This window comes from Gavia stellata, chromosome 4 (genome assembly GCF_030936135.1).
Source record: "Gavia stellata isolate bGavSte3 chromosome 4, bGavSte3.hap2, whole genome shotgun sequence".
Taxonomy (NCBI): domain Eukaryota; kingdom Metazoa; phylum Chordata; class Aves; order Gaviiformes; family Gaviidae; genus Gavia; species Gavia stellata.
In genome coordinates, this window is record NC_082597.1 from 84,049,817 (window position 1) to 84,120,566 (window position 70,750).

Consider the following 70,750-nt stretch of genomic DNA (forward strand, 5'->3'; position numbering starts at 1 on the left):
TCCACATCTACCTGTTTTAGAGAAAGAAACCGGACAACAAAACAGGTATTGTAGTGTGGAGTGGATTGTTTGTACTTCATCTCAGGTGAAGTCACGACTTACTTACTTAGAAAGTACTCTCAGTCCCTAAGTGTTATGCAAATGTAAAGTGGAGCCATAGAAAAGAAACAAGTAATTACGTATTACTCATTCTTCTGGAAAATCCAAGGCTTCACTGCTGAAAGCTGGTCATATTTCCACTGAACTTCCTGCTATTTCTCTGACACAAAGGAAAATAGGCATGATTTAGATCTGTATTGACCGAGAATTTGAGTGTCTCAACACCACTTTCAGACTATGCAGTGTTCTGCATGGCAAATGGACATTCTTCGATGTTTTTATTTTTTAATTTGTGACTACATCTAGTGTCTCGATTCTGCACATACAGCTATACTGGGCATTTTGAGACAGTGTAGGGACATCTGAGATGCTCTATGCAAGCTAGCTGGGGTATCGGAGGTGGGCTAGTCACAACGTCATAGAATTCTCTGTTGCGAGTGCAGTGTACATGCAGAGCACTGAACTTAACCACCTGCAGAAAGTGAGCGGGATCAGTGTTAGTTGGAAAATGTTACATTGCCTGGCCGTGTGTGTGTGCCCAGTGTAAAAGAGAAGAGGACGGGTGCATCTGATGTGATAAAGTGGATTGGCAAATTCAGCTTTATTTGAAAGAAAACTAACTTGTGAAAAACATATGTTTCCAATGCAACTGCAACAATCATCCCTCTGACTCTTCTAGAGAAAGAATGGAGGAAGAAAGATATATGTGTATATAAAATTTCTTCATAAGAGAGAGCAAATGCAGTAACTTTCTGAAGTCGGGACTGAATGGGTTGAAGACATCTTGATTCTCTGCTGTCCAAAGAGCATGCAACATGACCCTACTTTGAAAACCAAGGATGCATGTGATACTTAAGTCTTTATTTACATTGTTTTAGTCTTGAAGTGCATTTGGCACTGTTCCTCATTTCATCTGTTTTTTAGTCAAACTATGATCTCCAATTACATCTTTCCTTATGCCAATAAAAAGCAATGCCAGTCTAAGGTCAACAGATTGGTTTATAGGATATCCGGTATCGAGGTACCTTCTCTGTGTCTGCCTTGCAACAGCTGCTTAGCGTGAGGTTCATTATCTCCCCATGTTAAATCTTGATCTTCTTGCTTCCAGATGATTAATCTCCCCATGTTCCTAGCTGCTTAATCATACAACCCAAAACTTCTTCTTTTTCCCTCCTACCAGAGACAACTGGATTAATTTCTCCACTGCACTGTGATCATCTTAAGAATTCTCCCTGACAAAATACTGATGTGCATAAAGATCTAAGCTTACTTTTTTTATCACAAGATTGCTACAATACAAAGAGGTCCTCTGGGATCAGTAGTTTCACTAAAGTAATGAATTCAATAGCTTGTTTCCAGAGAAACATGTGCTCTTTAATTGATCTGAACCTAATGTCTTCTAAGATTTTCAAATGCTTTATCTTTTTCTTTTCTATGTCTGTGTACCAATAAGAAAACCATCTTACATTCGTGCTAAAGGCATGCTGCACTTAAATAAAGGTGAGCTTCTGGAGCAATTTGCTGGAATTGACTGGTATTTCCTTCTCCCTCCTTAATTCTTTTTTGCCTCTTACTTAGTACCTATTTGAAGTAGGATGTGGGGTCTGAGGCATTTCAAAGCTGCAAATACAAACATGTCTGCGACATATTCTTAGCTGTCTTCTGCCCTCATTACAACTAATGCAGCAGCTTTCTTCACAACGTGACTGCCCTGTTTGCACACCACCCACCTACCACGCAGCTTTGTCACTTTAATGTCAGGTCATTCTCGGAAGCTTTGTGCAATATTTCTCACTAGTAACTCGGTGGGAACAGATAGTAGCTCCGGCAGCACACAGGGCAGTTTTCTTTGTGTGCTAACTTGGTCATCAGATAGCTTCTGGGAAAGATGGATAGGTAAGCTGGTTAGGCATAGGTAGTTTAGGGTATCGCCTATGCTGCTGGGAAGAATAATCCTTGTATGGCTGAATCATTAGCAAGAAGGTATTATATCATGAGAATTGAAAATTATAGAATCTGGCTTTCAGCAGTCCCACAACCATTTGTACCACATCACTATGATAGTCTTCATTTCCTTCTCCTACCCCTTACCACTGGAATAACTTCAGGCCTACTTTACATCGCCCCTTCTCAGGGGTGCCTTTTTCTGTGCCTCTAGCTCTCTTTCATGTCCCTAATTACTCTTACAGTATACTCAGCTTCCTCTTCCCATTCATCACCTGCTTGGCTGAGGAAGAGGAAGAGGAAGGGAAATTGGTTTGGTTGTTTTTTTTCTTTTCCTATGTAAGAGTGTGAATGCAGTCCCCCACTACTACAGATTACTCAGCTTAGTGTTCAGGTTATATTACCCAGAGTGTAGCTAACACATCAAGGAACTTGATTCTTCCCATCTATTCAGCAGCTGTGAGACCACAGATGAAGTCCTGTGTCCGGATTTGGCTCCCCAGTGCAAGAAGGGCATAGACAGACTGGAAGGAGTCCCATGGAAGGTCACTGGGGTGGTCAGTGGCTGGAACAAACCTACAGAAAGAAACTGACACAGTCTCATTTATTCAGCCTGGAGAAACAAAGGCTAAGAGGAGACATAACTGCAGCCTTCCACTATGTGACATGGGATTATAGAGAATTCAGAGATTCTTCTCAGGGGTGCACAGTGAAAGGGCAAGAAGCAATGGACAGAAGTTATAGTATGGGGAATTCTGATTTAAGGAAAAAAATTTTCACAACATGGTTGCTTAAGCATGGGAGCAGATGTCCAGAGATTATGTGGACTCTCCATCCCTGGAGATACTCAGAACATGACTGGACAAGCTTTGAAGCTAGCCCTGCTTAAAAGGATAGATTGGACCACCTAATGTCAGGAGTTCCCTTTCTATCTAAATTATTTTATGATTCTCTACCTTGATTATTCTGAAACTTCTTCTCAGTCAGATTTACTTAAAAATCACCAGCAGGCTTACAAGTTATTTGATGGGGGGAGCAGGGATGGGGGGGAAAAGCAGACTGACAGACAGATGAGTGAACAAATGAAGTGACACTGTGAGATTCCTTTCCCTAGAGATATGCTTGTCCTGACCACTGGCAAAAATGGTAGACAACTAGTCAACACCATTCCTTGCTGAATGTTACTGTGTGCAGTAAGAAATCCAGATTACAATTAGGAGTTCCATTCCGTGCCATACTGAACGCAGATATAGTCTGTTGCTCTATTATTACTGCCCAGGCCCCTGTGCAGGCATACAATAGCATTGTGTTAGGATTACTTCTGTTTTGCGAGATGTATCTATGGGAGATCTTCACAGAACAAGGAAATACTTAAGCAGTGGCAAATACTAACAGGTTGAAACATTAAGGAACCTTCAGCCAATGACACGATAATCAGAGAGGTAAGCTTCAATAAAACATTCAGATGGGCAGGAACCGGTTTGGCTTGCAATACCTCACAAAGCTATGTGAAATATGAGAGCTTTCCTAAGCTATTGTTTGAGAGTTCAAGGAGTGTGAGAACAGACAGGAGAGAGGAAGATGAACCTATGCAAATTTTATGTAGATATCTTTTGTTAGAATATGATTGAAGCCGTGGAGGAGGAGCAGCATGTCAGGCTAGTTTAAAAGCCAGAAGACAGGATATCCACTTGAGATCAGTCTCTCTTCTTTCTTCTTCACAGATGGAGATGTGGTCAAGGATTCTTCTGAGTATTCTGTCCTTGAACTGGATTGCCACAGTGTCTTCTGAACCGTAAGAGATCATATATTCTGAGTTTTTATGACAAAATATTTTATTATATTTCCCAACAGTTAATTTTTTCTGAGACATTGCTATGTAATAAACTAGATGTTTAAGATCTAGGTTCTGAAATGTGTCTGAAATGCAAATAGATGACATTGAAGGATGATTTGAAATGATGCTCTCCATCACAAAACCACTATGAAATCTGATTTGAATGACAGAAACCTTGAAGTGGAGCAGACGAATTCTGAAGTGCATGGGTAAAGTGGGGAGGAGATTCAAGACTAGACTAGCAAGTAATACTAATGATCAGGATTGATATGCATCAGCAGCACAGAAAGAGCATGGTGTATGAGGAGGTGCTACAGGCCAGATAATGACTAGTACTAAGGACTCTGCTGAATGGCAATCCTAGTATTAGTGTTAGTGTTAGTGTTAGTATTAGTATCAGTATTAGTATTAGTATTATTAGTATTTCACCTGCTGTGCTGTCATGGCTTATACAGCACTGTCAATGTTCATGGCTTTATCCAAACAGAATATTTCAGCCACAGTTTTCAAAAATACACCAGCGTTAGAGCTTAAATCCCCTTCTCAAAAGTTCTAAAGGAAAACACTGTGAAAGCCAGCGGGTTTAGCTTTCTCAGATACAAAAAATGGGAAAGGATCAGATTACCAGGACCGTTCCCTGGAATATTCTGCAAAATGAAAAAGCAGGATCATTTCTTGTGCATTATGTTGATTGGCTTATGATATGTTGGTTCTTATCTGGAGGGAGAGATAGCCAGAAAAAAAGAAATGAAAAATTTGTTGCGACCACTAACTAGTATTTTTGTCATTGATCTCAAAAAGAAACTAAATATCACTTCTCCTTATGGGAGGGTCCAGAGGCTTAGGTATACATATAGGTCATGGGAGGATAAATGCAGCTATGCTTGTCAGGTGTTGAGACACTTTAGTAATTGGAGCTCTGTAAATACCTGGAATGGAAAGATGCAGTATCATGCTGTTGCAAATGAGTGATTTAGATCCTTAAAGAATCACCATCAATGCTATTAGCAAAAGTGGTTTTCATATGATGTTATAAAAGTGCAACTTAACAAAGTTTGATGGCAAGGTTCATTCTATTACTGCACGGAAGAAACATACAAAGGAGAATTGAGTTACACTTGAGTTAGAATGATTCACAGAGAGACCAGAGTTATGAAGGGTAAAGAAGACCCTCCCATTGAGTCACAAGGTTCAGACTGGACCCCCTTGCTTTCTAAACTCCTGATGGAGCTTAGGTGTGGCTAGGTCCAATCCTAGTCTCAGACTTGGACAACGGTTTATGTCTAATGGAAGAAAAACAAAGAGTAAGGAAGACACTCCCGTTGAGTCACGAGGTTCAGAGTGGACCCCCTTGCTTTCTAAACTGTGTGTAAGAGACTGAGTAGAATGATGCCAGCTCAGAAAGAACTGTGGGGGACAAAAAATCGTCATCTGTACTTTCTTAGCATATTATTAAAAATTCATTGAAAGAAATGGAAATCCTTCCACTGATTTGAGAAAGCTTTGGACTGTGTCTTCCTTCAAACATATGGCATTTCTGTGATATTTTCCTCTGTTGTTTGCTCCAACTTTCCTTCATGACTGAACTCTCTGATCTGGTCTTGCCTTCTTACAGTCAGTATGTGCTCCTGGTCCCCACAGTAGTGCGGAGCGACTCTCCACAGACTGCTTGCGTGCAGTTCCACAGACTCAGTGAGCCTCTGTCCCTGAGCATCATCCTGGAATACGGCAGTATCCAGAAGACTCTCTTTGAGGAATCTGTGACAAAGAATGATTTCTTCAAGTGTGTTGAGTTCAAGGTATTTTCTCTTTTGAGACTACTGAAGAGGGTGTAGAGCTGGAAATACTTCTTAGTGCAATGCTCCTTGTCAGTGAGGGCAAGAAGATGAAGACTGTGGGCAGGGAATAGGACAAAAAAAGCTAAACTGCTGAAAAGGCTGATAATATAGACAGGAAAAAGACAGATATATGGGTTGTAGAGGGAAGCTGGAGAAAGAATTTTCATCTCCATTCACAGAGTGAACAGAAAAAAGCTTTTGATTGCCATCACAGGTGCATGCGCCCTATGGGACTATCATAACTGTCAAGCTGGAGAACCCAGCTGGGACATGCTCATTCCTTTTCCTGTGACCCTGCAAGATCTGGACAGATATGACAAACAAGTCCCAAGGTTAGGTATTCCAGAATGCAGCAGGAGAAAACACCTCAGGATTCACCTATATGACTGGAGCAACCTGCATATAGGCAGGTAGCTACATGAGATGAGGAAATGCATAGGACAGGGCATAGCTTAAAACCTTAGTAGCCGGTGACAGATTATGGGACTTCCACAGCAGAAATTCCCAGACACTATCTTGCTGGCAAAGATGGGGCTTCTCATGACTTTGCACAAGCTATTTATGACTCATTTGACAGTCAGTATCTTACTCAAGAACCCTGGGCACCAGGGGACCTCAACAGATCTCATTTACCACTTTTCCTCTGGGGTTTTGTTTCTCTCCAGGTTCCTCCTGCTACTTCTGACCCCCTGGCATTCATTTCCTTCTCTGCCAAAGGCACCACAGTTAACTTAGCTGAGAGAAGATCAGTGGCGATTCAGAACGTGGATAATACTATCTTCATCCAGACGGACAAACCCATCTACAAACCAGGGCAAAAAGGTGCTGAGGAGTTTGAGTCAGCTGTTGAACCGGGAAACTGAGTGCAAGGGTGGGTCTGGAATGACAAGGACTTCCTCTTGTGGAGGAAAAGACCATGGACTGCGACAGCCATGAGCAATCCTTCAGATAGTGTATAATTGTCATCTGAGTTTGGGCTCATCAAAAGTCAGTGAAAAATAGAACCGATTCACAAAATTGCAACAAATGAGTAGAGTTCATGTGTTTTTACTGAGTTAATTGCATTTACAGGATCTTGAGTTCTGCCCGGTTTACTGAGGTCAGTCACATAAAGTGTCCTTAAAATAATAGGTTAAGCTTGGAATTAATAAAATCCATACAAAAATAAAGTAAGCATGTCATTTCCTGTCAACAGCTCTTTCTACTTAACTGCTAATCTAATTCACAGTGCTGATTCCATCACGATATTTAAATGACAGTACTAGCTGTGCTATAGTTAGTTATCTCTTTAGTATAATTATACTTCAGTGCTGCACAGGGTTTACACTTAGAATAAAGACAAATACTTCCTTCTCTATGATTTTTTCATTGAATTGGTTTGTATAAACATATTTTTAGGAAACTCTCTGAAGAACTGAGTCCTTCAAGAAGAAATTACAGCAGTACAGAGTATTTGTATTTACTTTAGGGGTTACTTTAGTCCCAGCAGATCAGAACTGAAGATATTTCAGCTGACAAGTTTATTTTCATTTTTTTTCACTGGCTAAGGTAATCAAATCCTTTCTAGTTCTCCGGGGACTCTTTAGTTCTCCCTAAAAGCCTGGGAAAACTTTGTTTCAGTTGTGTGTTGAGAGTCACTTGCCAATGCCAAAGTGATTGATCATTTTTTGTCCTACATCTTTTTCAGTGATGTTCCGTGTGGTCACTTTGGACAGCCAGTTCAGACCTGTTCAGGAGAGAGTAAGTATGAGTGATAATCAAGATTTTTCAAGCACCCTCTTGGGGTACCTGTTTGCTGAGACTCTTTCACTTAGAAATTGAATAAAAAGGGCCTGGGATAGGCCTCCTGATGTTTTTGAAGAACTGCTGCAACTCCTTAACTTCACACTCCATCCCTTCCCTGCCTTTACAAAGGGCAAAGCACTCCTGGAAATCTCTCACAGCGCTCAGATTTTGTAGTCACTTCACTTCACCTGCCCCAGATATGTAGAAAGAGACTGGATGTTTTGTAGAAAAGCTGAATTCACAAACAGGTTATCCCCTTAAAATTATCTTTTTAATTACAGACATGAGTTTCAAGTTGTTTCCTTGACCCAGTCTTCTGTATCCAGAGCAAGCTGTTCACAGCTTGCTTTGTGTTCTAGTATTTTTTAAGCTTCACAGTAAATTTCTTGGTGTTTTGATAATTTTTTCTTTTTTTTTTTTCTCTTTTTTTCCTCTTCCAGTATCCCCGAATCATCATTGAGGTAAGCGATGCAACACATCATTAAAGCACAAATTGCTTTGGAAAGTCTACGTATGCTTCATCATTCCCCATAGCGTCAATAGCTGTGGGAGACTCACCCAAAGCACACCGTCTAAAGCCAAGGGAGTTGATGCTGAACAGTGGCAGTACCCATTATCAAACACTAGAGGAGAAGAAATCAGCAGAACTGGTTGTTGGTGTGTTTTTTGTTAGGATTCAAACAAGAGTGTTCAGTGTAATCTTGCTTTGGTAGGACTACAGTAAATGGGCTGGTGAAATAGCCTCATTCTCACACAGGCATTAAGAAAAGTAACTTTCTGAAATGTCATGTTCTGCTGGGGGACAGGCTAACAATGAGTCAGTCTTCTACAACATTTCACATCACTAGATCTCAAAGGAGGCCAGTATAATATTCCCATTTTACAGAATGGGTTGAGTCATAAAGACTAACACTAGAAGAGCTACAGATAAGCAAACTGAGTCCAAATCATATACTGTTCCTGGAGGATCTGAGATCATTTGGCAGTGTAGCTAATTTCCAGTTAAACATAAACTTAGGCTTGTTTAATGCACAAAGAGATCTGGAAAGTTAATGGGAAGTCAGACTACATCTCATCAGCCCAAACTCACATTCACACTGCGATTCACTTAGCTGGTATGCCACGATACAAAACTTAAAAGAAGGAAAGAAGACAAGAAAGGTGTGATAAAGGTTTTGGTACATCTCTTTCTCCCACTCTTCAGGATCCGGAGCAAAACAAGATCTTCCAGTGGTTGGAGGTAGCATCTAAGCATGGAATTGTCCAGCTCTCCTTTCCACTAACCCCAGAGCCTATTCTGGGGTCCTACCACATCACTGTGGAGAAGTCGTCAGGTGAAAAAGAGTACCAGTCCTTCACAGTGGAGGAATATGGTAAGCAAAGTCTGTGAGCTGCCCTGCACCAGCAATGAGCCTGGCTGTGCCTAAGTCAGGTAGAAGCTGCTAGTGCAGAATTTAAGTGCTTTGAATTCTCCACTTCATACCTGAGAAAGAAAGACATGGAGAGAGCCGGGTGGAAAAAGAGAAGGCAAGAAGGCAAAAAAGAAATGCTGAGAAAGGCAGCATTTTTCAGGAATTAAATTTGGAGTCTAATTCTTTTCTGGGCTTGGCACAAAGTCCCTGTGTGACTTTGGGATCCACATCCTATCACTCAGGCCTTACACTCGCCATCTGTTCAGAGGCAAAATGAATGAGTCGGGCCTATCCTGTTTTGTGGAGGCCATCGCTGTATGAAAACCACCAGGCTAAAATATGCAGTAGAAGTCTGAAGATATTCTCTATCAGACAGATTAAATAACAGGTACCAGGTTGTAACAGAGGGAGGCTGGATAACCAGTGGAAGCACAGGATGATAAACGATGGGTAGTGGAGATGCCAAAGCCCTCATAGTGATCTGCGTACTCTCTGGAACAGACCATATCAAGGGAGTTGCTACATTCATTTTGATTTTACAAGTTTTCTCATCTTTTAGTAGCAGGTTTTCCTTAGTGGTCCCCAGAGAAGGCTTGGACAACTCCCAGTTGCCTGGGTTTTTTTGTAAGGGCAATAAAGCACCTTTCCTTCTTACCCTCCAGACGTCTTTTGTACCTTCCAGTCTCCTGTGCCCAGGTGCATGAGAAAAAGACCTTTTCCAGCTATGTTGTCATTATTGCTGGTGACCTGGGCCAAAAGATAAGCTGAAAAGAGGGAGTGACAGTGACCTGTTTGATTTTACTATTTTGCTTAATCTGTTGCTTTTCTCCTTCAATGGGGCTGGATTGCATAATAACTTCTGTTCTCCAGGGCTTAACTAGTTTGAGACATCAGCACTACTCCCACCTTTCTCTTGAAAATGTACAGCCAGTTAAAGTGATTTATCACAGTTCTTACTGTGGCTGTTATAATTATTAGTATGATTATAATTGTATTTTAAAGAAGTTATTAATCTTACCACTAAAGGTTGTTTTTTCTCCAATAATATCCTACAGCCAGCTCCTAGGTAGACTTTTCTTTGAACCATTTCCTCTCCCTCATTGGTGAAAATATCTTTGTCAACTGCTTTTTTACTGTCTTACACTCACACACCCCTGCCTATGGCACGCAACTGCTCATCAGTCATATTCACATTGCATTCCCAGTGCTGCCAAAATTTGAAGTGACAACCAATGTGCCAGAGAGGATCTCTTTCTTTGACGAAGAAGTCAGGGTGAACGTTTGTGCTTCGTAAGTATCAGAGCTGAGAACAACACATTTGTGCACAATAAACACGGGATAGAGGACGGTGTGCCGTACTGGGAAGCAGGGACCCTGCTGCTGATTCGAAGTATGGGTTAGAGCAATTCCTTTAGCTATGATTTCCAAGAGATGGAATATGATAAGTCTCTTCCCATTACATAGCAGAAGTAGAACTGGGAGAGTCTAGAACTACTCGCTAGCTGTAATTTTTTATTATTACAGAAAAGGAGAGAAATAGTACAGAAGGAGAGTCCATCATTAAGACTGCTGGCTGTGACACCGCCAAAGGGCAGGGTGGCATGAGCCAATGGGGTGAATAGGGATCTTTCTGCAGTACGTCGTGCTTTGCGTAAGGCACTGACAAGAAAAAGCAAGCAGCAGGGAATGATACCCCAACCCTGAGCCCAGCACCACTTTCCAGCTTCAGACCTTGAAGAATAACTACACCAAGACAATGGTAAAGCAGGCTTTTTTAAGAAGATGCCAGAAACAGCCTAAAAACAGTCGAAGGGGATTCTGCTAGGGCTAACTGGTCCAAATTCCCAGCTGTTCTTCTGTCTGTGCTCTGGGCATCCAGAGAGGACTAGATCTGCATTGCTCTGCAATCTTTGCAGGTTTCATGCTAAGGCCACGTGATTGGGTTCTTGTGTCTCTTCCTCTCCTAGGTACACTTATGGCCAACCAGTGCAAGGGAATGCCCAAATCAATGTGTGTCAGCAGCGCTTTTATAGTCCACAATGTGAGGAAAAGCAGAAAAAAACCTGCAAAGCTGTCACTGGACAGGTATGATACATGGCAAGACCTTTCTTCCCCATCAGCTTTACTACCCAACATGTAGCACAGTGTTTGGTGGCCTCATTCATTTCCTGGGGAACACCAGAGGTATGTTTTTTCTCACTGTCTCACAGGGAACGTTGAAAGACCGTGAAAGCAGTTTTTCCCAATGACCTTATTAGGAGACTTTGTTTTTTCCCTCAGGAAGAGTCAGTAGGAGGGAGGGAAGCTTATGAAACTATAAATTTGTGATCATTCCTAAAACACTGGGGCTATGTTCTTACCAAGTGTAATCAGCAGATCTGTACTGGGAGTCTTTGAGGAGACAATGTTAAACTAATGATCATTTCTCCACTAGATCAGACTCAAAGTGCTCTGGTCATAGAGTTCAGGCATCATGCAAGATGGGTTTGAGAAGGGACGTGAGCACAGAGAGGACTAGGGGGAATGAGGAGAGAGGTTTCCAGGTGCAAGGGTAGAAGATATAGAAACAACAAATGGGGAAGGGAGCCAGGGAGTGAGAATTGTAAGGTAGGAGGGGAGCAAGCAGAAAGTAGGAGCTGAAAATGTGAGCAGAGGCATGAAGCTATTTGGAGATCCACTAATACAGCTTCAGGATCAATTTTCCAAACCTTGAGAAAAATGGGCTTTCCCTTTGTGCTCCTTTTTCAGCTGGGGAAGGATGGCTGCCTCAACACTGCCATCCCCATCAAAACATTCCAGCTCTACCGCAGCTATGCCAGGATGTATACCAGCCTCTACGTAGAAAGCATCGTCACTGAAAATGGGACAGGTAACACCAAGTGGAGGTTGGGAGTAGCTGATTAAAGCTAATAGGTGGCGCTTTCTGAGAGGAATCTCCTGAATCCCGATCTGTGCAGCAAACAACCAACAATCACCATTTTCTTTGTGTAGCTCTCCCTCCAGAGCATCACTGCTCCATATAGCTTTTCAAAAGAAACAGTTTTCTGCCCATGTCTGATTCCTGTTTCCTCCCCTTTATACTGGGTGTGTCTCACAGGAATCCAGATGAAAGGCTATGGCTATGTTGCAGTCAATGAAGAAAATGATAGAGTGATGTTCAAGAATACGGATCTCTATTACAAGAGGGGAATTCCTTACTATGGTGAGGTGGGTACCTGAGAAGATACATTTAGATCAAAACTCCCCAAGGTCCAGCATGGTTATCTCTGTGTTACCCCATTTATGGATGTCCCCTAACTCTGCTGACAACTTCTCATGGTAATGTTGCATAACTGCGCATGCTGCATAGTTCTCTCATTATGGTAGATGTTCCTAGAGAAAATAAGAAAATTATGCTACACCTGGAGTGTTAGGGTCTCTCTTCTGCCGTAGTTAGAGAATGCCTAAAAGGTGGCTAAGTGAAAGGTCATATGGGCGGGGAAGAAGAGTCTGCACAAAACTACTTTAGTAAGAGCTGTGCCTAAAATGAAGGTAGAATTTACTCTGCGTTGCATCACACAGTCCCAGGGATTTTTACTTAAAGCAGTATAGATGTCGGAGCACATTCCAAATTCTTACCAACCTGCACATGCAGGATAAACCCAAGGACAGAAAGGAGGATGAGCCATACAGCATCGTCCTGATATGCAATAGGGACAGAGGGTATGCACAGATGCCCAGGAGCTGGGAGGTGCTCCTGAGCTCCACAGGTTACCTGTGGCCATGAAGTCATCTGATTGCTTTAGGTTTGTTAATCAGTGCCCTCCAAAGAGTATGTGCTCTGGAGTCCCTCTGCTTCTATTTGCTCTGGAAGGGATAGCATGAGGTAAGAATTTGAACCATCATCTCTCACTCAGTAGTTTTTAACTTATGTGACAGCACACTGAACTTATGGTCACTGAAGAGAAACAGGACTTTTCATTAAAAGAACCTTTCCTGCGAGATCGTGTATATAAACAATTCCTTCTCCCTCTGTGATACATAGTTTGTCCTTGCACTGATGGGAATTGCCCACCTTTGCCTGTCACAGAACTCCTGCTCCTTCAAAATCTTGAGGAGCATTTGCATCTTAAATACATTTCACTCTTGATTTCTACTCCCTGCAATTGTCCTCAGTGCCGAAGAGAGCGTCCTCTGGTGAGCAGAGCATTTCCCATTCTTTTGGTGTTTTTTTTCTGAATCCCTTGGGTATTCTTTGTGTTCAGATCGCTGTGATGAATGTGGATGGCAAGCCCGTTGCCGGTAGGACTGTCTTGCTGGACCTCAACGAAAAATACCTGGCCAACTATACCACTGACAAGGACGGCACTGCTGCTTTTTCCATCGACACGTCCAACTTCTTTGATCCCAGTTTTAAACTTAGAGTAAGTGAATACAGGCTTCAGTCTCATTCCTGAAAAAATCCTTCATTGGAGAGAGGGATTAGAAGCAATCAGTGAGTGCTGGCAGGATTGTTTTAGATGAAGAAAGTAGGCAGTCAGTCCACCAACACCTGCAACCTTTGCGAAACTAGTATGAGAAAGCACCAGTGCCTGAGGAGTGCCAGACTGCACCCCAGGAGCATTCAGGCTGCAGTGATCTTCAGCACCTCCCTACTTTTCCCTCCGCTCAGAAGACCTTTCTGCAGCCATCTGCCCTCTTTTACTCCGTGTGCTAGAGGACCTACCTCACAGACTGCCCTGCCTTCCCCAGCCAGCCTGGATGCACCCCAGCCTCTCTCCCTGCTGCTGCCTGCTTCCCTGCATTTCTGCTGCCAGACACTCATGCCTATTTTACCATCGAATTGTCTTCTCATGTTCTCATGCCTTTTCTCTGGTGTGACGGGAAGAGCTGAGAAAAAGAAGGCTGTTTGAGAACAAGGTCATTCTAACTCACAATAACTCCTAGCAGTTTATACAACCTGTCCCAGTCCTGCAAGAATCTGAAGTAACCTCCCTACCGTAATGTGCCGTAGGTGTCTGGATACATTAAAGTGTCCAGAACTCCCCCTGCTCTGGACCGGTGAAGCACAAATTTTTCACAACAGCTCTTGCTCTTGACTTAAACAGCCCCACAAAATCAACTTCCCAACAGAATTCTTTAGAGGGAGGATGACTTAGCGTCTCACCTGTCTGCCATTTTTTTATATTCCACTTGGCTGATTCCCCGTGTATGACTCTTCTGCTTCATAGGTCAGGCAGGCACCAGATGACTGTGCAGACTTCTTCATCTGGAGGAATGATAATGAGCCCCAAGCCTTATTCTTTGTCCGGCGTTTCTACTCACGGACCAACAGCTTTGTGAAAATCGAGTCAGTGAAGGAGAAGCTCAGCTGTGGCCAGCAGAGAACAATCAACGTTCACTACGTCCTGAACACAGAGGGTTACAGGAATGCCAGGCACACAAACTTCTACTATGTGGTAAGTGCTACCTTGACTCCCAACGCAATTCTTTTCTTTCACTTTCTCTTGAACACCATATAAGGCAGAAATCTCCAGGCCAGACAGTGGTTACAGATCACAGCTCGCCTTGATGGCCTTTGAAACCTCTCAGAACACTACTCAAAATCAATGATTTCATGGGGGAAGGGAGGAGGTGCTTTTGATCCTGTCTCATGAGGTTTTTTTCTATGCCCAGGTGATGTCAAAAGGAAAAATTATTCTCAGTGGGCAGAAGCAAGTCAGCATCTCTGGTGGTAAGTTCCAGGCCACATTATTTACTTGTACTTCAGAGCATCGTTCTGAGCACCAGGGCATTAGTAAGTTTTGTAAGAAGGGATGAAAGCGGAGAACTGCAGCTAAATCAGGTACTAGTTCTTAAACCCCATGACCTGTCACCACTCAATATCATTTGCTTTTGCTGCAGCATCTAGCCAGTCCCCCATATCATCATCAAATTGATCTGTTAGTTGAAAGATGAAAACTTTGTTGTGATCAAACACCAAGGAATGTAACCTTCTTCTGTTTTATTACTTGCCGAGGAGTATTTGAAGTTTCACAGTTATTCGATGACATCCAAGTCTTCGCTGAATAGAAGAATAAAACTTTTTGAAGTTTGAAATAATAGGTGCCCCATCTGACAGGGATGTTTAGCAGTTAACTGCTTGGAATCCATTGCACTTTCAGAAGTCTCCAAATACCCACAAATGACAATGATCCTACCAATCACCACAAACTGAACTTTGTTCTTTCACTGCTAAAAATATCTTTTCTTGCAGAACCTGGTCTATTTCCAGTCCTCAACAGGTGGCTTAAGTAAGCCTCACTCCACATATAGGACTTGTTGTTTAGTACTTGCCATCTTTGGTATTTCTCTGGGTATTCATGGACTATGGCTGCCCAGTATAAGTTCCCCTATGGTTTAGGGAGGGGCATCCCATTCATCAAAAGGCAGCTATGTCACTTGATTTTCTCTTCATTAAATCAGCTTGAAGCCATGTGGTTTTTCCATATTATTGGGGGCTAATACTAAGGTGTGTAATAGTGTGTGACTCACCAAAACGTATGGGAAAGCTTAATTTCCTGTCCCTGCTCTAGTAGTTGTCATCCATGTAGATAAGAACTTCATATTTCCTAGTGTTAAGAGAGCTCTCCCTTAGCTCAGGAGATTGACCTATCTCCTCTGGTGTAGGAGGTTCTAGGTTTGAGACCCAAAGGCAATGTTGTGCTCTTCTCATAGCAATCATGCACAGGTTTCCCTGGCCAGCTTTTACTCATCTCAGACCCCTCTCTGCAAAGCACCGTGCTCTCAGCATATTCCAGTTTGTATCTGCTGTCTTGCTGATTGGAGCTGTTCCTGAGTCGCTGAGACATGAGTCTTCCAATATCCAACTTCTCTGTTTTTAAAGGTGCTAGTAGGTTATGGATAAATATGTGGTCCTGCCACCAAAGCTGAGGTTTGTCTAATCTCTTTTGTTGGCTTCTCCTCCCCTGTTTCATGTTACTTCCACAGCTCCCAGAGGTATGTTCTCCATCACACTAACCGTCACTGAGAAGATTGCCCCCAGCGCCAGGCTGTTGCTCTACACGGTGCATCCTCATGGGGAGATAGTGGCTGACAGCTCTTGGATACGCAGTGATGTATGCTTCAAAAACAAGGTAAAAACTTTTGCTTTCTTATCAAGGTCTATATCAGCTGGCTCTTTGCTGAGACAACAGTTAGGGAATGACTTCATCAAGAGCCCTGCACTAGGGATGGCCTTTAGGAATGGAAAAGGTACAGGTGAGCCTGGGAACAGGAGGAGCTGTCCCTGGAATTAATATGTATGCTCAGACTCAAACTAAATTCTCAGTGGAGTGGGGAGAGGGAGTTGACAAGAGGTTTAGAGAGGTTGTGGATTTTTACAGATGAGGGATTTGGAAGGGCCATCTAGCTGTAGGAGCTTTGCCCCACAGAGAATAAAGTGAGTGCTGGTGAAAGGTGAGATTTAGATCTATGTGCCAAGCTGATTCTCCTAATTTCTGTGTGGTTGTCTTGGATTTATTCATTTCCAGCTCCATCTCGAGTTCTCTGAGAAGCAGGGTCTCCCTGGCTCTAAAGTCAGTCTCCACCTTGAAGCTGCTGCCAACTCCTACTGTGCCCTGAGAGCTGTAGATCAGAGCGTCCTTCTTCTTCAGCCTGAGCGAGAGTTATCTGCTGAGAGCGTAAGCCACATCCCCAGTCCTGTCTTCTTTTGACCTAGGGACATCCAGAACGACATTCCAATTCCCACCCATGATCTCTCTGTTTCTGTCTATGTTTTCATTTTTCCCTTGGAAACAGACATCTCAGTGATTGAAGAAAGGTCTATGGCAGTTGTACACTTCAAAGACAGAAATTGGTAGTGGAACATTTACTTTTGGGAAGTATGGCAGTGCAAGACATGTCCTAAGAATATGACTAATGTAAATCCTTGAAATCATAGTTCCTCCCTGGGGAGTGGTTATGTCAAAATTGCATTTTGTGACTCAGGTAGACCTTGGGCCCAGAACAGAAGCTGTAGGTGTCAGCTAGTATCTTCTTGGATTCCAATCTCCTCGGTGCATAACTCAGTAGTATATCTCTATTCTTTTTGCTCAAGTTCACCCCACAAAGCCATTGCAGCTCAGAAGGAGGGGGGTAGAGTCCAGTCCTTGTATATCACCAGCCAAATTACTTATTCATCTCTAGGTAGGCATCACTAGGCAAACCCACCACAGTCTACGGGATTGCTTAGGGGCCACCATAAGCTTTGAATATATGTGGTTTTGCACCTGGCTGGGACCTTCCTTTACACTAGTCATTTTGACCTCCCAGGTGTACTACCAACTTCGTCTGAGTGATTTATATGGCTATTACTACAATGGGCTCAACCTGGAAGATGACAAGCCAGAGAGGTGTACCCCAGTCAAAACAACCTTTTTTGATGGCTTGTACTATGAACCTGTGAACGTCAGTCGTGATGGCGATGTCTACAGGATTTTCAGGGTATGTGCTCTGTGTGGTTCTTTAAGTGGGAGGTATTCCAGAAGAATTCGGGCACATAAGCATTAAACTTTCTTAGGTGGTGGTTCTTACTGCTGAGAGAAGGCAGCTGATGCCTGGAACTGCCTAAAGTCTCTGATCACCCAGTTTCTGCCTTCTCATCCCCACCTCTTACTCAGGAAGACTGAGAATCACTATTACATATATTTGGTGGGATCCTGCCCATGCTTCAGTAGACGTTTCCTAAGCAGGACCATGGTCTTGGCTCATGACCTCAGGCATTCCTAGTAAAGATCTGAGTCCGTGATGCAGGCCACTTGTTTCCTGATGTACTTGCCTCAACTCCCTGCTGGCCCCATGGCTTAAGACCTAACATAAGCCCCATCATTACTGCTCTTCACAGAACACAGGTGTCACTGCTCCATAAGAAAGAGATAGAGGTTGGAAAGGAAGAGTTGTGACATTCAGGGTTGAAAGGGTGGGATGTGAGGAGGGAGGAGAGAGATGAGGTATGATAACCCAGATAGGAGAAGTGGCATGCGCTGGTAGCTAGTGCATGCCCTGAGTGACATGACTGATTCTTTCACACTCAGAATATGGGCCTGAAAGTTTTCACCAACTCTGTGCTACGGAAGCCAGTTCTGTGCAATGAAGACAAATCAGATATGGAAGATTACCCTATCTATTTTGGCCATGATGTCACCCATGCCAATCACTATGGCACAGGTAAAAGAAGGTTCATACTGTGTCTCCAGTTGCAGCCCGCCTGGTCTTCAAAACTGTTGCCTGTATAAAATAACAGCCAGCATGTTGAGGTTTTTTTGGGGAATAGGTCTATGTGTCTCAGTTTGCCTCTAGTAATCTCTTTCTGACAGTCACAGAATCACAGAATCACTAAGGTTGGGAAAGACCTATAAGATCATCAAGTCCAACCATCAACTAATACCAGCGTGCCCACTAAACCATGTCCCACAATGCGACGTCCACACCTTGAACACCTCCAGGGATGGTGACTCCACCACTTCCCTGGGCAGCTTATTCCAGTGTCTCACCACAGTCCTTGCAGTAGAGTCAATTCTTTCTCACTTAGGTACAGGTGCATACAGAAAAGACAGGGAATACTGGGATGCTACTTCTTTCATAAACTGATACTAGTTTTTCAGGGTTTTTCAGGTCAGAACCTTTCATCAAATCACAATTCAATTAAATATTTAAAAGGAAATGCCAATGCAGAAAAATAACGGCAATTCCCAATGTTAAGAACTCACACAGCTCTTAGCATACTTAGCACATGGTCTCCAAAGCACTTAAAAGATCAGCAAGGGTTATGATTCTCTTTCTCCAAGTCAGATTGCTCAGCAAAATAGCAAAAGTAGCAGTCAGAGGTTGCCATAAGGGAAATTGCTATTCAACACTAGGAAGAGTTCTTCCCCATGAGAGTTGTGCTACACTCAAAGAGGTTCTCCAGGAGGTTTTGGAATCTCCACTGCTGCAGGTTTTCAAAACTGAGATGGACAAGACCCTTGAGCAACATGATCTGACTTTGAAGTTAGTCCTACTTTAAGGAGATTGGACTAGAGAATTCCAGAAGTTCCTCTCAACCTAGATTTTTTCCAATGATTCTGTGATTCTAAGTCCAACAAAAGAAGGAAGTATTGTTATTTCCATGATATGGCTAGGAAATCTGAGGTACCTCCATGCTAAACGAGTTGTTGGACATCACAATTGAGTCCCTGGCAAAACTGGAAAGGGAGCTTGGTTCCTCATATCAGACCTGTAGTTTGACTATATGAACAAAAGTATTTTTCCAATGGACTGGATGTTCAGCTCCAGTTTTGGTTACTGAACAGGGTAAAAATGATTGTGTTCTCAGGGAGATTTGTAATGCATTATAAGCTTTGGTGACAATACTGGCTACCATTGCCCATTTGCAAATGGAAGGGAGCTAGTGGTAGAGGACAGGGAACATGCCTTTCTAACTGGATTATGAGACCTTTCAGTATGACATAAAGTGAAATTTCTTGTGAAATAGTTACATTTTCTAGTATTTTCCCATGGGAAACAAGAATAGTTAAGAAATTGTTTCTTCTTGTACCTTATATCTGTTAGAATTTTCCTTTTTTATGTGAAAAAGAATGGAAAAATGCTCAAATGGAATACTTAGTGTTTGTTTATGGTGTTGAACATGTCTGAGAGCAGTTCAGATTCTTCTGGCCTGACTTCTCTAGTATTATACTCTAACCATACACAATCTTCTAGTAGAGTCAAGTATTCTTCGGAGTGGTGTTAACACTGTTCGGAAATTCTTCCCTGAGACCTGGATTTGGCATCTGGTTCATACCAAGTGAGTATTTTTATCTTCACTTCTTACCTCTCATGCGGATTTTTGAGTTGATACATGTTGCTGAAATGAATTCTGGGAAGAAACTGTGGAACATATGGCTGCTTTGTAGGTGCGGGTCTCCTTTTCCCATCTTGCTCAATGACTGTTGAGCTCCCAACCTTGTACACAGTGTCAAACCTACCTGAACTGTGAATTTGCTCTGTGCTCTGCTCCCTGTCCTTCTGATGGGGAGAAAGAATAAGGGCTAAGAGTAAAATAAGAGCATTTGTTTAGGAAAGCGCAAACCTTGTTAATTTCCATCATATTTTTTAATTAAGCAGCAGAAAAATCAGTTTATTTTGTTTTTCTTTCCAGGCTGCCATAGCAACTGCAACGAGAGTATCTCCATCTTAACTATGCATCCAGGGACTGTTCTAGAACATTAATCCAAATTTATTGGTTCTAATCTGTATGGGCATTGGGCATTATGGTATTTAAGCAAATGGTATTCCTAAACTAAAAAAGCTGAGTATTCTTCCAAGTACTTTTTAACATGTAGTTCACCAGCACCTTCATCTTTACTTCCATCTTTTTAAGTATGGAGAGATATCTTGCAGAAAGTGAGATGAAAACAGAAATACTAATTCCAGCAGAGAGCCTATCCTATAATTTGGCTTGAAAATGGCAAAGATCATTTCTCATTCTGTTTTTCGTATTTTCCTCAGTTCCAACGGAGAGGCCAATATCTTTTACACCATTCCTGACACCATCACAGAATGGAAAGCCAGTGCTTTCTGTGTGCAGGATGATGTTGGGTTTGGCATCTCCTCACCTGTTTCACTGACAGCATTCCAACCATTCTTTGTGGATCTCACCTTGCCATACTCTGTCATTCGAGGGGAAAAATTTAATTTAATAGCCAATGTCTTCAACTACCTCAACAAATGCATCCAGGTATATCAAGTTCCCTTTTACTTCCTACATGGTTTGTCTATTTCCCAGAGATCCCAGCATTCTCCTGCATAATGCATCAGAAATGCAGAAATAAGTGTTTAACTTACGCTTTAGCCTGATGCATTACTCTCTCACCCTCTCTTCCTGGACCTGTCCCTGTGTTATAACATTATGAAAATGTGGCCAATGATCACTGTGGCTGGTCCACAGAAGATAAGAACTTGCTCCTTATACCTACATAATTTAGTTCTTTTTTTTGCTCCTGAAGGAGGAGCTTGAGTAGAGGGTATGGGTACTGTGCTGTGTAAAACACAATACATACTGAGTGTGTTGTACATAGCAGTAACTCATAAGAAGATTTGACTAATGAGCCCAGACACCTTGGTCAACAAACAGACACTAACAGTGGGCAGAAAAGAGACAGGTTTGCCACTTCCTCAGCGAAATGCCCCATCCTTCTGTCCTGGTACCATCCCACAGATTCAGATGACAAATAGCTTCTCCAGCAAGTCTCCCTTGCCCTGCAGCCGGACTTTAGGTGCAACTTACTTCATTTATAATCTTTCTCCTTCTCTCTTCATCTCAGATCAGTGCCATACTGGCAAAGTCGAGTGACTACAAGGCAGAAATCCTTTCACCAGAGGGCAACACAGCGAGGGTGTGTGCCAATGAAAGAAAAACCTATATTTGGGCTGTTAGTCCCTACAAACTCGGTAAGTTTGTCTTTTCATCACCTCGATACATCCCTGTTTGATCTTTCTACCTCTGTGACTCCCACCCTTTAATGTAGCATCAATAATCCACAAGCAGGCATTTCTGGACAGCTCCATTAATTGCTCCACAAATTTAGTATTGGATCTCTGCTGAAGTTCCCTTAGATGCACTGAATGAGTGGTGAATTGTTCTGGTGTTTTATTTCTTCTGATTTTCAGTGGTCCACTTCCTGGCCATTTTAGGAAAAACTCTTCACTTGCCACATTATGTATGAAATGCTGGCAGGATTTCATGTGTCTTGCAACATTTCAGCTGACAGTTTTGCGCCTAATCAGCTGTATTCAGTAAGAATAAAATTTGCTAATAATTTTGGACTGGATTCTCAGCAGGCAAAAAGGACAACCAGCACAAGAGGACATTGCTCCTCCCCAATTTTACAGCTGTGTTAATTCACGCTGCCTTCAAGTCAACATTGTCTTTTAAACAAAGCAGTTACAACAGCTTGCACGTGTTAGTGCCCCAAAAGTTGAACTACAAAAAGCTTTTAAGTAGCAAAGATTCTTCCCAAAATGAACCACAGGTGGACCTTTTCTTTAAAACGTTGTTTCTAAAACCCTATAGTCAATATGACTGATTTCCTTCAAACTCACTGAGAAAGATGCGAAGTTGTAGTGAGGTGAAAACTGGACGTGCAGTGAAATAATACTGCAGAGCTGAAGAAAAGAAAGCTGCTGTCTCTCCCTGGTGACTCTGATAATAATGCATTTTGTTCCAAGTTAAAAAAACTCCTTTGGATGTCCAGTTTGCAATGATTGCAGGGGTGAAGTGAGCAATGCCTGCAAAGCTGCTCACATCAGGGTTGCTCCTCAGTGCTGCTAACACCAAGTTGTTGCTCCTCAGTTAACAAATTCCAGCTGAAGGAAAGAGGCAGCAGAGCTATAACGATTGCAACAGTGCCCTAGGCCAGAGAAAACTCAGCACAAGGCTCAGAAGAGGTGGAAGCTGGTAGTGAGTACTATCAGTTTTTTGGCTAGGATCACCCCTATTTCGTTGCTCATGCTAGGACTCCTTGCCACGTGGAGCCTTTGTGAAATTTGTTTCTACTGAGCTGCCTTCAGAGAGAATACATTTCTCAGCAGTCCATCAGCCTAGAAGAGGCAGTGAAAACCAGGGGTAACTGTAGACATTGAAGATGACTTTCTTTTCTGGGGTTGGCGGGTGACTTTCCAGGTGAGGTGAAATTCACGATTACCGCTGAGGCCAAACTGAATACCAGTGGCACTGGAAACAGCACATGGCCAGAAGGGGAGACAATTCGCAAGGACACCCTCATTCAAACCCTGCTTGTTGAGGTACAGTAGGAAATCTGCACGCGCTTTCTGCTTCGTGGAAACTGCAATTCCTATAGCTGTGGGTTAGAAGCAGTTAGCTGGTGTGAGGAGGCAAGGCAGCTGACACAGCTGGAGCTGTGTACAGTAGGCTTGTCCACGTGAAAATGAGAGTGTAAATCACAACAATCAGTGGCATCCACTGTCTTCCTGCCACCGTCTCCTTCCTGGGACCATGAACATACATTCCCTGACACCCCACGGATGTCAGTAGAGATGTAGCCAGAAAGGAGGAGATTCCATACCCTACCTATAAGTGCCTTTAGCCTGGGACTCTAATACTGGGGAGATGGGTGGAGAGCAGATATAAAAGGAAAAGGATTTATCTTGAGTATCATAAAGCAGCAGCCACATAGGCTCAGTTGGACAGAGTCCCTCTCAGAGGCTGGAAATGTCTATTTTATAACTGCTTTCTAAGAAGGAAGGTGCTCTGGAGAGGGTGTTGGGTAAAAGAGAGAGGGAGCCATGGACCAAGAGATATTCTCGTGGAGATAGGGTAGGACTGGGTACAAGGGGTGCACGGTCTGGATAGCCACATCCACACACTGTTTTACACCATTAAATTGTCACGGTTCCATGGTGATGTTCTACACTTTTCTTCCTCTTCCTGACCACTTCCCTGCAATCAAACAGCCTGAAGGTGTTAGAAAGGAATTGACTCAGAGCTCCCTCGTCTGTACAAAAGGTAAGGCAAGTTCGTTCATTCGGTCCAGGGAGTCAGTGGAACTGCTTCACTGTCTTGTAGGTTTTGTCCTACAAAACCAGAGACCCTTCCAGGGAGGAAAAAGGGTCTCATGGTCAAGGTGCTGGGCTACAATTCAGGATTTTCAGAGATACCTTTGACTCATTGGGCAAGTCTCTGCAGCATTTTCTTTACCCAGACTGCAGATCATAGGGGTCACTCTAGTACAAAGTACTACAAAGTGAAGACTTCTGGAAAAAAGATGATTTTAACCCTTCTCATTGTTACATCTTCTCATCAGGCATACGAACTTCTGAACCAGTGTCTCTCAGCCTGCCAAGAAACCTAGTGCAGGGATCAGCCAGAGCTTATTTTTCTGTGATTGGTAAGTTTAGTACTTAGACTAAAACGACAAGTAAATGGCATTTCTCTTGTGTTGCACCAAGAGCCATCATGTATACATGTGCAAAACTCATGTAAAGTTGAGGAAATTATCTTGATTTTAGAGGAAACATTTCCTACTCTGCAAAATGGCAGTGAAAGGCAAAAGTTGCTCGGAATTCTCTCCTATCAAGAGGACAAAATAGTCAAATTATTTCAACTTATATTACATTTCAGATTATACTGAATTAGCGTATCCTGTTCTGTATAGTAAAACAGTTAATTCAGCTGAAAAGTAAGATAAGGCAGACTTCTTTGAAAAAATTTATTTTCATTTCTTGGAAAGAAGACTTCAGAACTTTGCTGACTGCATAATTTCAAATTGTTGCTTTCACATAATGAAAAACATTTGCCAGTGGATAAGTTCCCGTAGAATAAGACTTTCAGGTCCCATTCAACTCTACTAAACTTAAAGTCATTATTAAGACTGACAGTTCTCTTCAGTGTAAATTTTTTGAGGTTCTGAACTCAGATTGCTTTCTAAACACAGTTGTTTTGCATGCCTGGGTCAGTGTGAGGTGTGCTGATACAGTGCGATACAGCCTCTGTAGCCCATCGGTGTCATACCCCACACATCATTCTCACATGTACACACAAAACAGGAAGGAGGTTGTAAAGGGCAGAGAAGTCTAACTCTTCTAAGCGTTCATAGCTGTTTCTCAGAACCCATGCCAGCTGGTATTGGCGTTCAGTTTTTTCTCAAATTCCGAGTTTCTCCCAGGTGTCCAGCATCAAATAAAAAAAACAGGGGGGGGACATTTCAACCTTTCTTCTAAGCTGTGACTTTGGTTACTGTGATTACTCTATATTTGTCTTGCCCTTGGGTTCATAATAAGGTAATATAAAGCAATGTATGATGCTGTGTAATAAAAATATATTTGAACTGTACTGACTTCTTATATCTTTCATTCTTCAGGAGACATTTTGGGTACAGCCCTGAGGAACATGGAGAACCTCCTCCATATGCCTTATGGCTGTGGAGAACAGAACATGGCCTTGTTCACACCCAACATCTATGCCCTGGATTATCTGAACAAGACTGGGCAGCTGACTGAAGAGATTAGAGTCAAGGGTACTGGATATTTATCCACAGGTGAGAGGTTTTCAGATTCTTCCATCTAATATTGTGATTGTGTGCATTGAACTCCAAAGCTCTACATGGTGAACACTCATCTCTGAACTCAAGCACCACGTTTATTGCATAGGAGCAGGCAATGACAGCACCCCAAAGAAGCAAGACATACTTCCAGGAGCAAAAGCAGCTAGAATTCGTAGTGGCTGATGTTATCCACCAGACATACATTAATTAATATTAAATCCAAAATTCTTACTGCTTCAGTTGAATAAACAGCAGAACTAGTCCTTTTCTGTGATTAGAAAATATGTCCTCTTTATTGTGTTTTCAGGGTACCAAAAACAGCTATCATACAAACACCAAGATGGATCCTACAGCTCCTTTGGGAGACGAGATAGGGAAGGGAGTGTATGGTAAGTGATGACACTTTCTATTTCCCTATTGCAGGATCTTTAGGCTTTGAAAAATGATCAAAGTATTAAGTGCTTCTTATTTTTAATAGACTAAATGGACATAGCTCAATTCATTTGGATCCCCTAGTAAAGGAGAGATTAATAAACTGGGGAGAGTGCAACAAAAGGGTGATAAGATGATTGGGGGCTGGAGTACGTAATGTTCAAGAGGAGGCTGAAGGAACTGTGTTTGTTCAGCCTGTAGAAGAGGAGGTTAATGGGGAACCTATGTAAAGCTTTCCGCTACCTAGATGAGGACTGTAGAAAAGACAGAGACAGACTCTTGTCAGGGATGCACAGGGTAAAGACAAGAGTCTGTCCTTACTGAAGTTGCAACAGGGAAAACTCCAACTGGGTAGAAGGAAAAAAAATAATCTTCCCCAGGAGAAGGCTGCAGCACTGAGACAAATGCCCAGAGCAGATGTGGGTGTCTCTATCCCTGGAGATTTTCACAACGTGATCAGACAGGAGACTGAGCAACCTGACTGAGCTTTGAAGTTGGCCATAGTTGAAGCAGGTGGTTGGACTGGAGAACTCCAGAGCTCCCTTCCCACCTAGTTTATTTCATAATTCTATTAATTAAGATTAGAAATTACTATCATCAATCATCAAGCTGTATCTATACTTTACCCCTGCTCTGAAAGAATGGTTTCAGCTCAGTAATGGAGAAACCTCAGTTTTTAATATCAGGATTTTAACTATTGTATTTAAAACTTACAAAACACTTGTTTCTTTTACCTCAGCTATTATGGAGTTCATTTTATGTCATTTTCTATGCATATCCAGTTGCTGCTAAAACTTCTTGGTCTTGTTCACACCTTACCTGCTTTCTGTTCCTGGCTCACTTGCAGGCTCACCGCCTTTGTGTACAAGTCATTTGCACAAGCCAGACGCTACATCTACATTGATGACAACGTCCAGTCTCAATCTTTGATCTGGCTGGCGAGCAAGCAGAAGTCAGATGGCTGCTTTGAAAATGCTGGGTCACATTTCAACAATGCTTTGAAGGTAACTGAGAGAAGTATAGTCCCAAACTTCCAGTCTTGGCATTGGGATTGATTTGGATCATTTCTGCCAGATGCAAGCTTATCACCACACCCTTACTTGTCCTAGTACTGTTCTCTCGTGTCTCTCATATACAAGCAGGGCATGACTCTTATGTCTGCTATTGACGATGAGGTAGAAAAAAGCAGAACTTTCTGAGTCAGAAGTCTCAGATTTTATTTTCCACCACTGCATTATGTGTTCAGCCACAGGCTGTAATGTGCTTTATGGCATATGCGCAAAAGCCAAGAAAATGCATGAAATAATTTTGGCTTTATCCTGAGTGAACTTGATCCTTCTTGTTCCTGTGCACACAGGGAGACAGAAATTACATCTGATCTCAAATCTAACTCATATCTGAACTATGATTTGATTCATATTTTATTTCTTTCTAGGACATCTGTACTGACCTGTTCTTTGCTTGTTTTTTCTTCAGGGTGGAGAAGACGGTGAATACTCACTCACAGCCTATGTTGTCGCAGCATTGCTGGAGGCTGGACACTCTGCTGCGGTAGGTATTTGATGCTGTTATGCTCTATTAGTCCAGTCAGCCATTTGTCAAACAGTGCACAAGTCATAGTCCTCACATCCGTATTCTTTAACAATGTGGTAAATACTGATTTTAGGACAGTAGGGTCAGCTGAGGAAATCTGGTTCCAGAACCCTGCCATTGCCATGACTGTTACAAATCAGTTATGTATCCACTCACTATGGATTTATTTGAAAAATCCCCGAGGAATCTAGTTGTGTCAAACAATGATAGTCTATATAGGTGCAAAATCCAGACTGCATTTGCCAGCTCCATCCAGAGTCCAGTTTGGAATTTTCTCTGAATTTGCCCAGTCCAAAGTCCAAGCTATCCAAATCTTTAGTCCTACAAACTCTCTCTGTGCATTTAGATCCAAGCTGTGTTTCCATTTCCCTATGTCATTGTTAATAACGGAAGGAAACAATGAGCTGCTGGTTGGAATACTTGCTAGGCACGGGGGAGTGAGAGCGGGGTTCTGTTGTCTGTAATACACTTTCTGCATATTCTTGAGACCCTGTTGTTTTGCTGATTTTTTTGTTCTTTGTAAAATGGGGAAGATGAGAATTGTTCCCAATCTGACAAATATTTTCTAGGCATGCTGAATTTTGCAGGTCCCTCAGATACTGTGGTATGGGGCATCATTTAAGTACCTGACACCGGCAGGATAAAAAGATTGTGTGGAATCAAACAGTTCTTCAGCAACATGAATTTAGTTCCAAATATCTTCATAAGAAGCTCCAAAACCTGGTGCCACCTCTATAAGTGAAGCTGCACAGACAGGGCATGGTTAGTAGCATGCTGGTGATGTCTGAGCTGAAGTAGAGCTCACAGGGATTATAAGGCTAAAAGGGCTGAAGCTACAGCTAGCAAATGAGTAATAACATCCATCTGAGAGAACCTGCTTCATCAAGAGGTCTCCATACGCTTTACATAGTTCTGTAAAAGAATCCACATTTTAGAGCTAAAGCAACCAAGGGACAAAGTATTCACCTGCAAAAGAACCAGTGCTCTGTTAGTCCAGCCATACTGCCTCTAAATAAATGCAGAAAGAAAGCAGCACCACTGGAAGGACATTTTTTACAGGATACACACTGTAGGCGCTTAAACGTGCCATTGATCATGTATATTTTTAGCATGAAGGGTCAGTGACGGCAGCTTAAGCAGTGCTGGAAGTATTTAAAGAGAAGCTGAGACACAAATCCAAGTACCTGACAACTCTACTATGTTTTGCATTCCTAGCATCCTGTCATTCAGAGTGGCATGAACTGTTTGGAGACTGCATTTGGCAATGGGGTCCACAACCTGTATAACCAGGCCCTCTTTGCCTATGCTTATGGCTTGGCTGACAAAAAGGAAAGACGCCAATTCTTCCTTGAGAAGCTGGACAATACAGCTACCAGAGATGGTAAGTGCAGTATGGCCATGATACGGGCAATACAGCTGCTGGAATGGCCTGTGGTATGATGTAAGCTATTTTCATGAACAGTTTTGTCATTCATGCTGCTCCCTTTCCATTTCATGCCTGCTATGCTACTGAATTGATCTCTATGAACTTCTCTGTCTGTCACATTTGGCTTCACAGAAGGTTGGTCTGTGGCCTGATTTTCTTAGAATTACGAAATAATGTAGGTGGGAAGAGACCCCTGGAACTCTCAGTCCAAGGTAGTGGAAGATTGTACCTAGTTTCCCCATTAGCCTGCTCTTCTACCTGCTGAACAAACCCCATTCCCTTGACTATGTCATGTGCTCCTGTCCGCGACTGCCTTAGCATCCTTCTGCTGCACTGCCTTCACTTCAACCCCTCTTTGACTTATACGGCCCTCTTTTATTAATTCCCTTTCCCTCCCTTCCTGTTTTATTTTCCATCCTGGAACTAAAACTTACCCAGTTCAGGACACTGATGGCTGAAAAAGCTTTTGGGTAAAGGCAGAGAGGGGATTTTGTGCCTTTTTCCCACGTGATACTGTAGTGAATTAACCAGCAAGTCATTTTTCCATGCTTTTTACACCCCACTTTTCTCTTTTCAGGTGGTTCAGTTCATTGGCAGAGACAAAATAAGCCACCAGCAGATCATTTCCCTGTCTTCTATTCCCGTGCCCCTTCTGCTGAGATTGAAATGACCAGCTATGTGCTCCTGGCTTTGCTCAACAAAGCCAAACTCACTCCAGAAGACTTAACTTACATTTCTCGCATTGTGCACTGGCTTGTCAAGCAACAGAACCCGTATGGCGGTTTCTCCTCCAGCCAGGTAACAACTGGGTGCGGTAAAAAGAAAGCTTCTGGGAGCAGTCCAGCCTGCAAGCTGGATCTCGATAGTATGACGTATCTTCCTGACTGCGTATTCGTTTGAATAGTATTTGATAAACAGTGCTCGCATAAGTCTCCTTGCCAGGGCACATCAGGCTCTTCATAGGCAGCTTCATACATATTTTAGCTTTAGGAAATGGGAATTTACCTGAGTTTCAAGTTAGCACTAGACAGCAGTCACTGTTGACACAGCATTATCCCAGGTTTTCTGGGATAATTCAAAGCTATTGCCCCAGAAATTGCATCTTGTCTCCTTAGCTCTTCACAAAATCCCCCTCCATTTATTAGCACTGACAAAGCATCAGGGAAATAGGTGCTGTGCTAATCTCACACACCATCTTACAGCTGGGTATCTATCTAATTAGGGATCATGTTCTTCTTTTCAGGACACTGTTGTTGCTATCCAAGCTTTAGCCCAGTATGGATACCTCACCTTCTCTAAACAAAGTCTTAACACAGTCAAAGTCAACTTCATGGAGTCCCCCAGTAAGACTTTCCAGGTGAATAACAAGAACCGCTTCTTACTGCAGCAGGCTTCCTTACCCACTATTCCAGGGAATTATAGTGTGGAAGTGAATGGCACTGGCTGTGTCTACCTGCAGGTAAGTGAGCAGGGGGTCCTCTATACCTCATTCCCCTCCATACCTCATGCCAAAGCCACAAAAGCCTATAAGTCTGTGACCATCTCGCACTTCCCATCTCTTTTAGACCACCCTGAGATACAACATCCATTTGCCAAAAAAAGTTGCAGGATTTTCTCTCTGTGTACAGCCAGCCAATGTATCCTGCACAAGCAACTTCCCACCAAAGTTTGACCTTGTCCTCTCCGCCAGGTAACTTCCACTTATTGACCTACCTCCTTGCATTCGCAGTTTGGTAAAGCATCCAAGGCAGGATTTAAATACAGGCAATTAACTGCTACTGTGCAGCTGCAGGAAGACAAATGGAATCATTGGGAGATGAAAATGTCATTCACTGGTCTCCTCTCTATTTGCAGACCAGACTAACAGAACTTTTCTCATTTTAGTTACACAGGAAACCGCAAAGTCTCCAACATGGCTATTATTGATGTGAAGATGCTCTCAGGTTTTGTTCCTGTAAGATCGTCCCTGGAAAAGGTAAAGAATGGGAGCAAAGTGAATGGTAAACCCTGAAAACATAGGAAGTTGATAAAAATAGTCTCTGCAGCAGCTGGGTTTGGATCCCCAGTCGCCTTACGCAGACACACACACACACACACACACACACACAAATGAGTCTCCGCTAGCTGGTCCAGCCCAATGGCCTGACTGGTATCTGCCCCCAAGACCTTATGGTCTCCCCAGTAACAGACTTGCACCTCCTGGTCCCTCCCATAGCCAGCTCAGATCCTCTGGTATCTTCAGTATTTGCCCCAGACTTATGCCTCCTTCAGTAGGTGGCTGCCAAGCCACTTAACTTACTCACCAGCTAGTCCAGCTTTATATTCACCAGCGACCACCCACTGACACCCACACACAACAGGCCTGAAGTCCGGTCTTTCAAGATGCTGGCACCCCGGACACATGGTCCCTGTGATCTGTGGTCCTCTCTTCAGTGGCTTGCACTCCATACACACACGTGCACACAGAACAGAGAGCCCCTCACCCAGGAAAATAATCAGGAACAGATTTTAATAAGAAGAGAGGAGAGACTGTGGTGACCAGGTGCAGGGCATGGCCAGACAAGTGTACTGACCACCAACCTGTTTACATGCGACCGTCCCCTTTTATCCCATTTTCCCACCCTTTTATCCCATTTTCCCACCCTTTTTCCTCCCAGTCAGACTTTATCCCTCCCTTTGCTACTTCTGGTTCTTCTCCTAAACATCCTGTTTCTCGAGTGACAGCATCCCATACTCAGCCCCATGCCCTTGTAGGCAGCATTCCCCTTAAGTCAGCAGGGTGATCCAGGGATACTCTGCTGTTGACTCACCCGATGGGTCTCACTCCCCAAAAATGGGGCTGGTCACTGCCCTGTGGCAGCCCTGGAGGGAGCCAGGTCAGGGTGCTCAGGTGGCTCTGCTCAGGTTACTGGGGTTTCACCACCTGCCCTTGTTCCTCTGTGCTCCTCTGTGTTGGTGTGGATGAGCCTTTAATCACACAACCTAACAGAATCTATGTAAGAAATACTTCTGTCATAGTTAAATTGCTCAAATGGGCATTTTGCAATGTTATCCCTTTGACACAGTTATTCCTTCCTCTACGGCGCAGTTTAACAAAGAAAGAAAAAGTGGGTATTGTTCTTCCTTTATTATGCAGAAATTTGGTCACAGTGATGACAATTCTGGGAAGAGCATTGATAAGCACTTCATTTCAGATCCTACTGCAATTTAGGTTCTGCAACAGATGCATTATCTTCAAGTCGTGAGCCTTAATCTTCAAAAGGATGAAAAGAAGGATGCAATTTGTTGTAGAGTCTACTTATAGCTAGGTGCATTTATAACCATTCAGCATTCAAGTATGAATTTCTTTTTTTACTAGAACTGTACAAAATTCATAACTTTCCTTTGGAAGATTTTTCCATTGAGATGTTACACTGTTTGGCATCCTACTCCTCTTTATGTGTACTTTATATATACTTTATGTGCTTATACGTACTTTATATGTACTCCTTTATATATATGGGGGAAAAAAATAGCTGTTTTTTAACAAGTGAAATATCTTATTTTTGTGTATTTTTATAGTAAAATAATTTTGCTCATGCACAAAAAACTTTTTTAAACTTTTGGTTCTTAAAATATAGAATGCACTAGAAAGTGAGTCAGCTTGAGCTGCAGAAATAGTCGTGTAATTGTGAATTCTCTTTGATATGAAAGCACTCCAGTTAATGATGAAAGTCACACACAGCAAAGCTGACCAGTAAAACCATTTTTCATTGTGATTGGTTTGCACTCATCATGTTATGAAAATACTCAACTTCCATTTCCTATTTTGGCCACGAGATGTCAGGGTGGCACAACAGGAGCATGGCAGCCACTTTAGACATTTTGCTATCGAATAGTTATTTGTAAGTCTCCTTGGCAAGTCTCCTATATTAACATTGCTATCATTTGCCTTATTTAAAGCTTCAGTACAGGAATTCTGTTGTGGATCGCGTAGACATCAAGAACAACCACATCCTCTTCTACCTTCAGAAGGTAAGTTTGGGAGGTTCCTTTTTGGTTTTATTAAACTGGAAGTTTAAAACAGTTGAAAGAATAATCTCATTAATAGCAGATTAGCAATACACATGTCTTAAAAACATAAAGCGACTTCACTCAGTCCAACATCAAATATATATACACAGCAGTTGTAGTCTACACTGAGGAGATACATATTTCTTATCACTTTTTCTGAAGAATGCTGTATGATTAAATAGCATTTCACAAACATAGCTAAGTTGCATTCCATATTGCAAAAGTTCACAGTCTACATAATATTCTTCAGCCTCTAAGCGATGCTTTCATCAGTTGATCAGAGAGTGTTTTACACTCCCTCCCTTTCAGAGAGATTTCTCTATGAAAATAATAGCCCTCCCACACCACTGACATTAATAAAGGGAACGAGAGAGGACAAAGATGAAAATCAAAACACAAGGGATCTTAAAATACCAAGAAGGGAAGGAGAGAGGAAGCAAAAATAAATAGTAATAATATCTACCTCTCAAACACTGATTTTTATTAGTTGGTCTCTGAGGATCTAATAAAGAGGATTGGAGTCAGTATTCTGAATTCACAGGGAAGCTGAGATGTTGAGACATGAGAAGTTTACCCAGCAAGGCACCAGTGATGCAGAAAGTTCTCCAGAGCCCCTGTCCATGGCTCCATTCCTATAAAGAGATCAGCAAGACAAAAACAAGGACAAAGGGAGAAGAGAGCAGGGGCACAGTCCCAGGCATGCAGGGGAAAGCTTGAAGCTGAGGAAGATGAGCAAGGAGGAAAGTTTGGGACATTTGACTGCAAGAGTGTGGAATAAGGAACTCAGGGGAGGATGGGGATCTTGAGTTCAATGTGATTAAAGAGAGAAAAGTGGGGAGAAGAACCATAGGGATGCTGAAGGTGATTTTAGCTGGGAAAAGGCAAGGAAAGAAACTAACAGCAACTTTCAGGGAGAGGATGAATGCTGATGTGCTGAAAGCCGCAGTAATGGGAATGGTTGGGGTAACTGGCAATGGAAATATGAAGAGGAAGAAAGAAAAAACCACACAACTTTAGCAACAAAACAAATTTAGCAACAGCTTTTAAACAATTATCTGATCTGACATCAAGTTTACAATCTGGAGAGAACTGTAGAATAGCACTTTGTCACCCAGTCCAACCCAGAAATGCATCTGTTCAACCTTAGCCTCGGGGGTAGATACAAAAAGAAAAAAGTCTGATGCATTTTCTTGTCTTGCCATTTCCAGGTCTCCCAGAAGGAAATCAGCTTCTCCTTCAGTGTGGAGCAAAGCCTGCCTGTCTCAGATATTAAACCAGTGCCAGTACATATGTACGATTACTACGAAACAGGTAGGTGACCTCAGTAGGCTGGAGCAAAACCTGCAAAATCAAGGTATTTGATCTCAGCATTTACAAGGTGCGGACAGTGGATTTTCCCTTGTTCTCTCTGTGCAAGCTTCTCTTCACTTTTCTCCATTTGCTGCCTTTGTTTCTCAGGAGAGACAAATGCAGAGCAAGCTAGCAGTTCTGCTGCTTTTGATAAAAAGACTGCAAAGGGTTTGCAGAGGCATAGACAGTTTCTGTCCCCCTCTCTTTTCATTTCTTGCTTCATTTCAACATAAAACAGATTAGAAAGTTATACATCAAGAGTTGCTTTCTTACAAACTACATACAGAAAGAAGTGTGGTTCCACTTACTTTCTACAGTTTGACCACAATGGTTAAAATCAATAACTCAAAACAGCAGTGTTCCTGACTTCCCTGATGTGGCTTATCTCGTATTTTTGTGTTATATTGCCATAGCAGGCTGCAGTCACAGAACTGTTCCTTAGTGGAATTTAAATACTTGAGTAGAGATGACAGTCCCACTGAACCCAACAGGAGTTTAAGCACCTCACTAGAAAATTAAATGCCCGATCACCTTTCTCAGTCTGGCCTCAAGGAAAAAATTGCATCAGCCATTATCCAGTTGTGGAATTTATGTTACCAAAACTGCAGCTCAGGTTCCCCCATGCTTTTCTCAAGCTTGGCACAACCTTTGGGAACTGCATCCTAGCAGATGAGCAGCAGTATCCAGAGAATTGACCCTGGAGTGCATGTTCTGCCACCTGATCCACATCCTGCGCCGTCACAGCAATGATGTGTCCTGACAAACACGACCAGAGGAGTGCACTGGGCTCTGACTGTGCACCCCTGCAACTGGGTGCCTTGACAACTGGAAGACAACCACAAAAATCTCTCAGATGTTTTCTGGTTCATAATGTGTTAATCAAAGGTGTACATGGACTGGGGTCAGAATGATTTCTCACTCTCATGCAAATGTCATCTTCCTTTCTTCTTTCCAGATGAATATGCCCTTGCAGAATACAAAACACCCTGCTCCCCACCTTCAAACTGAAATCAGAGATGTGCCAGAAGAGGTAATGGTTCAGAAGGTATCAGGCAAGCATTTGTAGAGGAAGAAGAGGATAAGAGACTTGGTTGTTTCTGGGAGGGCAATGAAAAGCACGTAGAAGAATCAGGAATAAGCAAATCCCAAATTGCAGTAGATCAGAATGACCCATTCTGGCCCACACTTCAAAAGAGCTTGGGGTCAGTGTGGATCAGAAACTCCAGATAAAGTGCTTTTCCTAACAAGGGAGATACTGTGCAATTGTTAACCCTGACCATCCATCTTTTTGGAAATTCATGACCTATATTCCAGTGGGAGCTTTGTATAAAGGTAAACTCCTGAAACGTGTATTCTTGGCCACAGATTCTTAAGAAATCCAAGATTAGAATAATCTGCTGCTGCTGCTTTTGTAGATTTTATTTGTTTTGATCTTTCCATTTATCCTGAAGGAAGATTCTGAAGAAACTACTTTGATCCTCAACTTTTTCAGTGATTGAACTGAATAATTTACAGATGTCAGAATTCTAGTCACAGGAAGACAACTTGTATGCAGTTTTTGCCTCTATTTAGACAGAAAGTTTTTCTTCAGATTAACATCTCATATTTTATTGCTCTTTGTAATAAAACCTTCTGATTGGCAATGCTGTGTGTCCCAGTCTCCACTCCTTGTTGTGTCTAGAACCGGATGTTGTAAGGTATTTCATAAGCTGAAAAATTCATGCCTTGGACAGGTCAATCAATGACAATGACATCCTGACATCAGTGACATCTTGTGGCACAGACAGGATTGGGCCCCTGGCCTGTGTGATGGAAGCTTGCTACCAAAGCCTAACGGTAGGAGAAACTAGAAAGCCGTAACACAGAAACTCTTTGAAAAGGGATTAGGGAGGAATGGTGGATCCAAAGGAGCCCTTGGCGGGAGAAAAAAGAGAAGATTTGGAGGGAGTGAAAAATGAAGAGAGCCACAAGGAGCTTATGATGGGGTGGCAAAGCACAAGAAATTTCCTGTCGTGCTTTCTGCACTCAGTGAACAGGTTACAGCAGACAGCCACACACTGTGGCTACTGTCCCTCACAGTCTGCGGTGACCTGACACAACTTTCATCTCGAGCAGATCACACTGGTGGAAGGACACAGAAACCAACCACATATCCATAACAACCTGAGCAGACATCTGCCAATTGAGTCATATCGCTGAGCTGCTGTTTCTTCAGCCAGGGTGTTAGACATAGTCCTAGTCAGAGTCTTGGAAGAGACTAGCTTATTTATCATGAAAATGGGCTTCTCAAAGCAGATTTTGATTCCTACAAAGGCTTTACTCAACAGCAGTGTGCCTGCTGTGAGGCAGACCACACAGCAGCACAATGAGGTGGTAGAAGAGGAGCAGCCCTTAAACCCTGAGAGCACTGTTCAGTAGGGTGTCAGGCTTGCCCAGAGATGGCTCAAGTGAAACTAATCCTACTGCACTGAGCAGTGCAGGAACCTTTGTGCTAAGGGCCAGCTGTGACCGAGACCCACAGGCTCAATGTAATCCCAGAAAGATGCAAAAGAAATTTGGAAGCTGTAGAAGCACATAAATATTGGTTTGGAATGGACCTGTGGAGGACACCAACTGAAACCTCCTGTTCTAAGCAGAACCACCCAGTAGAAACCTGCAACTCAAAGCAGGAGACAGTTGCAAAGGAAGAATCCCTGCTTTCTTCCCAGGACCTCAGGATTGGCCTGAGGGATGCGGGCTCTGTAAGATGAGGTACAACCATGAGCAGCATATCAAGACTCATGACTCAGGCAACAGAAGACACCCAGACCTGCAGGCAGACCTGTCCATCAGGTCTGCACTGTACTTACTGCTGTAGTTCCAAACAATTTACTAAATGTTAGTTCTCCCTGCAGCCAAAAGCAATCATGCATAGGTCCTTCATTGCACTGTAAAAGGCAATCATCCAGGAGGTTCCCTAGGGAAAGACTCAAGGGGTGGGAGAAAAAGAAATTAAGGACATTTTACAGGAAAGCTGTAAAAATATAATCTATCATCCCCCAAACAACTTCCTTTCATCTTTATGTCTTTCACCAGCTTTCACATACTTTTAAAAAAGAACTGTAAAATGATTTAGCACCAAGTATTTCCATTGAGACAAGATCCCAGAATCTAAAGCTTAAAGGTCAGCAAAGGCTTACTGACATCACCTTTCTTGCTGCATCCAGGACAATAATGTGCCACTTGTTCCTGACCAACAAAAGTGCAATGCTGGGGACTATGTGCTGGACTTCCAACCACATTGTGTGAAGCAATATTTTTCTGCAGGAGGTTTTCTCCTGTGAGTCACACACTAACATATGCATATGTACACATACCTACAGACAAGGAGCCTACTCATCATTCTGTTACTCTCAGTACAGGTGTTTCTTGGCAGGTTGCTCAGAGTTTTCTGCAAGTTCAGACATGCAGTAGGGTTCCTGTGCTCCAGTATGATTTGGGTTATTACAGCTGTCTTGGGTTTAGTCAAATACAATACCCTTCATTACAAGCCTTGCCACCTCTGTGAGTGAGGGGATTGTGGGGATGCAAAACCAGTCACTGATCTTGTCTTGGACAGTCCTTGTGAACCGACCTTTGCTCAGGTGCCTTCATGGATAAAAGCCAAAGGCAGGAGGCTGCAACTTCATAGAGAAGAGAAGCTTTTTCTAAAGAAGTTACTGATGGGACCCCAGTCCTCTGGGACCCCAAATCACTTTGCAGTTAAGCCAGCCTAACAGGTAGGTGTTCCTGAACAGCATAGTCTTGGTCCTGCTCACCTTTTTCTGCCTTTGCTCCCATCCATGCTCTCCTGACGCTTAGAGAGGTGCTCAACTTGACCCCAGAGAGAGCAGGTCAGGGATAGGGACCCAACCCAAAACTGACAAGATATAGGGGGGAAAAGTATGTTTATGAGGAGCAGCTGAGGGAGCTGGGGTTGTTCAGTCTGGAGAAGAGGAGGCTGAGGGGAGATCTCATTGCTCTCTACAATTACATGAAAGGGGGTTGCAGAGAGGCGGGTGTTGGTCTCTTCTCCCAAGTGACTAGCGACAGGGCAAGAGGAAATGGCCGTTGTGCCAGGGGAGGTTTAGACTCGATATTAGGAAAAATTTCTTTCCTGAGAGAGTGGTGAGACACTGGAATAAACTGCCCAGGGAGGTGGTGGAGTCACCATCCCTGGAGGTGTTCAAGGAACGTGTGGACGTGGCACTGCGGGGCATGGTTTAGTGGGCATGGTGGTGTTTCTTGGTTAATGGTTGGACTCGATGATCTTACAGGTCTTTTCCAACCTTAGTGATTCTGTGATTCTGTGATTCTTTCTTCTGTCTGCTTGAACAGGCTTACCATGAGGTTAGAGAAGCAGTAGGAAGCAGGCAGGAAAAAATGCACTGTCCCTTTCAGCAAGGCATGTATGCAGCTCAGCTACATCAGAGAGCCATGCTGCAAATCTTGGGAGCTTTTGTAGAAAGCTGAGCAGGCAATGTGTCAGCACTCCACCCCCTACCCCTGCTTCCCTTCTTACACCACAGCCCTGCCTCTGTGTGTGCTCCTGCTTAGGGTCACGACTGTGGTCTCCAGTTTGGCTTCTTGTCACAAGTCTTGGGTCTCTCTCTCTCTCCATCCAAAAGCCAGCAACAGGGTAAGTCTTCCCTCCCATTGCTATAATGTTCCTGACCCAACTTTACAAAGCCGGAGAGCTCTGGCCTCTGACTGCTCAGATCACAGAGGTGGTAATGGGAATGTGTCTTACTTAACGTGTGACAGCCTTGGTTCCTGAATACCAACTACTATCTAGAATGAGAAATGGTCTGAACTGTGGCTTTTCCAGTCATATGAAAGTCCCTCTTTTTCTTCTCCTTGGAAATCCATTTCTATTTCCTCACATGTCCTATGAAGTTGTAGTTGTATGCAAATTGAGCTATGCTCTGTAGATATGAAGGATGTAAAAATAACCCAGTCTACCAAACAATTAAGCATCTCTCCCCACAAGGTCCCAGTGTCTGCTTGGTCTCAAATTTCAGCCGTTTCCACAATCTTCTCTGTGAAGATGGTTTCATACACTGAGGCCAAAGAATAGCTCTGGGCACGTCCTAGCTGTCTCTGCTTGGCCATACATCAACAGATGCAGACAAAACCAAATCCTTCTGCCCAAATTTGGGTGGGGAAGACATGAGCAAGCTGAAATCTGGAGGTTAACTGGCCTATTTAGGGGAACAGTAGGGGAACAGTTTCTGCAGATCAGCTAGCAGGAGGGTGTTCAGCTTGAGAGCGGTACTGGGGTCCAGGCAAGAAAGCAGACTTCAACAATTCAGCAACACCAGGACCTCGGAAACCTTGGGAAGCAGCTGGACAGTTGCTTTAAACAGCTGAGGAATTGGGCATAGGACCCTAAGGCTCTTTGTGAATTTAGATGCTGGCTGATGTGAGCTAAGTGCCTTAACAGCCTTAAGAACCTGACCCCATGCTCTGACATCTCTCTCAGCTTTCTAAATACAAAGCCTGGCATTTGAAAGCATCAGGCACTTAGCAGCTTTTCATGTGGTAGCACTGTGCATGAAGGCGAGCCTGAAGGGGCACTTCGATGCATAAAACAACATTTATGAGCACATGTCATGCCATCAATATTTTTGGGTGCTCTCCTTAGGATGGACAGAAATACTGGAATGGAGCTCTCTGATTTCTTTAGGTTGAATTCAAGCTCTGCTTTATCGAGGGACAGGAGTAGTTTCTTCCCTGACAATTCTGGTGGAATTCCATGCATTCCATTCCGGCGTTTGATGAGAGTTTCTACCTCTTGAAAAAAGAATGACACTTTGAGAAAAGGATGTCGTGAGGTGAGTGGCTTTCACCTCTTCCAGTACTGCTCAAAACCCAGAGGTCCTATCCCCAGCGTCTCTGTTCCCATCAGAAGAACACCCGAGCACAATGCTTGACCCAAAAAGTCACGATGAAAGCAATACTTTTGTGTTTGCTAAGACCTGTGGGTGACTTCTGCTACAGATGGACACGCGCTGAGGAATCAGCTATGGTTCTGAAGATGTTAAGGTGCCAAGCTGCTTTTCAGTGACCGCAAACTCCCCCTTGCTCTCCCATCCCTGTCAGCAGAAAAGATTGCGTGAGCTTCAAGAGGGGTCACTCAGGCTAGTTCAATCCACCTTCTTCAGCTGTGTACACTCAGCCTGCTGCTAAACAAAAGCCTTTGTTTAATGCCATTCCCGTGAATGGCCAACTGCAAGCCTGGTCAGATGGAAACTGATATGAGATGCAGATTCTTTCAAAAGCACAGCATTTAAATTCTGCTACAAATTTCCAAAACACTAGCCTGAGAGGGAGTGGCTGGGACAATGCCAACAGTATCTAGCAAAATCTGCATTTTATAGCCTTCTTTTACCTCTATAACTCTTTTACCTCCAGCACAACAAGTGACCCAAATTTTCTCATGGAGCTTGCATCATGTGAAGTTGCTGAGGCAGGAACTCAGGAGTTTGCTTAACCTCAATGCAAGTCAGACCAGTTGAACTCTGTCCCACACTCTCACTGCATTGAGATTTTAGTTTTATTTGTTTGCCAGAGGTAAAAATAGAGCTTTGAGGCTGTTTGGCCTGGGTTCACTGTGATATATCTGTTTATATTTCTCTAACTCATGCAGTAAATTTGAGAAATTTGGCTACTTCCATGTTATGCTGTTTCATGTTCTTCCCCCTTACAACGTCACTACCTAAGCAATTTTATTTAGAATTGATTTATGAGCTCCGTAAGAAAGTCTTGATTTTTAAATGATGCAAATGATGGTGGACTCACCATCCCTGGAGGTGTTCAAGGAACGTGTGGACGTGGCACTGTGGGACATGGTTTAGTGGGCATGGTGGTGTTGGGTTGGTGGTTGGACCTGATGATCTTACAGGTCTTTTCCAACCTTAATGATTCTGTGATTCTTTGAAAAAATCAGATGTTGCACAGCAGACTACAACAGAAACCTATCACGTGCAGTAACAAACGTGGGCACCTTGCTGCTACTGTTCAGTCAGTTGTACACTACAATTTCTTTCCTTATGTTTTTCATCTCTTCTCCACACAGCTGAGCCACCCAATCCTTAGCATTGCCTTACCCAAGGGGAACTCCTTCCTGTGGAAAGAACTGATGAAAATCTTAATTGGAGTGGTGAAGGAAAGAATAGACAAATGATGCAGAGCAGGTTAAGAAGAAATCTCTAAAAAAGCCACATAAGCCTGAGAGATCAATTTGGGAGTGTGGGAGGGTTCTCACTCTTGATGTTTCAGACAAGTCAGTAGAAGCCATGTTGATATCATCCTTTTCCACAAACAGAGGATGCAGCTTTCGGGTCCTATCTCACCCAGTTGATAAAAAGTCTCTTTTCCACATTCTTTGCAGTTTGTGTCCTGCAATGACACCTGTGAAAACCTTTTCTCCACCTAAAGCACTGGGAAGGTGCAGTAATCCTCACTGCTCTTTGAGATTGCAATAAATACATGAAAACCTGAGCCAAAGGATTTTCTTGTCAAAATTCAGGATGAAAAGATGTAACAATTGACAGAAACTTCAGATACTGAGTTTTTAGGATCATGTGAATCAATCAGATAAAATGGTAAGGGTCACCTCCCTTCTCCAAAAATGCCAAATATTTTCTTATTAGGTGCCAAATACAATATGTTTACACTCAGTTCTTTAGTTTGAACATAGGCACTAGTCCTCTGTGTATGTATATTTTCCTATAAAAACAAGTCCTTGAAATGGTCTGCCTGTTTAAAAGCCCAAATGACAGCCTGATCCTTTTAGCAGCAACATCTGGTTGCCAGGTAAGACTTTAAGAAATGCCTTCAACTCAGTGACAAGCAGCATGAAACCTTCAGCACCTTGTGGAAGCTCTTGATCAGTGCCGGAGGCTCTGCTGAACTCATGGCCAATTGATTTGCCCTGCTCAATAGCCCGTCCCAGAGCAAACATATGCAGCATTACTTGCTCTGTTTCACTCTTCTTGGTTTCTGCAACTTGTCTCCAATGACTAAGTTGCAGTTTTTCTTTCCTTTAACCTTTATTGCTTGCTGTAGTCATCTATCATGACTTTTTTCATTGTTGTCTTGTTATTTTTTTCATTCTTGTTGACACTTGGTTTGGTTGGATGTGAATGCTTGGAGGGGATTCAGTGACTTGGCATTGTTTGAGTTACGCTCCTACTGTTTTTACTTCAAACAAACAGCGATGACACGGACTAGCACGATCTGAGACGTGATCCTGTAAACAGTGGGAATAGTGAAAACATACATTCCCCTAGCTTTCATATTTATGTAGCCCAGGAAGAACTAGATGAAACTTAGGAAGAAGACATAGAGCACTGAAACTAAATAAAATTATCTGAGATAGATAGATTCTTCCTTGTTTCTTGGATGTACGTGACTCTCTTACCTTTGATTATCAGAAGAGGCCAGCCCCTACATAAAGGGATGGAATGAATTGCCAAAGGTATTCAGAAAAATTTCAACCTTTTCAACCATTTCAGTAACAAGCTGGTCACTACGTTCTGACTTCAGGTGCATTTCTGAAAACAAGCTTCATGATTTGTAGTCAGCCTTGGACACAAATTATGACTAGCAGGCTTGCTAAATAATTCTTTTCAAACTAATTCCAGACTTTTTCTGGTGTGATGGCGTTACCTGGACCTTTTCTGTCTCTTCCAGGAACATAAAGTCCTGCCAGTGTCAGTGGAGGGCTCGCAAAATAGCTTAAAGAACTATAAGCCTGTTGGTATATACTGCAAGAAAAAAGATGACTGAAAGCCAGAGCACAGGGAAGCCAGAAGAATCAAAAAGCCAGCAAAGTGCCCAAGAAGCCAGCAAAGTGTAATGTTGAGGCTGAGGCCTTGCATGCTGGAGGCTATAAAAAGAGGACATATGAGGGATCCTACAGTGCCTAGCTGCTCCTGCATTTTGTTTTTGTCAGAGGAAGCAAGAAGATTCACCGCCGCTTTACTTTTTTATCCTCACTGTATCTTTAACCAAGCGATGTTAGAGCATTCTGAACTCAGAGCCAAGCCGCCAATGCTGCCGGAGTGCAAATCACACAGACTCTGTCTATGCAGGCAGGGAGCCGCTTCTCATGGGCTGTGGTGTTGCTGTGCCCATCCATTTCTAGAGTCTGGATCCTATGGAAGCCAGTGTGAATCTTCCTTTCCACCTCCCTGGGTTTTGGCAGGATTCGGAGTCTGCTGAGCCCCTACGCAGGACTGGTAGGACCCATGGCTCAGCCAAACATGCCATCGGGTTTTGTTCCCAATTGACACACTCTGTCTTAAAAAGAAGTTAGCTGAGTCATGTTGTCTTAGTCTGATTGCTATAGTTACAAAGATGCTCGAGAACCTTAAAACTACCATGAATCAATCCTCCCTTTAACTTGCAGTGTGAGAAAAGGTCACCCATCTGCTTCCACTTCTTCCAGCAGTTCCTATGGGATCCATCTGCTGCAGTCCATGGGAATGTGACAGGAGAGACTCTGGAGGCTTTCCTCAAAGGATTGAACAGCCAGGACTCTGCCACTGCTTCGCATAACAGCAAAGTTCTTGTACTCCCCTCCGCCTACAACTAGGGGTGACATTAGACATGGGTGTAACACTCCAGTCACTCCCTCACCTCCACCCAGTGCTCTCCAGCAGACAGTTTTGCCTAGCACTGGTCATTTACAAGGCAGTAGCCTTAAAAAACACCTAGTTCTTTAAAAGGGAAAACTATGCAATGAGGACTTTCTCCGACACCCTGTTTGCCTGAGGCCCACTTGTTTGCCCCGAGCCGACTCGGAAGCCTCAACTGTTTAGAAAGATAATAGACGATAATAAAGAATGACAGCTCTTCATCAAGGACACATCCTCCAGCTTGTTCTGTACAGTGCTCAGTAGTTCAATATACAGCTGCAGAATACATTATCACTGGAGACGAAGCAGAACTAGCCTTTATGGGCGGGGAATGAATCCAAAAACCTTTTCAGGCACAAGGTCAGGGGTTGAAGGCACAAACAGGCTCTCCCTGGGGGGCATCCTTAAAGTAGCGCAATTAATATACCGGGTAACACAAGAGTATTGTTGTGCTGCCAAGTAGATAATAATAGCAGATAAAGGGAGAGAAAGTTGCGGGCTCTGAATAGCATTTGCATGCCTCCCATAATGTGTCTGGAATAAGTTCAATTTCTGGTATGTCATGGTGGAAAGAAAAAGCCTTTGCAACAACAAAAAAAATGGATTTAGAAGCTAGACATTGGTCAATGGCAAAAAGCTCAAAGTGATGCCCTCGTACTCACAAAAGGACTGTAGCCTCCAACATTTAGTGTTATCAACCAGTTGCGAGAGACTCCTAAGGCCATGCTCTTTTTCACGTTTGAGCCGTAGCAATATCATGCCTATAGAGAAGACAGACTTGAAAGAAATGAGAAGAGGTAGCACCTGCTCTTAATGATGCAAGTCTCATTTCTCAGATTCATCTTCTATGAACTCTTGGTTCTGAAACATCATTTTACAACTTTGAAGTGACTACATCAAGACACATACTTCCCTTCTCAGAGCAGCTGGAACAGCCATACAGCCTTTCCCCAAAAAATATGTCTGAGAAATGAAGCCGAAAGCCTGGCAAAGTGGTATTTCATCTGGCCCAGTTCCATAACACAAAGCTGCATTCATGTAGCCACATCCAAAGAAGCACGTAAAGACATTACTCCTCCACAGTTCCCTTCTCACAGCCAGCCCAGCCTGCTGTTAGGAGAGACGGTTCAGATCCATTATGTCAATGGTGCCTGCAGCTCCACGAAAGGAATGGAGGGGTACAGTTATGTCAGTAAAGCCCTTGTAGGCTCTGTAGCCTGATGGTTGAGATCCCAAGGGGAAGCAAAACTCCTGGATGACCCCTCTCAAATCACTCCAGAGAAGAAGGGCAATCAGCCAGGGAAAGTTACTTCCCTGTAAACTAGTGGAGGGAAGAAGAGGAAAATAAGAGGGATTAAGGGAGTCTCAAACACGTATAAATCTGTTCTTACAATGTATTTGTGAGGCATTTCTGCAGAATGAAATGAAAAAGCAGGCTTTCCATAAAGCAGAGAAAAGCCATTGCAATATGAAAGCCTCAGACAGCTACTTCTTTCTACATGTGACTGGCACACGTTGTCACCCGAACTTAAAGCAAATGCTTCTACCTACAGAGTGCAGAAGTTACAGCTCAGGAGAGAGGAGACTTGTGCATAGCTGTGAAATAGAAACAAAGGGTTAGGATTTTCCTTAGAGGCTGAAAGGGCAGAGAATGAGTTTGGCATTCTTCAGCATGCTAGAGGTGGCTGGTTTAGCCTCAAGCACCTTTCTGGTAGCCAGGAGAGCAAATACACAGCAACATCTTGTGCAACTTGTATCAGCTTTTGGCAGACAAGATGATTTCTTGGTACCAGCCAGGGGCTGATGGCTAGCATGGGAGGTTTAGGGAGGGAGCATGCAGCCAGCCTAGCTGTCTCACCAGAGGAGAGGGCTTAACTAGCTATATTTTTGGAATTACATGTCAAATGTTCCCCTCTTGATAACTCTTGTTAAGTATTTTCTTTCTCCCCTCTAATAAATCTTGATTTATGTTTGCAAGTGTGAAGAATGAACTTACTACGTACCAGAGATTTTTTGTGGGGCTTGTTCAGGTGGTTTATTGGTGACTTCTTTACATTTCAACCCAACCCTTACTGCTGTCAATCAAGACCAAGCAGAAAGGAGGGTTGAATAACCCTTGGTCCCATCCATACAAGGACAGTAAAAGAGCAAAGCACTCCCAAAAGAAGTGCAGACTAACTCGATAGCCTAACTGTGCCGCTGCATTTATAGCTTAGCCCGAGCTCTGCCAGGTAACCTGTGTACAACTAGGAAAGATAATTTCATTAGTATATCAGTATCCACTCCCAGGCCTATGCAGGTACAGTGACAGGAGTCAGATTCCAGCTTCACTCACCTTTGACTGGCACATTTGCCACCAAAACAGCAAAGACAGTCTTAATACTTTAGCTCACACAAAGCGATTCCTGTTCAGACCTCAGCCTCTTCGCATAGGAGGATAAAGGTCTCAGTTTTGAAAATAGCTTCTGGATGACCCATCCACACTCACGCGAGTCACTGGCATAACAGAATCCTTGCAACTGGCTGACCTTTCCATACCGTCTTTTACACCACTGCCTTCTCCAGGAATGAAAACATCATAGACCACTGAAATAAACTGCAGCCCTCCACCTCACCCCGTTTTGTTGAAAGAAATTCCATCACTCATCGAAATCACTGCAAGCTGTGACTATTCCTCTAGGGATACGCTTATTTTCTTTAATGTGCTCACCATCCTTTTAGCTCGCAGAGCTGCTAGAGAACTTTGCCAGGGCCCACATGTCCTAGAACAATGAAAGAAATCTTGCATGCTTGACTGGAGACCCTATTGACCAAGCAGGACTTTACCTGCAGTTACTGTGTTTCAGCATTGTTTCCCAACCACCTGGGCCAAACCAAGCGTTTCAACCTTTACTATGCCTAAACAAATTGTTACAACCTAATCTGCTTAAAGAAGGTTTTATAGGAAGCAGTCATAGTCAAAATCACAGACCGCTTCAGTGTTTTTCAATTATTTTTTGTAGCTGTAATGACTGAGTTTCTTTGCGTTGATCCTCCTTTGAATGCAGCAATTAACCCATTTACAAGAAAGGTGTCGGTGTCTACATCACAAGGATACAGCTACAGCTCTTGCAGGCATATTCAGGTGGCTTCAGACTGCCAGCTGGGGTGCTGCTAGGGAAGCAATCATGGAACTCCTCAAATGGGCTTTGCCAGAGGTCATGCCACTACCTGCTGCAGTGCTCAACTAGCTGGTCCAAAGTTGCTCTGCTAGGCTGTGCAAACTCCCACGGAATTACCGTTCTCCTCTCCTCCACTGCTCCAAGAAAACACAAAGAATGGTTTGGTGATGACAACAAAAAACTGCAAGAGTAAGAAGGAGTACTATAATGAAATGAAATGTGAGCAGCTGCAAATACTGCAAAAAGAGGAGAAAACATGGAGCTCCAGAGACTACCGGAATTTTCCTAGAGCCATTTTATGACTCCCACAGGAAAGAAATAGGGCTCTTTGCAATAATAGGGAGTGAAATTTGAGGTCAGGTCATTCCTTGACACAGAAATCACTGTGACCAGTTCTCTATGAAGAAAATTTTGCAGTTGAGTAGTATTACTACAGTCTATCATAATAAGACAGCTTTTATTCATAAAGATAAGTTTTTAATTATAGAACATATCCAGTGCCTCAAATAAACCAAACCATAAAGGCACCATTTTTACAGTCTAACTATGCCTGCAGCAAGGCTGTTCAAGTGGCAGAAAGCTATCAATACCCAGTTGGTGGGTGGTTTCTTCACAAAGTTAACTAAATCAATCAGTTTATTCTACTGTTGCCAAGGCTCCCTCTCATTGCTCTCCATCTGCAAACACACAGATCTAGCTGAGTGTGGTGCTACTACTAAACAAGACTAGCTGAAGTCTGAAGTTATGGCTTAGGTGACATTCAAAGTTAGGCTGGAAAACAACTCATTTTGAGTCAGGAATGCAAGATAATCCATCCATATACAGACATTTCTCCAACATTACTTCACAGTTCCTCATACATGCCCAGAAAGATCAACGAGTTCTTCCAAAATCTCCTGGGAAGGAATCATGTTACAAAGCACAGCAGCCTTGAGACCTGTATCCAAGAAATTTCCATGATAGCGGACTATGGAGAGCTTCTTATACACCTTCTGTGTGAGCATGTGTGGGGAGGAGGTTAACTTAGGTGCCAGTCATCTGAATTAATTCTTCTATGAGGAAAGAACAGAACCCCAAATACAGTCTCTTGACCTGGTGATGAAGTAACATCTCTAATTTCCCTATAGAGCAATCTCCACAAGCTTCTTGCACATATACAGATGAGTTAAACGAAATGGGTGGGATTTGAAGAGCAAGGAGATGCAGACAGCAAAAAAAAAACAACCCAGAAAATCCAAATGTCGATGGTTTTGTAAAGATCTGTCCTGAAAACAATCCTTTTGTTGTATCAAGTGGAATGCTGTTTAATTTTCCTGTGAAAGACAAATGATTATATGTTAGAGACAAGAAGATGGGCTGACCTCTAGTTTCCTTTATTGTGATAAGGTGTAGTGACTTTTTTTCATCCAGGGTATTTGTTTGATTGCAAACATATTAGTCCAATAACTTCTCTGTTCCAGATAATTGCGTTTCTTGTTTGCTTATTTCATTACTAGATGCACCTTTTCCATTCTGGTTAGTGAAGAGTTTAAACTAGTACAATGAGTTATTTGGATATAGGATTCATGAATCATTTTCATCTTTTCATCCTGCATTTGGTTACCATTCAGAAGGCATAGATGCGCAGAAGACTTTGTGCCTAGTGCCAGTTCACAGAATCACAGAATCACTGAGGTTGGAAAAGACCTGTAAGATCGTCAAGTCCAACCACCAACCCAACACCACCATGCCCACTAAACCATGTCCCACAGTGCCTCGTCCACATGTTCCTTGAACACCTCCAGGGATGGTGACTCCACCACCTCCCTGGGCAGCCTGTTCCAGTGTCTCACAACTCTCTCAGGAAAGAAATTTTTCCTAATATCCAGCCTGAACCTCCCCTGGCACAACTTGAGGCCATTTCCTCTTGCCCTGTCGCTAGTCACTTGGGAGAAGAGACCAACACTCACCTCTCTGCAACCCCCTTTCAGGTAATTGTAGAGAGCAATAAGGTCTCCCATTCTTGGAGATACGAGTGTGGATGTTCTAACCCAAGCCACAATCCAATATATATTTGAGCCAAAAAAACTGCTCATTATAGCAGTAAGTTATACACAGCTACCCTCCTTTATACAACCTTTGAATGTCACCTAGCCCACTTGATCTTTTGACTAAACTTTCAAAAGTAGCCTCAGAAAACTTCTCACTGCATAAGTACGTGGACTGCGATGATTATTAAATTGGCTTGTTTGGGATGAATACTTTATTACGTTGCAATAAATTCCTAACCACCTGAGAAAGCCAGGAAGAACAAGAACATGCAGTACTGATCATCTACTTTTTTTACAATGTCAACTCAAGTTCAAGTCTTTGTCAGTCAATTTCAGGTCCTGAAAGCTCCTGGTGTGGGTATCCCATTGCAGAGAAAAATCAAGCGTGATCCCTAGTCAAGCTCCTGAACTGCAGAAGCTGGTAGACATCCTTTCTAATAGAAATGACAGGGAGATGGGCTTTCAGAGCGGAACATCAGACTCTTGTCTGTGGTCTCAGCAGCAACAGCATGCCACAGAGAGACCTCTGGAGTCTGTTGCTGCTGCCCTGTTCCAGTTTCATATGGTTTGATACTGCTGTGAAAATTTGGAGACATAAGTGAAGAAAGTTTCAAAGCTGCCCTATGTGGCAGGTGCTACCATTCCCTGCATTACACACGAGCAAGAAACAAGAAGAGACAAGCTATCAGGAGAGTAGAGGAAAGCATGTTCCCATGCAGGTACTCTGCCTTTGAAGCCCTATCTCTCTGGCTTCAGAGAGAATTCAACCGTGTTGATAACATACAATGGTGAGTTGACCCCAATCAGCAGCCAAGCACGTACCCTACCTTTTGCTCACTGCCCTTTGCCAGGGAATGGGGGGATAGAGGAAAGGCAAAAAGACTCATGGGTTGAGATAAAGACAGTTTAATAAGGCAAGAAAAAGATGCATGTGAAAGAGAAGCAAAAAGATTAATTTATTCTCTACTTCCCACTGGCAGGCAGATGTCCAACCCCTGACTGAGAAGCAGGGCCTCAGTATTCATAGCAGTTGCTTCGGAAGACAGATGCCGTAACCACGAATATCCCCCTTCCTCCTCCTTTCCCCCACCTTTTATTGCTGAGCATGATGTCATATGGTATGGGATATCCCTTTGGTCAGTTTGGGTCAGCTGTCCCAGCTGTGTCCCCTCCCAATCTCTTGCCCACCCCCAGCCTACCGGCTTTTGGATGGGAGGTTGGGGAGAGAGAAAGCTTTGACACCGTACAAGCACTGTTCAGCAATAGCCAGAACACTGGTGTGTTAGGAATACTGTTCTAGCCACAAACGCAAAGCATAGCACATACAGGCTACTCTGAAGAAAGTTGACCTCATAACTTCATCCCAGCCAGACCCAATATCAATATGAATGGAAAAAAAAGGAATTACAGTTATCAAAAAACTGCTTTCCAGCTTTGCTTTTCTTCCAGGGAGCTAAACAGAGTGCTGTATTTTCTCTTCAGAGCACAAGAGAACAAAAGAAGGAGGTAATCCTTCTTTATCCTAAAATAAAGTCTTTGACTGAAAGCAGATTTTTTTTCCCCCTAAAAAAACCCCAATTAGCTTCCACACAGGTGTAAAAACTATAAACCTGGGGCACTAACAAATTTATACAGATCCATTGACTGGCTAATTTCAAGCTGAAACGAATCAAACTTCAACACCACTGCAAAGTGATCAATGGCCAAGGTAGAAATAATTAAGACTTTTTAGATCTCTTTCTGTCTCTGGGTTCTCTATTATTCCATCTTATCAATATTCAAAATATCTATGAAGCAAGAGAAAAGAGGGCAGTACTTTATTTTAACCAGAATGGGGTGTCGAAGTATAGAAAGTTAGTCCACTTCACCCAGACTGTGAATCCAGATGGTAAATTCCAAGAATGGTGGGGAAATGTCAATCTGATTTGACAGGCTTATTCTGGTTTAGGTAATTTTGTGCTTTTCTGTGCTGTACCAACCATCAGTGTAAAAAGCAAAGCCCCTCACCTTGAAAACAAGACCACTAAAGACATTTTGTGCAGACTTTCACAGAACTGCAGTAAAGTGTTACAGCCTGAAGACAGTGGGTTGGTTGAGGTTGCAGTAGGGTTAGGGGAGGTTCTTGCAAGCAGTAGGATAGACTGGGATCTCCACCCCTTGCTGCAATTATAAAGGCACTAACATCTAGCGAAGGAGGCAGGGAGGAGTTGAAGGGCCGACTCCTTTCCTCTGGAGCACTTGGTGAGGAATGTTGCAGAGCTGTTAAACTAGCAGGCAATGAACTGTTTCTTGGGAAGAGAACTTATCTCTTTCTTCTGTCTCCCAGTGAGAAAAATGTGGCTGAAGTTTCTTTTGGCTTTTCTTCTCCTGCATGTAACAGCTGCAAAGGAACCTGAGCTGTAAGAACTACCATATTATTACTAATAGTATTCATGATAAGGCTTTAAAGACAGTGCTAATTAGTGCCACTACTTTTACTTTTAATATTAAATATTACCATGACTCATCTTTTCTATCTGGAGAGCTAAGTTAATCTGGAATGTGGATGGCAAGTGAATGGTTCTCATTTAATACAGAGCAGACCTTCTGCCTACAGCAGAATTTCCATAGAAGTTGATGTGTGTGGTCAGAAAAGACAATAGCATCAGTAGCAGCAGTGTGCTTTGCTCAAAGCAGGTGGGTCCAGGACTCAGATAAAGGGCAAAAGGGCGAGAGTTGGGGGTGCTAGCAGAGCTGTGTGGGGAACCCAGGGCTGGGCTAGTTGGGAGCTGCAGGGCAGGAGTGAGGGGCACTGGCAGAGTGTCCTGTGTTTAATCTAAACTAATCAGCGGGTACTGAATAATAACAATACTTTGTATTTGTTTCATCCTGTTGAGGCTGTTTCTCCTTTCTCTATGATGTGATCACTTTGATGTTTGGATTTCATAGGCAGTATGTCCTGATGGTGCCTGCTGTCCTCCAAACCGACTCTCCAGGTCAGGTTTGCCTCCAGTTCCTTAACCTCAACGAGACAATATCCGTCCGAGTCATCCTAGAATATGGTGCTGTAAACACCACTATTTTTGAGAAAACCGTGACAGCAAGCAATGGTCTACAGTGCTTCAACTTCACGGTAAATTCATTTTAATTTATGTTCCAATGGAAAAGAAATGTAAGGAGGGACACGAAAATTAGAGCAGAGAGCACAGGAGAGGAACAAGCAATGGAAGAAATAAGACTTTTTGAACGAAAAAGGAAGCAGAGGAGACATATATAGTAACAGACAAGGAGGCGTTTTTAATAGACATAAGAAATAAGAAAGGTCCAAGAAAGGTGATGGAAGGAGGTGAAGGTGATGGAAATGAGACGGGTGTCTCTTTGTAGGAGCCCAGGCCAACAGGTTCTGGAGCAAATGACTTCCAGACTAGCAACCTCCCTTTGTTTTTCTGTTTCCTCACAGATTCCTCCCGTCAGTTCTGCCCCGTTGGCTTTCATTTCCTTCTCTGCCAAGTGCACCACAGTCAGCCTAGAAGAGCGGCGGTCGGTGATGATCTGGAAGACGGAGAGCATTGTCTTCGTGCAGACAGACAAACCCATCTACAAACCAGGACAGAGTGGTGAATATCTATTTAGTTTATAACATGCCCCTTAGGAAGCAATTTCTTCAGATTGAATTTCTCTGCCAGGTGTTTTTCAGACTGAGCTACAGTCTAGGCAGTTTCTTCAGAGTTTCTGTTAAAACCATTACAAGTGTTTGCTGTGGAGCTCAGAGAGTCATCTTCAGGATGACAGGAGACTGTCATCCCATGATCTCTGTTATTTTCTTTATCCCTTCCTCCCCGCTGAAAGAAGAGGGGAGCTTTTACTGCTGCTGTTTCATTACTGGTGTCAGGCCACAACAGTGGAAAGAGGTGATTAGATCACTACTTACGTGCTTGGCATGAAACAATGCTGCCCCCCAGACTTCTGTCTGTGGTGCTGGTCACCATCAAAGACAGTCTAAAGACGAAGAGTCAAATTCATTATTTTAAAATGAACTATAAGTTTTTAAAGACAAAATCATGCTATTTACCTTCTAGGTTCTGATGGTTTTGGACTTTATATTTTCATGTTGTTATTTTTCCTGCACTTATGCTATTTCCTTATCCATCTGGCCATTGAACAGAGCTCCATGTATGCAAAGAACCATTTACCCACATCTATTTCTTAATTCACTTCTAGGCTTTAAGGTTTCTAGCCCACAGCTAGAACACTGTAGGAAACACTACGAGAATACTTCGTTCCAGAGGTTAGCCAAATAACATAGTAATTAGACTGGATCAGCTATACTTTAATTAGAGAGGAGTTCTATCTACATATATACATAGCATGAAGGAAAGCTTACCAATCAGAATTTGGTGCCACCAAGGTGTCCCACAAATATGGCTTGATTATTTGTCAGATTGTTTGGTTTTGAGGTGGGAAAGCAGTAGACTAAATTAAATGATGCAAAGGTAATGCTTTGTAAGGACATTTTTGAAACATGTTTTTATGTTTTTCCTTGTGCAGTAATTCATTGTTCTCCTTTCAGTTTTCCTCTTGTAAAGAAAAAAGAAAGTAAGGCAAAAACATGTACAAGATGAGAACAAACTGAACTAAAAAGAATTACACTGCAATAGGAAAAATGGGCATTTCACCTAGTTCCATTAGTATTTGTAAATTTTACGTGTTCAAAGCAACAAACACTGCTTTAGAGATGGGGAAATGAGGAGGAACAAATTTGCCTGCATCATGCAGACAGTCACTGAAAGAGTTATGGTTGTCATTTGAGACTGCATGACCTGCACGGCAGTTCTCATTCATTTCGTCATCCACTTTCTCAGAGGTGAAGCAAACTTTCGTGAAAGACTTTCGAGAAAGTGTGAGAACTCGATGCTGGGGAAAACCCCCCTCAGCAAAGTCTGTGTAGGATTCATTTACCTTCAGATGCATTTTATTACCTGCATCCTGTGCAAGTGGGACTGTTAGAGATCTAGTGAAACTGGGAGTACTAATGAATGCAAAACATCATGCTCAGCCAGATAAACTACAGCTAATGCAAACACCCTGTTCCTTGTCTTTCCAGTGATGTTTCGTGTTGTTGCCCTGGATTTCAATTTTAAACCTGTTCAGGAGATGGTGAGTGACCAGTAATATTCCCCTGCATTTAAAATCACTGGGAGACAACCTCTTCTCAATTTTTAAATGAACGGTTGCTGTGCACAAAATGAGGTATTGCAAAGACTAAATGCCAAAGAATTAACATGGTTTCCTAACCATATGCTATAATCCACAATAACGTTAAAGTCACAGGGAAGAGCACAAGTGTGTAGCAGGTTGGATTCCTGACACAACACCTCCTGCTATTGATGGGAAAGAGTCTCAAAACCCCCTCACTTTGTTGCTGCAGACATTATTTTAGCTCTGACCAGACAGCCCACTGTTCAGTCTCCCACTATTACTGTTCAGCAATTGTTGCTTGAAAAAATTGACAAGTCACCCACCTAGTACTTTGCTCATTTTAGAAATGGGGAAATGAAAATTCTTACCGCAATTGTTTATCTCATTAGAGGCACTCTTTTCATTACCAGCAAGCTGTCTTCATGCTCGTAGTACATAAGCCAAGAGATAGAAGGGACTTTACTGGCCTTCTCTCATGTGGTTGTAATGCAGAAGACAGCACAGTGTTACAGAAAGAGCTGGTGCTAATAAGCAGAGTGAGGATGTAAGAAGCCCAAATCATGGTTTGCATGCACCTCTATAACTTACTCAGCTGCTCTGGGCTTGCATTAAATCCGGTATGATCAGAAACTGCCCCAACATTCTCATTTCATCTTTTCCCTTTATGTAATCTTCTTCTTGAAGTAAAACTGCTATTAAACTGATTAAAATAAGAGATGAGGATCTCTGACTACTGGTATTATACTGATTATTGGTTAAACATCTCTCACAGTCCTAGGGAAAATTAATCTGTGTTTGTTCAGCCACCTAATCTCTTTTCCCACTTTGTTTTTTCCTCTTTCAGTACCCCTTGATTGCAATTCAGGTAAGAGATTTTTTTCTCTTTGTACTGTTTTATGCATATAAAAATAAAATCTAGGGCACATGTGCTTACATCAGTTTGTATGTGTCCACACACAGCCAAATCTTGCTCTTGAGTACACTGGCAGAAATTAACAGAAACTTCATATAATCCCAGAATGCTGTTCCAGCTCTACTAACGTGGAAAGCAGACCTCTATTCATCTCAGTAGTCAAAAGTTGTACTGTTCTTATGCCTGCCTTTGACTCCCCTCCACCTCCTCTAGCTGCTCAACTTATTTTGGAGTATATCTTTTTATAACTCAAGTGCTGCTGAAAACTCTGAACAAATATAGGCTGTGGATACAATTGCTAGCAATGTTAGCACTTCCATAGCATTTTGTGGTGGTTTTTAAAATAGCAGTCGCAGTTCATGTCTAGATAGCATTCTTGCAAGTTTTCACGTTATACCGTGAAGTCAGATGACTTTATTTTGTTTGCAGTGAAACATATGTATTTAGAGCCCTACATGTGTTTTTCTGCAGTCAGTGCTTTAAACAGTTCAAGGAAATGGTGTGAATGAGTTTTCCTTAGTCTAACTAGCATAAAATATATTCAGAGGCAAATGACACCTCAGTGAATGAAGAAGAAATGCCTCCTTCCTTCTTCCAGCAGCTGAAAAAGGCTGGGGTTGCTGAAGACCAAGATTTGTGTGGGATAAGCTCGGCTGAAGGGGAAGCACAAAGAAGGGATTTTCTTTCTCTCCCCCTTAACACAATATATACTAAAGAGCACGGAAGAGCAGTATTGTGCAACTTCCCCCGATGACTGAGACCAACACCTAGGCTGGCAGAGCACGCCTAAATCTGAGATCAACAGATGAGAATCAAGCAACATTAATAATCAGAGTACTAAGGCATAATTTATCCCAATGCACATGCATTAAGCAACTTCCCCAATGAGTTAAAGCAACTTGCCCTATTCTTTCTTTCTGGTTTTGTGTGCTAGTAGCAAAAGATTTCCAAAGCAAACAAACTGTGAGTCCATATTCTTTTTTTCATCAGGATCCACGGGGCAACAGGATCTTTCAGTGGCAAAACGTGACATCAGAGATGAACATTATCCAGATTGAATTCCCGCTAACTGAAGAGCCTATCCTGGGGAATTACAAAATTATCGTAGCAAAGAAGTCAGGAGATAAAACAAATCACTCATTCCTTGTAGAGGAATATGGTAAATGCCACCTGTTGTTTTTATTCAGAGTAGAAAACATTATTAGAGATGAGCCCCTATCAATCAACCCTTTTGATTGCTAGAACTTCAAACAGGTTCCTGCTAAATGCAACTTCAATTAGTTGTCATTAAGAACTGGAGAGGAATAAAAAGAACAGTAAAAAGCCAAAGAGAAAATAATCATTTTGCACAGATTCAGCCAGGAAAATAATCTGCATAACAAATCAATAAGTTGATTGCAAATTTCATTGTGACAAACTAACCTTCTCCCAGCCACGTCCACAAACTTTCGTGGCCAAAGCTCTGCAAGGCATCTAGACATCACAAGATTCACCTCAGAAGTCCTGAATTCTCTTCAAAGCTTTGTAGAGATACTTTAGTGAACCTTCACAGGTCAGGCCACTTCTCGACCATTTTGGCACCCCAGTTCTGAGATCCTATTCCATCTGTGACTAACGCTGATGATATATCCTCATTTTCTCTTTCATCTCAGGAGGGCCTGCCATTTGATAATGTGCCAGTATTGTTTTTTTTCTTTTTATTCTTTGTCTTAGTGTTGCCAAAATTTGATGTCACAATCACTGCACCAGAAAGCCTTACAGTCCTGGACTCAGAGTTCACAGTGAAAGTCTGTGGAGTGTAAGTACTGGGTGCAGAGTGGTTAGGAAATATGCTGAAGAGCAAGAACTTCCCAAGGATGGGGGAAAGAGACAGGACTTAGAGAAAAGCCCAAAATAAATAGGGCCTCAGAAGACATTGGTCAGGGTTGACTTGGTGGTTGGAGCTTTCATTTACTTGTGTGCTCATCTCATTTTATTGTTTGACTGCTTTCTTCCATCTGGTGTTTGGTGGGTTGAATAAATCTTTTGAGAGGTCCCCTGCTAAGGGTCCACTTCCAAAAACCTGCTTCAGAGGGAGATCATACAGCAGAGCACCATTAAATTCTAGCAGAGGGCTTAGGGTTCCAGCTGTCTTTAATTCCCCCTCCAAGCTTAGTCCTTCAGAAGGACCTTGCTTACTCTGATACCAAGATCTCGTAATTTAGAACCAGGGTTGAAATCCTGATGCTCTTGCAGATTTGAGGAGTTTTGTTTTTATTTCAGTGAGTCTAGAACTCCAGTCTAAGCTGAAGACTGGAGACAACAGTCATAATTTGGTCGGTAGCCAGGTCTGTCCATCATGCTTATGGAGGTATTTATCTTTATGTTTAAGGTGTGGTTTTGGTTCATGGGTTTAGGGGTGAAATAGAACTCATTAATATTTCAACTTGTGAGTTGCATTATCTTTTTGTAACAGCAGGAGAGTTAGGAAAAAGCCTGTGAAACTATTTCATTCTCTGGCTACCCAGCTCACTGCTTGTCCTGGGTCTATTCCTGCATGTTAGCTTAAGTCAATTTTTCAAGCATCAGCTCATGGACCTATTTCTTCTTCCCCTAGGTACACCTATGGCCAGCCTGTTGAAGGAAAAGTCCAGCTCAGCGTGTGCAGGGATTTTGATTCTTATGGGAGGTGCAATAAAAGCCCAGTTTGTCAGTCATTTACCAAAGATGTACGATACATAATTATTATTCCTCTTTGTGTCTGTCCTCTCTCCTGTGTTCTTGCTTCTCTCCCTTTGCTCATCACACTTTTCTTTCTTTCCTTGATGCTTCACTTTACTCTACTCGTCTATTAGCTTACATCACAAGCTAGGAACTCAGGGCACCTCATTTCTCTTCTTGGTTTCCTGCAGGCCTGAAGAAGGACCGACATGTTCCTTCTTCATGACTCAGTTTCCCATCTGAAAAGAGTAGACAGTGATGTCTCCATCAGTCCTGTATAAATCATGCTAAAATCAGTGGGAAAAGACTTCACTCACTAAAGAAGGGTTCCGTGTATTGCCAGCACCCTTGGAAAGCTGTGATCCTTGGTAACAGGATTTGTTTTCTTCCCTTTCCAGCTGGGGACAGAGGGGTGTATCTCCCAGGTTTTCAGCTCCAACATCTTTGAGCTAAATCGCATTGGTTATATGAGGAATCTTGACGTGAAAGCCATTGTCACAGAGAAAGGAACAGGTAATTCCTTCTAGACAGTCAGAAACAGCAACAGTGTTGTGGTCAAAAAAGGGAGTAGGAGATATTCAGCCTTTGCCTGCTGAGAACAAGGATGTCTTCCTGAAGAAGATCCAGTTTTATAAGGACAGCGGCCATCTCCAGGCAAACACTAACTCTGATGAAGCAATATGCAAGACAACGTATATCTTCTCTTGACTCTGGACATGTCTTACAGGCCTGCAACTTACGGCTACTCAGTCTATTTCCATAACTCGGGTGATGAGCAGTATACTGTTTGAGAACATGGATCGCCACTACAGAAGAGGAATTCCTTACTTTGGACAGGTAAGGAAGAGCATAGAGAGCTGGTATTGAAGATGACTGACAGGCAATCACATGACAACAGTGATGGGAACATTTGGGGGACTGTTTGGGGCAGGGAGTGTTCTCCCCAGGTTTCTTTCTTTACATACAGTGTCCTACTGGTATTTCTGAATACTGAAGAGTATTAATTTGTTCTGAGCTTGATTCTGCCAGAAATACTTTGAATCAAAACAGTCCATTAACTAGCATTTTTCTAACTTGCATTTTAAGCTCAATATAAATCACTGCCTTTCCCTTCAGAACTGACCATCATATACGCTAGCCAGAGATGAATAAAAACACTGGGGGATGTGGGAAGAAAGAGTGAAATGAATTTAAGAAAAAAAGCAAAGAAATAACAACAGTTTTCTGTCTCAAAAAGCTTTTTCATTATTTTATGTTTCATGACAAATCCCGCATAACTCTGTCAGTGGTTTAAAGGGTAGGGATAAATCTCTCTCTTTCCTTCAGTTCAGCTTTTTTCAATGCGGAAAGGATAATGGGACATCTTACCAGTAGCACTGAAAGGAGAGAAGAAATTGTCTTTCAAGGATCTGGAAGATGTCTGTATAACTTTCTCACTTGGTCCCTACTCCCACTCCATTCTTCAGGTTGCTGTGCACCTTACCACCTTTTACTGCAGGATGGGAGTCAACAGGCTCCCCAGGGTGATGGGCCACAGTGAATTCCTCAAACACATGCAGTCTCACACACACTAGTGGTTAGACATGCTGAAAGACACGTGGTAGGAGGCTGGGATGTCACATCTCAGAGACAATGCTGCTGACGAAGGCTTCAGGCAGCTTCTTCACTTTTGTGCAAAAAAACCCCCTTGAGGGTCATATCAGGTGAACTATTGTTTGGAAACCACTGATACTCATACTTTCTCAAAATGCAGCAGATCCCAGTCCCTGTCCTGGTGCCATCACATGCTATTCATTGTCCTTCCCTGCACTATGAAACATCTGTTGCTGGCCATATGTTGTATGCCTTCTTTTTGTTGCATTCAGTCCCACTGAAGTCAACATCCACGTGAATACTTTCAGTTCTCTATCGTTATTTTTTTTTCAGAGGTCATTTGTCTCCATGCTGTTTCTGGACAGTGAGGATAGTCTCTTAAGCCTGTATTTAATATATTATTACTTCTGCCATCTTTTTCTGAAAAAAACTCAAAATGTATGCTCAGTTCTAGCAACCTAGAATTTATCTAATGGTGTCTGTTATTTTTAGTTTGTTTGTTTAACACACAAACAGCAAAGAGAGTGGGGAAAGAATCAGAAAAGTGTTCAAAACAATGAACTGGAGAAAAGGCCTTCAGACCCTGAAAGTATCAGCAGCAGACTCTCAAGACTAAGAAAGGAAAAAATGGAGGAAAGGAAGTATATGTTTAAACTGGAAATGCGTAGTCAGAAGGGACTGGCCAGGAAAGAGATGGGACATAAGAAGTTCTTGCTCCACAAAAGGACGTTATCAATGGTGTAGCAGACGCTGAGGAAGCTCCTGCTCCAAACCTCGTAAGATACCTGAGATAGCTGCCAGAAAGTGAAGACAGACATTTCAGTTCTTAAGTATTGCTTGAATATTGAAGGGAGAAGAAAAAGCAATTCTGCTGTGTGGAGAGCAAAGGAGTGCAAAACATTAGTATTTACATACAAAAAGATAGATAACATGCTGAACATGTCTTGCATTCTCTTCTACAGATCAAACTGGTAGACAAAGACAACTCTCCTATTTCCAATGAGGTTATTCAGCTATTTGTCAATAACAAGAACACAGACAACTTCACCACTGATGATAATGGCATTGCAGAGTTTAGCATTGACACATCCGAAATGTTTGATCCTGAGATCAGTCTGAAAGTGAGTACAAAACAAGGCTGAATTGAGACAGAGAGATGGCTGCTCCCAAACTGAACCCAAAAAAGATGGGATGAGGTTTGAGTTCTGGTAATAAAAATGTGCTTTCTTTGGCTTATTTCACGTTCCAGAGCTCTCAAAAATTACTATAAAAGAAGTGAGGAAAACACCTGGGTTATTGCAATGCAATGGCTTGCTGCAAGGCTGTTGTGCTGCTTTTTCCTTACCAGTTTGGCTTTAGATGCAATTCTTAAATATATGCATTGTGTGAACTAATCATTCTGATGTCAGTATGTGATAATGATTTCCCTAGTGATGTATGCTTTTTTTCTTTTTCTTCCCCACTCCCTCTCCTGAACAGGCAACTTACAAAACCAGCGAGCAGTGCCACTCCGAAGGTTGGATAGAGCCTTCCTACCCTGATGCATCTCTCTCCATCCAGCGCTTCTACTCCTGGACTAACAGTTTTGTGAGGATTGAGCCTTTGTGGAAAGATCTGAGCTGTGGGCAGAAGAGGATGATCACTGTGCACTACGTCTTGAACACAGAAGGATACAAGAGCGTCAACACAGTGAACTTCTACTATGTGGTGAGTGTGGGACTGTTGCATGGTTTGCTGAAAGGGCTTGACTGGGCAGCTGTCTGGCAGTCCATCCACAGCAATTACGGCAGTGAGTGCTCTTCCAGCTTTTGGATCACTAGCCAACACAATGGCCAACAATCCAAGGACAGAAACAGCACTGAGGTGGTTCCGTAAACCTACCTGCTCAGGAAAAATGACCCCCGTTTCTGGCCATGTTACTCTATTTCACAGTAAGGAACCACCCTCATAATGTCTCAGGCCAGGGTTCTTGTCCCTTCCTTCCAAGAAACTCTTTATGGTATTCTCTGCCTCCCCTTCCCTTCCTTTTCCTTCTGCTTCCTGACCAGTGACAAGGGCCCCGGCAGTGGCAGAATCCAGCATGCCCTAAGGCTGATGTTCAAGCATTTGAAGCCATCTCAATGCACATGCCTTGATTGTCCTGTCGATGCACATTGAACTTGATTGCCGCTTTCTCCCTCCAACCTCTACCAACCCATAAATGTATTGCTCTTCTCCGCACAGGGCATGGCAAAAGGCAAGATTGTCCTTACAGGGGAAATTACAGTTAATATTCAAGCTGGTAAGTTAAGCTGCCAACCATGTTTTTACATTAAAAAAAAAAAAAAAAAGAGGAGGGATGGTTGAACTGAGGACCAAGGCAAGACTTCCTGGATGTATACAGCAGCTGTTGGGAGGGCTGTATCTCTCTCCATCCATGCATGTGTGCATGGTACTAGCACTACCACTAAGATCACTATTAAGTCAGATTTAGTCCAGCAACTAGTTCATTTGATGTGAGTCAAGAAGTCCTGTAAAGATCTTCGCAAAGGATAACATAAGGAATGCAGAGTCTGGCTTAAGGGGCTATCTGAACCTGGCCACATGTTCAAATCCACAATAAATCTGAGAGCATCCAGATCTAAACCCAGGCATGTCGCCTCCTGGCAAAACCAAGATTTTTCAGTTTCTCGTGTAAGTACAGATAGCTCCACTGACTGGTACAGCTATATGCCACTTGAGGATGGCTACTACTACAGCAGATCTCTGCGCCTCTCTCCTTATCGGTCCCTTTCTCTCTTCTAACAGATCAAAATGGCACTTTCACGATCCCACTGGTGGTCAATGAGAAAATGGCTCCAGTCCTTCGGTTGCTGGTATATACCTTACACCCTGCCAAGGAGCTGGTGGCAGACAGTGTCCCATTTCCAGTTGAGAAGTGTTTCAAAAACAAGGTGAGAGGCACTAAGACACAGCAAGTCTTACCTGCTGTCAGATAAATACAAATTCTTTGCGCACACATTCACAACAGATTGCCAGTTTTATTTCTTCGATCTTCTCTCAGCATTAGTCTCTTCATTCCCCTTTTTTCTCTTTTTCCTTATATCTCTCCTCTACCACCACCTCCTGGCATGATCGCCAAAAGGTAAATCCTCTTTTAACATTAAAAACTATTTTTCAGGAAGCCCACACTACACCCAGAGGGTTCCTGCCTTTCTTGAACTATATTAGTGTCTTATTTAGTTTAGACTATCTGTTTTTTAGCGTAGTGAACACACTTTAGTCTTATCCCACTTCACTCTTTAATAAATGTAATTTTTTTACACTTTTTTATTGAAAAATGCAATTTGGGTTTACCAGAACTAAATTCATATAGAAAAGAAAGCAAATATAACAATCCGGGATTTAAGTTTTCCTTCCGTGTTTTTTCCACTGAAACATTTTGATTTGTGATTTTGAAATCAGATTTCACCTTTAAGATTTTTTCTAATCTTCAGTTCTTCTGATTTTTCTAGTTTTCAGCTAAAAAACATGAAACATTAAAAGACAAAATAAATGAGGTTAAGTAAAATGTTTCCATTTACCTGATGCGGTTTTCCCCTCCTACTTTTTCCCTCTTATCTAACACAAATGTGAAATAGATTTTGCTCTGAATAGATTTGAAACAGAATCTGTTCTATATTTCCTAAGGTGATACATGGACCTAGTAAAAATATGGTTTGCTCACTGTAGTGCTTATAATATGCAGTCCGTGTCATAATAAGATTTGATTTGATAATAGCAGCAACAGAATCACACTTTTACATCACTTGAGGTAGGCTTCATTTAAGCTATCACATGAGTCTAAATGTGCTTATTGCTTAAGCCCCCGTTATAGCAGAGACCTGGTCAACAGAGGCAGTGGAGACCAGACATCCTTCTCCAGGCAGACGATCTGTGCTTTAGCAGAAGAGCCTTCTGCTCTCCTTCTTGCCCTCCATTCACACACAGAGCCAGAGCAGCCCCCAGCAGCAGGGATCAGCCATACCAACATCTGCCTGATAAATTTCAGGTCCAGTTGCAATTCTCTGAGAAGCAGATGCGCTCAGCTTCCAACGTCAGTTTAGTCATTGAAGCTGTTGCCAACTCCTTCTGTGCTGTGAGGGCAGTGGATCAGAGCGTGCTGCTCCTGAAGTCCGAGACAGAGCTGTCGGCAGAAACGGTAAGCTGCCCAAACAAAGGTGTGGTCTCCTTCCACTGCAGCACTGCGTCCTCCTCCTCTGTGGCAGTGTCTCTCCACTTGAGACTGTTAGACTGTGTTAGACTTCTCCTGCTTTTTGCAGAAGCTTTATGTGCTGGTCATAAACCATCTATAACAGGCAATACACAGCTTTTGTTTCTTGGCAGTGGGAAGTCCTTTTTCATGTGGGGTTTGGTTTCACCAGAGACTGGTCTCTGGCAGCACGACCTGCTGGTGTATCAGCCACTCCTTCCAGTTTGGTGTCATCGGCAAACTTGCTGAGGGTACATTCTGCCCCATTATCTAGACCATTAATGAAGATGTTGAACAGCATTGCACTCAGTATTGACCCCTGGGGTACACCACTAGTTACTGGCCTCCAGCTAGACTTTGTGCCACTGATCACCACCCTCTGGGTCCGGCCATTCAGCCAGTTTTCAATCCAGGAAACAGAGCATTGTTTCAAACAGGCCAATACCTTAGCTCTAGCAATTTGCAGCACATGACGGTGTAATCAGAATTGATCTTTACGTACACACAGAGGTTTTGTGTTTCCTTTCCCCTTGCAGATATACAGCCTGCATCCCCTGCAAGACTTTCAAGGCTACATCTTCAATGGTCTCAATCTAGAAGATGACCCCCAAGACCCCTGTGTCTCATCTGACAACATCTTCCACAAAGGCTTGTATTACACACCTGTAATGTCTGGATTAGGCCCCGATGTGTATCAGTTCCTCAGGGTAAATGTCCTGTACATTACTTAAATCTGTTGAAGTGGGTTTCCACTTATGTAGCTTTAGATATTTCTGCAAATGACCCTGTTAGTAAAACTCATACATGACAAACTCTCCTCATGGACATCTATTCTCAGTTGACTCTGGTGCCTACTGTGATTTTCCAGCATGCACAAAGCTCCCACAAGTCTCTGCATAGATGTCTCTGGGCATTTCTGTGGTGGAAAAGCAGTAATGGGAAAGAGGGAGGAACAGAATAAACCTCAGCTACAGTATGGTTAGGGCTAACACCGACATGCGTTTTTTACAGGATATGGGTATGAAATTTTTTACCAACTCAAAGGTTCGGCAACCAGTTGTGTGTACTAGTGAGACTGTAAGACCTCCGCGATATTTCTTGAATGCAGGATTCATGGCTTCTACACACCATGTCAAATCATCAGGTAATATAGGGGACAGGAAAGAGATTTTATTATTCTCCTTAAATGAAGCGGTATTCATGTGACATGCACATGGACAGTACTCATGAATCACATAGGTATTGATATTGAATATTGGTCTGGCACAGAACGAGATGCTTTAGGATAATGGCCAATGCCCAAAAAAGCGTTTTAGGTCTACATTTCTGATTCACGTCCAGTTTCATGCTGGGAAGTGTTGGCGATCAGTAGAGTGTCACCCAAAACGAACACTGTTGACACTGATTCCCTTCTGACCAGAGCTTGTTTGAAAAGACGGTGTGACAGTGTGGACAGCAAACAGATCTAAGAGCCAAGTGACCTGAGTTCTAGCTCTAGGTCTCATGCTCATACCTGCAGACCAAAGCACTTCAAGTAATGTTTTCTTTGTCTGTGATGCCAGGTTATACCCAATTCAGAGACACATTAGTGACATTAATTAATATTTGTGTGGCCTTACCAATAGTCTCAGTTAGAAAGAAATGGGTAAACACTAATCATCCTTCATAGTGGCCCATGCATATTAAAACCTGTCCTTTCTGGAGTCTTTGTTATATGAACCAGGTTTGACTAAATTCCCATTATCTCTTACCAGCTGAAGTTGCTAGAGAGGAACGTGGGAAGAGGCTCATCCTTGAGACTATTCGGGAATTCTTCCCTGAAACTTGGATTTGGGATATAGTCCTAATTAAGTGAGTACTGCTTCTTCCCTCTCTTTGTCTTGTTTTTAAGAGTTACTAAATATGTCCCCTGATGTCCTGCAAGGTGGCAATTCCTTGCCACCTCTTCTTACCTTTTGGCCTAGAAGACCTAGCTTTTTCAATCAGCACCTGACCAACCTGTCCTCCTCTTTTCCATGATTAAAATTACCCTGCCCCCAAAGACGTCTATTCCCACAATGTGTGTATCATGAGTCACGTTCCCTTCCTAAGAAGAGGGACACCTCTATTTAAAATACGAGTCTGCAAAGCAAGAATTCTGAGTATTCTTTCCAAACTCAGGGAAACGATGGGCAGAAGAACTTTCAAATGGACTTTTCTCCCAAGATTTGGGTGATTAGTTCTGGGGGGACTTGGATGTGGGATTTCTGCAGACAGAATATAAGTAGTGCTGATTTTCAAAGCCTGTTGCCTCTACTGAGAAGCAAGGTATATGAAACTTACCCTTTCTAATCTCATCCTTTATCCATTTCCATCAGCTCTACTGGAAAAGCCAGCATCTCATACACCATCCCTGACACCATCACCGAATGGAAGGCCAGTGCCTTCTGTGTGGAAGAGTTGGTTGGATTTGGTATGTCTCTGCCTACCACCCTGACAGCCTTTCAGCCTTTCTTTGTGGACTTGACCTTGCCATACTCTATCATCCGAGGAGAAGATTTCCTGCTTAGAGCCAACGTCTTCAACTACCTTGACCACTGCATTAAGGTGTGTACTTCTGCCCACACTTAGCCCATCTCCAAAGAAGCTGTAGCCTTTGCAGTCTGACAAAAAAAAGCAACAACATGACTGGTGTAGATGACTGGATCTGTCCCCACTCTGGATTGATGTACTGTTCTTTCTGTCTGATGATAGATTATCCTGAATGGATTTGTTCTCCTAAGCCCCTACAAAGCAGAGGGAGATCTATGCAAACTGTGACTAGCATGGGTGTATAAGCAACTGTCTCTAGAGATCCATAGAGGAAGGAAACAAGTGCTTTGCAGAGTATCATTTGCCACCCACAGTCATGCAAGACCTCGATGCTTTTAGTGGGGTCTTTTCTTTAGGGATATATGTGAAAGTCTGAAGAAGTGAAGGGCTTGTGCTTGCCAAACAGAAGAAAGTGGAAAGAGCAAGAAGCGGAGAGCAGATAAAACTTTCTCTGCGGCGAAAGTTCCCAAAAGTACCAAAACAGGGAGCACAAAAGTCCAGTACTTACCCTATGGAGTATCTGTCCAGCTAGGGGCTCTGTTGCTCCCAGGCACTGGGGGATGATACTCTCAATATTCAGTACTTTCTAGGCAAAATACCTCCAGACCACAGGTGCATTGCACCTCTGCATGGAAGGAGCTTACAAATGTTTTAAAGGATACTTGAAGAAAGAAAAACAGGGATCTTCTGTTTGGCTTCTTGTTTCTTATGTTGTTTCTAGGAATCCTGAAAAAAGAGGCAGGTGTAGAGTCTAGATTTCTTCTGCTTGATTTGAATGCTGAAAATCAGCTCTCCAGTCTCACAAGGAGATCACCACCAAAGGAGGAAAATCAAGACACAGTTTAGGAATGTTTTTTCCCAAACTCTTGTTAGCAATTTGACCTAACAAAACAAAAAGGCCTAGGGTTTAAACATGCTAGAAAAAAAGATCTCTGTTATTGAGGCTTTCATCTCTTAACCTTGTTTTTCAAGTATTCCTGCAACAACAGAAGAACAAACACTAATCATCCGTTTCATTTGCAAGTTAGTTCAAAGCCATTAGCACCAGGTCAACTGAACATAAGTCAATATCCTGATCAGGAATCAGATGTATGCATAGGATATTTAACATCTCAATGGAAACTGTCATGAGAAGCAAAAGGGAATACTGTTAAGGTTACATCTGATGGATGATTCATCTAACACCATCATCCCAGGCCCTAAATCTGCTCTACACTGTTAACACTGGACATAAACTTGAGACTATCTCACCCCCCTCTAACAATAAAGCACCATTTGCCTATGGTACAAAATCTTCATCCCATCACATTCCTCTTTCTCTTCTCAGATTAATGTTTCGCTGTCAGATTCCCTTGATTATCAGGCCAAACTGATCTCCCCAGAGGATGATGGATGTGTATGTGCCAAACAAAGACAGACCTATGTCTGGAATATTTTCCCTAAAGAAATTGGTAAGTGCCTTTGTATCTACCTGGTTTTCTGTCCTGAGATTGATTCTACTCAATTTATACCTCACCTGAAAAACCTAATCTTCTTCCAACCTGGTCTGCCACTGGTCTTTCCAGCTGTCTGGGCTAAAGAGCTCTTCCACAACTGCAGTGTGTTTATCATGCCCATTTTCAGAGATCCGTTCTCTTCCCATATGTCTCACCTAGAGTCACTGACCATTCATTATGTTGCACTACTTCATATTTGTAGATATTCACTATCAGATGAAATTTCTTACTTTAGCCATCCTTCTGCATGATAGAGGTCCATTTTTTTCTACTTTTCTGCTACTATTTAAGGTAATGTACTATTCAGCATTACTGCAGAGACCAAGGATGATGCCGCTTGTGGAGACGAAGTACCTCAGAACATCAGTATTGACTACAGGGACACCCAGATCAGAACACTGTTGGTTGAGGTACTGCTGACAGCTCTTACTGTTTGCCCTGTACTCCCTTCCATGAGGAAAGAAAAACGCAGCAAAAGTACCAAAAGCAAGTAAAAGTTTTTCAGGTTCCCTAAAGAACTCCTGGTTTGGCTCCACCTTCATCTGGCTGGGACAGGGTCTGGCTGTTCAATCTAAGACCAAGTCCACTCCCATCTGATGTCCTCTTCCATGAGGATCAGTGGGTGTTGGTAAGTGCACATCTCCCTCACGCAGAGGAGAAACTGGAAATGAGGGCTTCCATCTGATGGGAACTCCCTTTTAGTAGCAGCCACATCAAGTATGAACCTGTAAACTGTTGCTTCAATCCAGCTGTCTTATGATGCAGGAGGAGGGGGTGGGAGGTGACTCTGCTGTCGCTGCATTTCTTCTGCATGCTTTGTTCTCATCCGCTGCACGTGTCTCTTCTTCCCATCGCCATGCAGCCTGAAGGCATCAGAAGGGAAAAGACCCAAAACTCCCTAATCTGTACAAAAGGTAAGGGTCTTACACACGGCTGTCCTGAGAGGAACTGAAAGGAAGGATTGGAGTCTGCATTCTTTCCTGCAGTGCTCGTGGGTGCTGTCCCTCCCCTTTTCCCCAGAGGTGCCCAAATGGTGTGAGTGCTTACAGCTCAATTCCCTGCTACGAACTTCCTGCGCGATCGGGTGCATGTTGTTTAGGCGGTGTCTGTGCTGCAGTCCAAAGTGCTCACATGCTGAAGGAAGGCTGCTACGGAGCTATCAAAGGGAGATGACCTTTTTGCGCAAAATCTATTCTGCGTTTCAGGCACTCATGTTCGGCTGCTGTCCTCTATTCCAAGGATAACTGTAGCTTGCAGCTTTCCACTTCTAGTGGGAATGGGAGAGGGAATGTAACGTTCCCTTCCACACCATCTTGGTGTTGATTGCAAACAGTTTCCAAAGTTTCCTGGAAGCTCTACCTAAAAGAGGCACAAAAGCAGCCCTCACCCTCACGAACCAGCTCTTCCCAGTGTCTCACTGAAGAAATCCCCAGGGTTCACAGACACTACAGCCTGGGACCACCAGCCTTACCCTGTTCAACTGATTTGCGTTGAGCAATGACAATTACTGCACCAGTTGGTCTCTTTTTCATAATTTTGGTTTTGCTGTGCCCCCTTCTCTCTTGATGTTCTTGGAGACAGCTGTGAGTTTCTGTCGATTGCTGTCTCTTGTGTGCAATTTTGCACTATGCAGTTTCTACCGGGAGCATTTCACTGCTATAACCAGCATTCCTATACAAATGACCAAACACACTTAATATTTTTCTCCACAGATGATGTGGTTATTCAAGATGTTGCTCTAGATCTACCTACAAATGTGGTGGAAGGATCAGCCAGAGCTTTCTTTTCTGTTGTTGGTAAATATAAAATTAATAAAACATACAAAGAAAGAAAATGTAAAAATACAATATGAAAGCTTTGACAGGATTCAAGACGTGAGTTTCCAGTCTTTGTGTGGGAAACTTTTAAGCAAAGAGACTGATTCTCATCTTGTCCAGCAATGCTCTTTGCTGCATCAGAGAAATGAAGTTTCTAAATATTGGCTACATCCTTCTTCACTTTTCTGTTTAAATTTCTTGCACTTGAATGTTTTGCTCTGAAGTAGCACAGTTCTGAGTTATGACCTCAGCCAGATTCATGCCAGTAAGACTTTTTTCCACTCACCCACCTGCAAATCAGAGATGTTAGTGGATTCTTTTCAGTCTTTTCCTCGAAAGGACCTGGACTTGGTTATATGACTACTAGTCATGAAATCTTTGCTTTGTACTGTTGGTGATTTCAGTTCATTCCAGAAATCCCTTGCTGGGTCTGTGCTATCTTTCCTAAAATAGCAATCTAGAAGCGGTCTATGATACATCTGCATAGCCAGTGTCCCTTTTCAGCATTAGTTGTTAATTCTGCAGAACATGGTTCACTGCAGCATTTCTGGGCTGTTCCCCTTCCCTCCTCTGGAAACAGAAGTTTCCTAGAAGTCCTTCTTTTCATTTCTAATAAGAAGTATCTCCTTGAAATGGCCCTAAAATAGGTAGTGTTTCTGGTGTGGGCAATTTAAACGAAGTAAGGAGAGGCAGGGAAGGGATTTCTTTGTTGAGTGCAAAGCAGAACAGAACAAATCACTCAGCACTGAGAGCTTCATGCTTGTTGGAAATCTCTGTGGTACCAGAGAGCCTGCAACCCCAGCTAGGCGTTCCCTGACTCTGCCTACTGAATGGAAATTACTCTTTATTTCGGTGGCCATGAGCTGTGCTAATCCCACCGGCATCTCCTCTTCCCCAGGTGACATCATGGGCACTGCCATGCAGAACGTGCACCAGCTCCTCCAGATGCCGTTTGGCTGTGGGGAGCAGAACATGGTCCTGTTTGCACCCAACATCTACGTCCTGGACTATCTGAACAAGACAGGGCAGCTGAGTGAGGAGGTCAAAGCCAAGGCCATCGGATACTTAGTGAGCGGTAAGAGTTTTGTGCTCCCTTTACAATATATGCTGAAATCCCCATTGAGGCCCAGCGAGCAGAAGCAGCAGCATGGCTATCCTAGCAGTACGGCACCGCTGCTGTAGCAGAGGTCAGCGACCCAAGGGACTGCCTGATCAAGACATTTGCTGTCTTTGCTTTATCTTTTTCTTCCCTTATCCTATTTTGCTGAGACTCAACTGTCATGTTCCTTTGAGGTTCTGTCTTTCAGTCCCTTTCTCCTCTTCCACCCAGGCACAGCACGTATCCTAATCCTGTTAGCTCAATTGCAGCACAGAGCTGATACAGCTCTGCCTATTCTGTGACTCAGTCTTTCCACAGGACAAGATATTCCATGCTTCCACCTAAGCTCCCTCAAGGCTCCCTCACTGCTTGGTAGATATATATTGCCTTCCCATGCTTTCCCACTGTAGTTTCAGATAAATCTGATATCAAACAGAATAGGGTTTGTTTTTTAAATTCGGGAACAATT

The 70,750-nt window shown here is 42.8% G+C and overlaps 2 protein-coding genes across 2 annotated transcripts in view; both read left to right on the forward strand.

Annotated features, from left to right (window-relative positions):
• Positions 1-3,624: 3,624 nt before the first annotated feature.
• LOC104259125 (ovostatin) lies at positions 3,625-34,838 on the forward strand. Its single transcript, XM_059816363.1, has 36 exons — positions 3,625-3,645; positions 3,768-3,838; positions 5,496-5,679; positions 6,384-6,540; positions 7,406-7,458; positions 7,944-7,964; positions 8,708-8,876; positions 10,121-10,205; positions 10,883-11,000; positions 11,664-11,784; positions 12,013-12,122; positions 13,160-13,318; positions 14,126-14,299; positions 14,553-14,628; positions 15,885-16,030; positions 16,427-16,576; positions 17,208-17,378; positions 17,969-18,101; positions 19,635-19,719; positions 20,424-20,652; positions 21,239-21,365; positions 22,597-22,718; positions 23,388-23,439; positions 23,738-23,821; positions 24,794-24,970; positions 25,284-25,365; positions 26,256-26,412; positions 26,885-26,959; positions 28,217-28,382; positions 29,005-29,225; positions 29,671-29,886; positions 29,993-30,117; positions 30,312-30,402; positions 32,370-32,441; positions 33,689-33,791; positions 34,786-34,838. Exons 1-36 carry the CDS (start codon positions 3,625-3,627, stop codon positions 34,836-34,838), a joined length of 4,356 nt encoding a protein of 1,451 aa, XP_059672346.1.
• Positions 34,839-50,960: 16,122 nt separating this feature from the next.
• LOC104259126 (ovostatin) overlaps positions 50,961-70,750 on the forward strand; it is a 27,173-nt gene continuing 7,383 nt past the window's right edge. The window contains exons 1-24 of the mRNA XM_009814441.2: positions 50,961-51,082; positions 51,612-51,795; positions 52,123-52,279; positions 53,767-53,819; positions 54,706-54,726; positions 55,765-55,933; positions 56,488-56,572; positions 57,371-57,482; positions 57,873-57,987; positions 58,202-58,311; positions 60,030-60,188; positions 60,547-60,774; positions 61,291-61,348; positions 61,855-62,000; positions 63,098-63,247; positions 63,835-64,005; positions 64,310-64,442; positions 65,053-65,149; positions 65,656-65,884; positions 67,197-67,320; positions 67,657-67,775; positions 68,228-68,279; positions 69,078-69,161; positions 70,081-70,257. Of these exons, the coding sequence (XP_009812743.2) occupies positions 50,961-51,082; positions 51,612-51,795; positions 52,123-52,279; positions 53,767-53,819; positions 54,706-54,726; positions 55,765-55,933; positions 56,488-56,572; positions 57,371-57,482; positions 57,873-57,987; positions 58,202-58,311; positions 60,030-60,188; positions 60,547-60,774; positions 61,291-61,348; positions 61,855-62,000; positions 63,098-63,247; positions 63,835-64,005; positions 64,310-64,442; positions 65,053-65,149; positions 65,656-65,884; positions 67,197-67,320; positions 67,657-67,775; positions 68,228-68,279; positions 69,078-69,161; positions 70,081-70,257 (3,055 nt within the window). The remainder of the gene's footprint in view (positions 51,083-51,611; positions 51,796-52,122; positions 52,280-53,766; positions 53,820-54,705; positions 54,727-55,764; positions 55,934-56,487; positions 56,573-57,370; positions 57,483-57,872; positions 57,988-58,201; positions 58,312-60,029; positions 60,189-60,546; positions 60,775-61,290; positions 61,349-61,854; positions 62,001-63,097; positions 63,248-63,834; positions 64,006-64,309; positions 64,443-65,052; positions 65,150-65,655; positions 65,885-67,196; positions 67,321-67,656; positions 67,776-68,227; positions 68,280-69,077; positions 69,162-70,080; positions 70,258-70,750) is intronic.

What these genes read in the sequence shown, in the direction of transcription:
- LOC104259125 (XM_059816363.1), top strand. Translation starts at nt 3,625, where the DNA reads ATGAACCTATGCAAATTTTAT. An exon ending in CTTCACAGTGGAGGAATATG is followed by an intron (nt 8,877 to 10,120) that starts GTAAGCAAAGTC and finishes TTGCATTCCCAG; the next exon opens with TGCTGCCAAAATTTGAAGTG. An exon ending in CAATACAGCTACCAGAGATG is followed by an intron (nt 28,383 to 29,004) that starts GTAAGTGCAGTA and finishes TTCTCTTTTCAG; the next exon opens with GTGGTTCAGTTCATTGGCAG.